General features: G+C 39.2%; 1 protein-coding gene across 1 annotated transcript; it reads right to left on the minus strand.

Annotated features, from left to right (window-relative positions):
* Nucleotides 1-8,102: 8,102 nt before the first annotated feature.
* LOC149262882 (uncharacterized) lies at nucleotides 8,103-35,093 on the minus strand. Its single transcript, XM_089382698.1, has 2 exons — nucleotides 34,533-35,093; nucleotides 8,103-8,352 (listed from the first exon to the last, which is right to left on the minus strand). Exons 1-2 carry the CDS (start codon nucleotides 35,087-35,089, stop codon nucleotides 8,103-8,105), a joined length of 807 nt encoding a protein of 268 aa, XP_089238824.1. The 5' UTR covers nucleotides 35,090-35,093.
* Nucleotides 35,094-72,089: the final 36,996 nt, after the last annotated feature.

Below are 72,089 nucleotides of genomic sequence, written 5' to 3' on the forward strand. Positions count from 1 at the left end.
TCTTCATAGGCTCCACAGTGCTTAGCCATGAGTCCAAAATTTGAGTAGGAATAAAGATAACCATGAAATAAATTTTGGTACCTGGGAAATGATGATTGCCTTGATGCAATTCTAAAAGCATTCTGCCTTGGAAGCCTTTAATCAAATTTATTTCCTCTTGTAGCCTTGACACCATATTCACAACTTCTTGGAGTAGGGTTTCTGCGAATGTCATCTTGAATCTTCTCTTTTCCTTTACTAGAATTGAGGACATCAATGTTTCTTCCATATTTCTCCACATCTATGAGGTTTGAAGCAATAAGAGTTGCTTCACTTGTGTTTGAGGATTCACCTGTATAACCGAGACCTATTTTATCAAATGGAGATCTCTGATGGCTGAGCAAGTAATTCAAGGCTTGAGAACTTTTCAAGCTTTTGTTTAACAATTCAACTTCTTTCCTTAGTGAAACAATCTCTTCTTCCAATTTTCCACAGTCATCATATTTCTTAGCTAGTTGTTTCTCAATTTCTTCCTTGACTCGTGTTGCTTCATTAACTTCTACTTTAAGGGAGATGATATCTGATTTCATTTTGAAGATCTCTTCATCCTTTTCTTCTAGTTGGCATATCATGGTTTTTCTTTCCTTTTCTACATCATCATCTTGTCCTTCTATGAGTGCCAAAGCTTCCATCACCTTCTCACCTCCTTGTGCTTGTTTCTTTGTTTCTTCTAGTTGAGATCTAAGGGAGAATACCTCTTCCTTGTATTGAGTAATTTCTACTTCAAGTTGGTTCAAGATATTCTGTCTTTTTTCAAGGTGGCTTGACAAATATTCTTCTGTTTTCTTTGACTTATTCAATTGATTTGTCATGGATATGACTTCTTCATGTGTTTTGATGAAATTCCTCCTTAATCTTGGTGAGCTCCTCATATCTTTCTTGAACTTGAAGCTTGAATAGGTTAACTTCCTTCCTTGTCTTGTCAAGGTCATGGTCACCATGTTGTGATTTCTTCTTGAGCTCCTCATTCTCCTTTTTGAAACTGCTTATCTCTTCTAGGGTAGCTACAAGCTTCACCATGATATCTTCTTCAAAGTCATCTTTACTCTCTTCATCTTCTAGGTCTTCCTTGGCCTTGATGTCTTCACTCATGTTTTCAACTTCCTTAATGTATTTTGTTTTCCTTCTTGCTTTCCATCATCTTCTTGACTAACAATCATGGTCAATTCTACTTTTGAGTTAAGATCATGAAGTTTTTCCCACATAACTTTTTCCGATGAACATTTCTCCACTTTGGCTTTTATAGCATCTGGTAGCCCATTAAAGATTGCCTCATTTATTTTGTATTATATCACTTGGATTCACCTTCCATCATGCTATCAGTAATCACTGATTCTGAAACTTGAACGCCTTGAGCCATTAAGAAATTTCTCATTTTTACCTTCCATACATCAAAATTTCCATTTAGCCATGGAACTTTGCCAACATTATTGTCTTCAGTATTCATAGTTGAGGAAGAGACATCTTTAGAAGGATTGGAGGATTTCTTCCTTGGATTTTCCATTTGTGTTCTAAGGATCAACCTTCAAGTTGTTAGGCTTTGAGAGAAGGTACTAAATTTGATACTAATTATTCAAAATATTGATAGGGGGTGAATCAATATTTCTTTTCAATTGTTATATGTTACCAGTTAGATTACTTATAATTAGAACACAAAATGAACAATGCTAGAATAATAATTTTATTAATAAATGAAAAGGACTCCAATCCTATTTACAATAAATACAATACGATAATATGTAGGTCTCCAACCCTAGATGAAGACACTAATCTTCAATATCCCATGCTCCAACCTCTATTTTTCCAAGCTCCAACTTGGACTTTCCGAGGCTCCAAAATTGTCAACTTTGAGGCACCAATCTCTAGGACTCCAACCCTATCAATGGTACAGGCTCCAACGTGGTATATGGAAGACTCCTATTCTCCAGGGCTCGAAACCTCTCTTGGTATAGGATCGAACTTGATATATTGAGGACTCGTATTGTCTAGGGCTCTATCCCTCTTCTGGTATAGGCTATAACCTGATATATTGAGGACTCCTATTGTCTAGGGCTCCAACCCTCTTTTGGTATAGGCTCCAACTTGATATATTGAGGACTCCTATCCTCTAGGGCTCCAACCCTCTCTTCTGCTAGAGGCTCCAACCTCGTTCTTCAATTTGTCAAGATACGTTTAGTAATTTTTCAAAGCTTCCAATGTCTTCTTCAACGAGCCCTGTCAATCTTTAGCAATGTTTCCTCCAAATTACTTCATCAATGATAAAATTGTATTTACATGAAGGAGTCTCCTCAACTCTTCATGTTACCCAAACAAGATCTGCAAAGTTACCTCATCATGATTTCAATAATGCATTATGGTCTCAAATGATGTCTTTAAGATTTGCTAAATATTTTCGACAAGATATCTTTAATAGGCTATGCTAAGCCTCAATGTATCTATTTCGAGCCTCTGTTCACAATGTCGAGGTGACTACTTCAAAGGTTTGCGATATTCTTACTTCACAAATACTTCAATGCTAATGTCTTCTTCAACTCCCTTCAAATAATGAAAAATGTAACCTTACTTTGTTGGTTTGAGGTCATATAGATCTGAGGCCATACAAATCTGAGGTCATACAGATATGAGAATTAATATTTTCACAAATCCGTGACATTGATATAACACTGAACCTAGCTACTAAATGAACCTCCACATGAATGTTCTTCAGGTCACGATTTGCACTTCTTCTACAAATTAATTCATTACTGGATCGATCCCTCCAAAGATTAATTCATCAAGTTTAACCCTATCAAAAATTTATTTTCCTTCTTGGCCTTAAAGTCTTCTGTCTTTTATTCTTTCAAGTTCACGATTTGTGAATTGTATCTTCCTCTCTTTGATAGATGACCAAGATCGATACTAGATAATGAATTATTTGACTTGTATTTATATCAGTTTCACCAATAAACGAAAATACATGTTTATTAGAGGAGAGTCTGACCTATGCATGAGGTGGAACTTTGACAATATATTTAATAGCTTTTGGAAGGGGTGTTTTCATAATAGTGGACCAAATATGACATAGTTTTGTCGAACAGAAACCATATTATAATAGATGTTGGGAGATCCCACATCCCACATCATCACTTTACTCCTGCACATCGAAACCACATGAATATCGAAGTTTTTTTTTAAGTTGGGCACAAGCTAAATTTCTGATGTCAACAACGCCGATATTCCTATAACACATATCGCCCCTACTTCCTCTCACCTCCAACATAGTGGATGTGATATTTCAATGAAATCATTTTGATAATCCAATCAGGTCCGCAACATACTCTGACCTATGATGTTTGCGATATTTCAATAAAATATTTTTGATAAACCAATAAAGTCCCCATCAATATCACAATTAGAGGGTTTAACATGACATGCCTATAAAACTTGTGATAGGAAATTTGCGATGCGACAGATGCGATATTACATTAAAATGTTATAATAAGGCCCACTAGTTCTGCAACCATACCACAATCATAGATTAGGCCTCATCGGAGGATGTTATTGGAGGTCCCATTCAAAAAGGTACGATAAAGGGAGGATGCGATTGAACAATTAAATCCATTATTATATCACATTAGGTCAGTTAGCCTCGACAATGTCCCAAGTTGAAGAGGAGATCTATAGAGGTAACCTCAAACCAAGCTCTCGATTTAGTAGCTAGCCCTACCAAACCAGAGAGGGATATATCTATGAAATCACAACCAAAGTTTGACTGGAATGTAAACGAATATTAGGCTAGGTATGCTAGGCTCAGGTAGGTTTTGAGTTTTTAGGGTTTTGATGCTAGATTAGGGATGAAGACCAGGTAGCTAGGTCAAAGTATCAAAGGGTTACAACAACAAATATATGGAGGAGAAAGGTAGCAATAATTTTGTGATGGATTTAGGGTTTTGTAGGTGAAGTGTAGGGTTTGAAAGAGTAACAAGGTATTAATGAGCATTTACACCATGAATTTATTAATTAATAAGGAAAATTACACAAAATGATATTCCCATAAAAACAAAGCTTTCATGAAAAGAATTATGCTTATAACCTTTAAGGAAAATTACTGAAGAAATAAGATATGGAAAGGAGAGATGTATATCATTCATATAAAACTGTAACAAAGAAAATACATCATCACAAACTCATTGCAAATGAATTCCTAGAGAATAGTTTTAATTTCTCCTTTGATTTCCTGAATAAAGAGTTGAAGTAAAAGATACAAGTGTTCCCACCTCTGATGTCCAACCTTGAGTCTGATTGAAAACTAGATATATATAGACCAAAAAAATTATCCACTCTTAGGGGTCGAATTTCTCAGTGTAGGAACAATTTAAAAGAATCTCTCAACCAAAACCTAATGACCAGGGAGGTTAACAAACTCTCCTCTTAATAGCAAAACTGATATATTTGACCATAAAAGACATTTACAAGCATGTATCTACTTAACATTCACTCTAACCAACCTATTTATACCTCATTACATCATGACAACATAAAACATGACAAATTATATCAGTGGAGGTCGAATCTAGACTAAGTCAACTAAGGAAAGTGGCTTTCAGGTGAAAATGCAGTGAATTCTTGCAAAAGCGTAGCGTGCTAGGAGAAAACACAATGAAATTGGTAGAAGTGACTTTTGGAGGTCTTCTCAAGGTCAAAATCCTAATTTGATAAATGATGAAGATAGATTTGGATGTGTGCTACATGATAGAATCCTCAAGCACTGAAAAAGGCTACTCCTAACCCTCCAAAACTTCATTCTCCTAGAGGTACTCCAAAAACGCAGCATTCTCATAGAAAAAGTGCAATTCCAACTTGGAGAAGAGGTTTGAATGCCTTCATGAGCTCAAAATAAATATATTAAAGTATCATTGGAAATATTAGGATGTCTATTTGTCAATAGAGTACTTAAGCCTGCAAACTGGCCTCTCCAAGGCTGAGAACAACCCATTCTTCCAATACTACTCCAGAAATGCAGAAATTCTCCTGTAGTAATAATATTTTGGGTATTTATCCCAAATAATAACAATTATGTATAAAATGGAGGAGGTTTTTGTTCCTTGGTTTATTATTGAGAAAAAACGCTTTCACATTTTCCAAATTCATCTTACTTACTTCAGAAACTAATTTTGAAGTAAGACTGTCCCAATGTGTGTCAAATGATTTGTCTCTTGGAATGATTTCTTGAGAAATGATGAAGACATGATGTGATGCGATGAAGTTGTCTCATACTGACTGATATGACCTCCCTTATGCCTCCTCTTCTCATTAGTCTTAGAATCCATAAAAAACACTAGCTCAATGGGAGGGGAAATTAGGGTTTGGTGTTGGGAAAACAGGGGATTTGGGTAGTTTTTGAAATTTAGGGAGATGAAGGGGTTAGGGGTTCTCTAAATTATTATGAAAATTTGGGGAGATATGGATGGATGTTATGGAGTGAGGGGAAGTGGAATTTTTTGATTTGAGTGATGGGACGGGATGAAAAACTAGGAAATACAGTCCTAGTTTAGAAATGAATAATAGGGACTAGGGTTTGTGAGGAAAAGTGATGAAATGGAATTTGATGAGGGAAAGTGTGGGATATGATTTATGAAGAGTGTAGGAGGGTAGATGAGTGCCAATAAATTTCTCCTTTGTATTTTTTCCTTTTATGAGTTGATTTGACCTCTTTTGAGTGGAGATGCGACCCACTTGTTCTTTTCCAAGAATGAATTTGCATGTTTGAACCTTGTTCTTTTGAGATTTTTATGAGAATTATTACTTTGATGCCATAAAAAATTGAAAACATCATTTAGAACCTTTTTACAAAATTTCCTCTTCCATTCATGATGACCTAAGTGTGACATGACCTTTATTTGATTTTTGATCGCTTGAATCCATCATGATACCTAATGGACCATGAAACCATGAATTTGACCATTAAACCTATTAAATGAAATTTAACCATGCCATGCTAAATAACCTGATGATTTTATCCATGACTCATGACTCATGACCATCCATGATGGTAGTACCAAAATAACTTTTTAAAACCCTAATCATGTCGGAAGAAGGAAAACGCATAACAAACTAAACCAGTGACCAAATTTTTATTTGAAAACCTATCGAGACATAAAATTTTGACCTTATAACTTCACCTAAGATGTGAAAGAGACCATTTGATCACTGGTGACTCCTAGACATTAATATTGGATCCATTGGGGATGGCAGGTCTGAAAGAGGTTTCAAGAACATCGTAGACCAGGTCACCTTATTTATGGGGCATACAGTCAGATTTACAAAGATTGTCTTCACAAAAGTAATATAAACAGAACTGACCTAACTGAGTTACAAACTGAAAACTTGAACTGTAGACTAATTGTAAACTTTACTGAAAGATACTACTGAAAAAGATGCTCAGAATTGAGCTTATTCATCACACCTACTCTAACTGATCCATACATCATCTGATCAAGTTAAATGGAACAACCACTGCAACCATGTAAGCATTTTGTCTGCTAGTTGATTTCTCCACAAGTGCTTGCTGATGAGCAAGAATGGAAAACTATTGAAAGGAAACTTCCATGAAAAATTGTAAACATATTGTATCTTAAAGAAATTGCAAAGCATGAGCCCACCAGCTGACCTCAAGAATGTTGCAAAATTATCTTCATAGGAATACATATTGATTTCCATCCCATCTAATATATTACTGATCTGCTCTAGGTAGTCTTTTTTGGGTTGTGTTATATTCCTTCCACGACTAGCCACCTCAGTCAATTGGGGGGTTAGAGGGGCGGGGTGGAGCCTCCCCTTCGTTGTGCTGATTGCATAGTGGGGGGTTCATAAGTGGGGCGGTAGCCCCCCTCTATGGGGTTTGGGGCAGCGCCTTGAGGAAATTTTTTTTGGACCCTATATTAGGTTGGGTGGACCTTCCTATGGTTTTGTGCATGGTTTTCACACATGGGTTTGGACGCAATGGTTTTTTGGTCCATGGTATTGGATGCTTCAGCATGTATAAATATGTATTGTAACATTGAAAGGAACATAATGAAAAATCAAGATGGGAGTCCCAATTTTGGGATCCAGGGGAAATCTTTGTGTATATTTGTTTTATGTGTTATGCTCTCCTTTTTTTATTTTCTGTTTTTTAGAATTCGCATGCAGGTAATTTCTGTACGGGGTTAAAACCTACAGTCTTCGTACCTTGATTTAAATTTTTTCCCAACATCCGTGCTTTCCTGAAATTCCAACTTAAAACAGTCATGATAAAGTTGCAATATTTCCTGTGACCTTTGTGATAAATGTGATGAGATTGCTTATGGAAAAGACATTAAAACTGTATTGCAAACTAAATCATTATCAACCCTATCTTCAAACTGACAGCCCACCAAAGGATGAGAAATTTGAACACAAATATCATCTATATAATTACCTACTTGATCATTGCAAATATGAGAATTTTTTTGTTAATCGTTGTGGATCATTTCTAATGAAACTACATGATCTTGTATAAACTCTTCATGTTCCACACTTTCAATTGCATTTTCGTCAAACTGAATGTTGCTTGGTAACTATAATTGTGGACTGAAAAAAGTTTTCATATTACAAACAACATTCTCAACAACTTTAGGAGAAGGCTTCCAATGTCTTTCAACTTGCTTATTTGTTTCCTTAGTAACCTTATAATTTTCTCTTATTATTTCAAATGAGGAGAAACAAAAAGGTAAGGAGCCCCCATCAAGAATTTCATGGTCTTCTCCGCGCTCCATATCAAAACTAAAATATTTATTAATTAAAAAATCCTCATCCTTGTTTTTAGTTTCACAAACAAATAAAGGAGGATCACGAGGAATGCAGAACCCATCCAAATAATCAGATATCAAATCGTTCAAAGTCAAAGAAGGTTGTTGCCATTTTAAAGTATCTTTAGATGACATCTCTGCTTTGGTGAGTTTATAATTTTCCTTTATTAATTCAAATGCAACATAACATAAGGGTAAAGATTTACCACCATCCATTTCATCACTCTCTTTATGTTCACTATCCAAGCTGTAAAACTACTTACCTAATTCAGGAATTTCATCAAACTCCTCCTCTCTGTCATAAACCACATGTGCAAGCTGACTGTCTTCCTTAAAGTGATGAAAACATGTTGTTGGTTTCTCATTAAAATCAACATCATATTCATCGTACGTAGGAAAATCAGGTTCAGGAGAAACATCATGAAACATGAACATTGATAAAGAAGAATGTTTTTCTTCATGCTGATCTATAAATCCAGTTTCAGGACTATCCTCAAGTGAATACCTAAAATCATCAACTTCTAGCTCACGAAAACATGAGTCAACAACGAAATAATTTGGGCCAACAACTTCTTCTTCTTCCACAATATTTTTTTTAGCATGAGATCTTATTTTCTATTTTGTAGCTATGAGTTTATTTTGTAGCATGAAATTTTCTATCAATATTCCCATGGTTTTTATTACTATGTATAACTGATGATCTGACAATGGAGGAATCTTCTATTTTATTCCTTCCTTCCTTTTTAACATCAAATTGGCTTCCACATCTACCACGACTTTCTACGTGTCCTCCAAAGTAGTAAGGTTCCTCTCTCTAAGCTGATAAGTAATCTCAGCTTCAAAACCATTTGGAAAATGCAACATAGCGAAACCCAGGGGAGATTTTATATCTACAGGTATGGAATTGTAAACTTTGTTGAAACACGTAGAAAATTCCTGGACTGATTTTTCAGCTTATCTCTTTAGGTTCTTGTATTCCTCCATGATCTAGAAAGGGTTCACCTTGACCTCCCATCTGCTAAGGAAAACATGTTCAAACTGCTGGAAAGAGGAAATACTTCCAGCTGCCAGAATTTTATACCATGTCCTGAATTCTCCCAAAAGGATTTGAGAAAAGAACCTTAATTTCACATCCTCATAATCAACCTCCTCCAAATCCATAAAATCAACAACTCTACTGACATGTTTCCTAGCTGTAATCTTACTTGTACTACCAAATTTAGGCAGTCTCCGAGCATAACTTTGTGATAACTCATGCAAAGGGGCTAACATTTTTAATGGAGAATACTGAGCAGCAAGCATGCCTATTGTTTGAGAGGAAACTATCTCAGGTGGACTATTATTGTCATCCAAATCTTGTTTAGGGGTACTATTACAACTACGAGACTTATGTAAGACTGTCCCAATGTTTGTCAAATGATTTGTCTCTTGGAATGATTTCTTGAGAAATGGTGAAGAAATGATGTCATGTGCTGAAGTTGGCTCATACCTACTGATATGACCTCCCTTATGCCTCATTTACTTAGTAGTCTCATAATCCATAGCAAACCCTAGCTCAATGGGAGGCGAAATTAGGGTTTGGTGTAGGGAAAAAAGGGGATTTGGGAAGTTTTTGAAATTGAGGGAGACGAAGGGGTTAGGGGGTCTCTAAATTCTTAGGAAAAATTGGGGAGATAGGGATGGATGTTATGGAATGAGGCGAATTGGAATTCTTGGATTTGAGTGATGGGAAGGGATGCAAAACTAGGAAATACAATCCTAGTCTAGAAATGCTTAGTAGGGAATAGGGTTTGTGAGGAAAAGGGATGAAATGAGGGAAAGTGTGGGAGATGGTGTATGAAGAGTGTAGAAGGGTACATGAGTGCCAATGAGTTTCACCTTTGTCTATTTTCCTTTTATGAGCTTAGTTGACATATTTTGAGTGGAGATGGGGCCAACTGGTTCTTTTCCAAGAATGAATTTACATGTTTGAACCTTGTTCTTTTGAGATTTTTATGAGAATTATTACTTTTTGATGCCACAAAACACTTGAAAACATAATTTAGAACCTTTTTACAAAATTTCCTCTTCCATTCATGATGACCTTAGTGTGACATGACCTTTATTTGATTTTTGATGGTTTGACTCCATCATGACACCTAATTGACCATGAAACCATGAATTTGACCATTAATCCTCTGAAAGGACCTTTGACCATGTGATGATAACTGATATTATGATTCAATCAACGACTCATGACTCATGACCATCCATGATGGCAGTACCAAAATGACTTTTTAAAACCATAATCATGATGGAAGAAGTAAAACACCTAAACAAGCTAAACCAGTGATCAATTTTTTATTTGAATACCTATTGAGACATAAAAAATTGATCTTATAACTTTACCTAAGACATGAAAGAGACCATATGATCACTGGTGACTCCTAGACACTAATAGGGTCCGCATATCAGAGGTTGGTGAAAATCGCATATTGAAAATCAACATTTTTGGGTGGATAACGTAACAAAACACTGATATGATTTTTGTCATTTTGTTATGGATATTTCGCTCATATCGTTTGTCTTTGCTCCTCTGATATCACTGTTTCTACCCTTTGGATCTTTCTCTTGGGCATATGTGGTCTTCTCTTTGGATCTGCTTCTCCTTGGCTTGTCTCTCTTGTTCTTGACTTTTGATGGCTTCTCTTTGAACTACTTCTCTTGGATATTATCCTCCTTGGCTTGTCACTCCCATTATTTAATTCCGATGGCTTCCGATGGATTTCTGATGGCTTCTAATGGATTTTTGACAGCTTCGATGGCTTTCCTCCTCTTTCTCCTTGGGAATGCTCCTTGGGTCCACTACTTCTATTCTTTCTGAATATATATTCAATGCTTATGCTATATTCAATCCATATGGTCCTCCATCTGATCTTATGATATCCAACTATGTCATCATATGTCATCAAGTCCTTCATCAAGGATATCATAATATACATGAGGTTATGGCATCTTCATTAGAACTTTCATCACTATGATCAATGGGAAACATCACAGATCACAAGAATTTTCCATCACAAACAATGCCATATTGACATCAATGACAACCTTGACTAACCATAAAGAATTCATTCCTTACCAAGTATATAAATACGATTTATAGAGGTCTTTAGAGCTTCCTTTGTGTTTGAGTATTTTATAATTTGGTGAATAACGGGTCTTTGAATTTGTAACTTTTAAAGTCAATTGAACACCTTTTTTTTCATATTATTATTTTATTAATTAAAATGATTGTTGGAAATGAAAAATCATGAAGAAAAATAAAAATAAAAATAAAAACAATAGTTGAAAAAAATTTGAACAAATGTTAAAGTAAGAAGTAATACTATTGTTGATATTTTTACCTGCTTTTTACCTATGTGTATCACATGAAATAATATACCATATTCTCTTCATTTCCTGATGGGGCAGTGAAAACAAAGACATTGCCTACAACCAAAATACAAAATATGTATTAGTTATACATTCAAGATTTCAATTTATAGATGGAATCGTTAATGATGGATGCCACATACCTTCCCTTACAACATCAAAAACATGATCATGATCAAGTGAAATGATGACCTCTTCAACATGCATATTTTTCCATGTAGGAATTTGAGTAGGTCCCTTTGGACTAAGAGGGACATATTTCCATCCTTTCACATACCCATGTTTTTCACATTGACAAACTCTACATCCATTTGGACCAATGCAAAACTCACAAAAACATGCAAGTTTTCATGTCTTGATGAAAAATATTCCCCCCATGTATTTACTTCGCATTGAGTGTAATTCCCTTATGACTTTTATAGTATTACAAGGCCAAGTAATGGATCTATTCACATCGCTAATTTCAACATTCTAGAATAACCTATGCATAGGCCTAATAGATCTGCGACCTTCATGTCCTTAATAGGATCTTCACTAGTTGACCACCTCTACTGATGATTTGAGTCGATTTTCATCATGAATCATTTGGTACCTCCTAAGTGCTCCTCTCACACAAGCACTTTCATCATCATGATCACCCTTTCCATGTTTTATTTAAAAAAAGCTCCAAGTATGTTGAATTTTTGTCTCCTTGTTTAGCCAACTCAAACAATAAAAAATGTGTGCTGACTTGAACTACACTGCACAACCATTTGACCATATCCAATGATGTCTAAATGATATTCCATTATTTTTGAATGATTCATAAATCAGGACAAATTAATTTTGCAAAAAAAATGTGTCATTCTAACGATCATCGTTGATGTAGAAGTTATAATCCTTAATCACATCACGTGACTTGTTAGTCCTATCCCTACCATCAACATTCATTTGTGCATGTTTTTACATAACATGTTGGAATACGGACACTTGGTCAGAGTGATAGAACTCACCCTATGTCTCTTTCTGAGGAGTTGTTGTTGCGGTTACAACCACCCTCCAAATTTTTTTCCTATGCTTTGATTTTGGAGCCTTCCTTCTTATACCAAGTAGCTCATCTTGCATTGATCCAGGTATTCATGCTTTGAATGAGACTTACCTTTCCATTTTTCTTGTGTTTTCTCACGTAGCCTATTTTTCTAAGTCACAAGATGATCCCCCAACTTTGTCAATAGTAGTTCTAGGCTTGCCTCTAGAAATTATACAATCCTTGAAGGAAATCAACCTTGATGATTGGAATTATGTAATTCAGACTTGTAGTCAACCTTAAGCTCAAAAACTGTGTAGTCATGGAAGCAAGTCAACCTTAAGGATTGGAATAGTGTAGATTACATTGAAAGTAAGCCTTGAGCTCAGAAACTACGCAGTCATGGAAGGGAGTCTAGCACTGAGCCTAGAAATTGTGCAACCCTCACTAAGCTCAGAAACTACATAGTGCGCACTGAGCCGGAAAGTTCCCCAGACCTGTGCAATAGTTCCCAGTAGTGTGCATGGAAAGTCACCCTCCGCTAGAAAAGAAAGAAAAATAAAGGCAAAATAACATCCCTAAGAAGTAGGGGATCCATTATTAGTAGCCTGAAGGTGGTACATTGCTATTTGTAGAAGCTTCCACCAAGTGTAGCATTTGTCCTTTATTTTAGGCATGCGCATCATAAAAGCTCATTGGATACAATATAGTTAGTCGATGCCTCTAGAGCTCATTTTGGAATTTGATCTTGAATCTATAAAATTCTCGAAGAGATCAAGGAACCTTCGGTGGGGTTGTCATCACTTTTCCGGGTAAGTTTTTCTTTTATCACTGTTTTCCACCTTTTGTATCGCTTTCTGTCATTTTGCTTGAGCGAGTGTTGTTTTTCTTATTTCTCTTCATGGTTACTGGTGTTTCAACTTGTTTTAGCTTGTAGAAGTGTGTTTCAAGTTATCACTTTCTTTTCACAAGTGTCAGATTGATTTTCCTATTTTTTGCTGATGGTCATCGTTGTCGCGACTCTCCTCACGCAATTTATTTTCCTTCTGTTTGTTAGAAAATTATATATTACAGAGAAATGGAACACATAAAATATATTGCAGAAATATAAACACAGAAAACACATAAAACAAGAGAGACACAGATATATGTGGTTCACCCAATTTGGGTTACGTCCACGGGAAACATCCAGTCCTTCCTTTTATATTATCCAGCAAACTGAAGAGATAAAACCTACAATAGATCCGCTATAATTCCCTCTTCACTCTCACACAATCTCCTCTCTCTTTCTCATTCAGAACACAAATCTACATAGACGCAATACAATTCCCTCATATATAGCGAGGGGTTGCCTTCTAGGGAAAAAAACCCTAAATAAAGAAGATAATTAGGCTCCACACCCAACACTGTTTGATCAATTTCTACACTTGACCTATCATGATTCATTCAAAATTAATTAGATCTGCACTCAAGCTCACACCATCACTTAGATCTTCTCATTTTTCACACTTCCACGAGGAAGATCTCTGCTTCCCTTGGATGGATTTTTCCTTGTCCAGCTGGGCACTGGGAAATGCTAAGGCTCAAGCCACAAAATTTACCTCTGGAACTCCATAGTGCATAGTACAGGCTGACCCCAACTGTGCACTCTACAGTTCTAGGGGTCAACCTATTACCTTGGCCATTGAGACTACGCAACGCAGAGTCTCTCCCAGTCTATACCTAGGTTGGGACTGCACATTCTTTCCCTGTCTTTGCCCTGGTTGGGACTGCACATTGCGTATTGCCAGGCCTCAAGCTTCATCCTTGGCATTCCCTCTTGCCAATGAAAATTTCACAATGCTTCTCTCCAGTTGCCTGACTTGCTTCTTGACCATGCTTTGAAGGTAGATTTGCTGAAGCTAATTTTTTTTGCCATGAGTGTCCTTTTTGTCCCGCAGGTACCATAATTGTGAAGCACTTCTCTCTAGCAGTCATTGTTACCATAGCACCAAAGAGAGATGCTTCAAGGAAGACCATTGAAAGCAATATTGGCGAAATAGTTGAGAAAATGCCAGTTAACTTGCCAATATGCGAACACTCAACTGTTTATAGAAAAGGAGTCAAAACTAACATTGAAAAAGTCAAGCAGTAGTAATAGAAGGCAACAATCTAGTACAAGATCAGGGAAAGAGAAAGGTTGCTAACAAAATAGAGGGAGAAAAAAGCTGCAGAGTGAAAGAAGATTCAATCCTTAAGCAAGCAGATTTTCCAAAGGAAGTAGAGGAGATAGAGAGCAAGGCAGAGGAAGAGAGAAAAGTTGAACTTACAGGAAGTAGAACTAAGGGCATCGAAATCATAACAAGAGGCGAGGGAAGAACAAGAAAAAGGAGGAAATAACAGGAGGAGAAGTAGAAGTAGTAAGAAGAAGAAAGGAAAGGCACAACATCAAGATAAATAATGTCGATTCGATTTGAAGAGTAAGGACATAATCAACCAACAACAGAGGGGGAGAGCGAACAGATGCAAGATCGGTAGCTTGCTCAAGATATTGAAGAATTGATTGAAGTTGCAGACATGGATTTGGAATTGGAACCACAGGATCATGATGTTGATATGATGCCCAGTGCACCACAGGTCATTTTTTAGTCTCCACCACCTCTAGCTGTAGAGTTATCCCCGAGCGAGGAAGGGGACATAGTTCATCTTGGTGATGATCCTGTAGTGGATGTGTACAATATATCATATAATTAACTTCAGAAGATGATTGTACAAGCACGGAAAGAGAATTTTCCGTCGGTCAGTGGTGGACACAAATAGGAGTTCAAATTCCATTGTAGAAGCCAAATTTTCCTTTACAGGTGCAACAAGATCAAACACTTAGTATTTGATGGCCGAGAGTAAGAAATTGGTACAAAATATATAGGTTTCCCGACCAGAGATAAAACAACTCCACGTAGCAGCACATAACGCAGTCTCTGTGTAGGTCTACTTGGGGGAAATGAGAGCAATGATACTTGGTGAGTTATCAACACTTGAAGAGATGATGCAATATCTCTATTAGGAGCTTATGGCCATACATAAGGCATTTGTTCACTTGCATAGCTTGTAGTGGTAGAGCAAGGAATTTTCCAAGACTCTTAGGAATGTACAGACTTCCATCACCACTTTGCAAGAATGGACAATGCGATACAAAGGGGCACCACTTACTTTGGTAAAGAAGATGAAGTTGGAGAATGTAAGAGTTCAAATGTTGATTCAAAACAAAAAGAAACTCATCTCATTAATTGGAAACATTCAGGCCTCATATGTATGGTTGTACAACAATTTCGATTTCATTGTGAGAACCCACAAGATCCCATCAATCAACTCATTCACCAAAGCTAAACACAAACTCCAATTCCAGAAGGAGATTGAAGAGTACTTGGAGCAGATGAGACAATTTTCCACTAAGGAGGATTTAGAGTTGAACAAACAAAACATTCAGAACTACGTTGGTGCTCTCGTCCAAATCAGAACCATGTTGCTCCTGATCGAGAAAGAAGTTAATAATGGTTCCAAATCATTGTACCTGGATAATATGGAGGCTAGAATATAGTTCTAGCCTGATACCACCATCCATTTTGGGGATGTCATCACACAATACCAAGCTTATAATTGATACATGACCAAGAAGCATCAAGTGGAAGTTGTCGAGCTAGAGTGTTCCCAAACTCAAGCGTCATAGTGTCTTGTCTTTTTAGGTTGTCAAGTTGTCTCTACCCTATTTTGTCCTATATGGGTATGAGTGTAAAATGTAATATTATTTGTAATTATGTTGTAAGTGAAATTCTAAGTGCCAATATTGGAATATGAATAGTCATCATGCAATGTAATGTGTCATTTTGTAAAGAAGTTGAAGAATCGTGAGGGTAGTCCAAAGGTCACAAAGGGTAGTTGAAGAGTCACCTCTTCTTGTTACAAATAGAACCTTATAACTCATGTAACAGGCTTTTTGGAGCAAACATTTTGGCTAGGATTAGGCTTAGGAAGAGCTTTGGAGTATTGTGAATAGCCTTGGTTTCTCCATAGCATAGAGCGAGTATACTTCTTTGGAGGTGTAGGTGTTCTTAACTGTGATGTTCCACTATTGGGGCTAGTGGTTATCAATGGTGTATTTATGGATGGAAATTTCACTTATAATAATAAAATAAGAGCCAACACGTTTTCATGCATATGTTGTTAATATAGTAGGACTATTCTTTTTGTATTGGCAATGTATGTTAGTTAACTTACACATATGCTTATGAAATATTTCGTTTGCATTTGTATGAATCTTGTTGAAAGTGTGTTGTTGTATTAACTCATCACTTTAACTTGTGGACTATTTTGCATCTTAGTTTGTGATGTCATTTCTCTCATGTTATCCTTTAAAGTTGTGTACTATTACAAGCTTCCAAGGGGCACACTTCCTTTTCCTTTCATGTGTTGGAACCTTCATGCATTACACTTGATTCTCCACATGGTCACACAATTTCTCTCATCCAAACTTATCATACTTCCCTCTACGTGTTTCTGCAGTGAAGGCATTACATTACCACCCACTATTGGGAATCCTAATCCAAACGGTGTGAGGTCTAGTTGGGACTTCATATTGGGGAGATCCCCTGAATGTTGAGGGGTCTGTCACCGTCAACATTTCTAGTGCTAGAAGGAGGGGAAGATGACAAGATGAGCCCTTTAAGTTTGTTTTGAATTTCTGTAGTCATTTAATGAATTATTCCACAATAATAATCCTGTCATGTGTTTCCAGAAACGTAAGGTTGCAAGTGTCGGTGAGCATTGTAGATGAATTTTCAACCCTTAAATTTGATGGTGAGGGTGAGAAAACCTTTCTTGAGCATACTATTCGCTTTCTTGAATTATGCATAGAACACAACATCCACTATAAGGATGTTGCATGTAGGTTTTTCATCCTCACATTCAAAGGGTATATAAGGAAGTGGTGTCATACATTGACCGATGCTTCCATACACCATTTCAAGCATCTTGTCCCACAAATGTCTCACACTTTCGACATGTTCGATCGTAAATGTCTGGGCAAGAAAATTTTAGAATTGCAAAAATCACTTGATGAATCATTGAATCATTTTCACATTCATTTTATGCATTTATGTTTTGAATATTCAGAAGATGAAGTTGATTGGAATTTCTTAATAGGAATATTTTAGTATCTTGTTCACATTTTAGAAAATATGCACGAGTTAGAATCTTTTGAGCCACTCCCAACATACCTCGGTATTAGAGCTTCTAAATCTATGATAGACAAGGTTGTTGTTCTAAGTGACCCTCTATCCTTCTCTCATCAAACAACTCTAGTTCTGAAGGCTCAGGTAGGGGAAGTTGAAAATTCATCTATTGATTTACCACCATCTTTTCCCACCTCACATAATTAGAATTTCAGTGTAGGTTTGGACTAGCAATCTGATGATGGTGATGGATTGTTATCTCCTTGTCCTCAACCCTTTGGTTCTTCTAATCCTCTATATTGTGATGTGTTGTGTTCATCTATTTCAAATCTCGCTTGTGATGTTCACTATTATGAAACCAACTCACAAAAGATAGAAAATATAGGTCAGCGACTTAGAAATTAGCCTCTTCGAGGGGGCAACCTCCTTTACATTACATAAATAAACAATTATTGGATGATACAAATGATAAAACCTCCTTTCTATATATAGGAGTGTAAGGGGTCACAATATAATGAAATCTGACATAACAATAATAATATAAGGGCACAAAAATAACAATCGTGGGCTTCTATGGGGCATAATAATAACAATATGGGGACAATAGGGTCATAGTAATAACAATAAGGGCTACAATGACAATAGTAATGGGGGAATCACTAGTATTATAGCGACCTAACATGCCCCTCTCCTTCAAAAAAGTGTTGTCCTCAATGCTTGAATAGTTCTGGATGCTTCTGTATAAAATTCTCATCCTCCCATGTGGAATCTTCAGCAGGTAAGTTCTTCCACTTGATGAGATACTCTGAAATTGATCGATTTCGTAATTGTCAAGTTCTTGTTTCTATGAATGCTTCAGGTTCCAATATGATTTTTACTTCCTCATAAAGTTTTGGAAATATTGTTTGAAATGGGAGCTTGTCACCTATAACCTTCTTTAAGCATGAAACATGGAAAACTGGGTGCACTCGAGAAGCTGCTGGAAGCTCCAATTTGTATGCCATAGTACCTATTATTTGCAACACCTTGTACGGACCATAATACTTTGGTGATAATTTATTATCCTTCTTAGCTTGCTTGAGGGACATTTGTTTATATGATTGTACCTATAGGAATACCCAATCACCTACATCAAAACTTCTTTTGCTACGAAGTTGATCTGCCTGTTGTTTCATTCTATTCTGTGACAAAGTGAGGTTATCCTTTAAGAGTTGGAGAACTTGTTGTTGATGCTCGATGTGATCTTCCACTGCTTGAACCTTAGAATTTTCTCTTAAATATGATGAGATGGACGATGGATGATATCCATAAAGTGCCATAAATGGGGTCATTTTTTCTGCAGTATGGAAGGAAGTGTTATACCAACATTTAGCCAGAGGCAACTGATGAGCCCCAAAAATGTACAATTATTTGGGCTCATTCAACCTCCTAATTTGACTTAATCCACCATTCTCATTGGTTTATTGCATGTTTTTGATTATTTTTATGTTAATAGAGTGAATTTGGTTAGTCATTATGCCAACAAGTGTAATGGGTGCTTTGTGTAGCCTTTTTGGTCCACTTGGAGACAAAATTGAAGGTCTTAATGAGCACTTGGCAGCCAAATTCGTGGGAGAACAAGCTAGAGGATTTGTAGGAAGGGGATTTCATTTATGGGCCATTACCTCGAATTCTCCACCCTCAGCTCGGAGTTCAAAGGCCACCAAATTAATGAGCACAAGGGCAGCCAAGCAAGTCAAGTAGGACTGTTGTTAACTACAAGTCTTGGGTAGCCAAGTCCCTAAATTTTAGGAGGACTGTTGGGTCCTCAAATTGTATAAATAATAAGGCTTAGGGCCTCATTTTGGTTAGCTAGTTGGTAGTCATTTTTGTAGCTAGTAGTTAGTCAATTTGGTTAGCTAGTTAGTCAATTGGGGTTAGCCAGTGTAAGCCAGTTTTGGCATGATGTTAGACTCATGATTATGATCTTCTAATAAAGGCAGGCAGCTTTGGATTCAATTCTGAGTTCTTAAGGGAGCTATAGCTCTCAGGTTAGGGCCCAACCTGAGAGAAATAGACCTCCTCTTCCTTGTATTGTTATTTAACTTTCCTTTTCAGCACTTTATTCCTCTGTTTTGACATGCATTTAGAATTTACAGTCTGCTGATTTGATTTCTTTTCTGTGATTGAGTAGGATTAGTTTACAGTTCAAGTGCTTCCAGTTGCTTAGATTAGAGTAGGAGGATTGTAATTCATTAGAGCTCCAAAAAAGGTTGATAGTGCACTCGCTGCCATCTCTGTTTAGAGATTGGGGGTGTGGGCTGTACCAACCACCAAAAACACAGTCTTATGCTTTCATGCAAGTTGCCACACAGTCATTGCAATTGTAGATCCATCCATGCATTTTTCTCTTGAGCACTACTGCTTCGTTCCAACACCATGCACGATTTTTCTCCACACTTTACATTGCTGTTCATTGGTTTAATAACACAGTTAGAATAGGTTGATGGAATTCTCGGTTTTGTGCAAGATATAGAGGATTTGTTTCTTTTACACTGCATAGCATCATGTTATCATGTTCTTCTTCTTCTCAACCACACCTAAAGCCACCTGCTCGACCTCTGTTCAACTCGTTAGCCTTCCAACCCTTCTACTTCTCACGTAGCTCCACCTTTTTAACTTTTCCTTGCTTCCACCCTTCTATTCACCAACCAACTGTACTCACTCTTTCCTCACCTCAGATCTCTGTCCCTGAGCCACCACAAACTCCTCCTTCACCTTACCCATCCACTCATACCACTCCTCCACTCCTCCATCACCCAAAACTCCAACTACAGCACATCCTGTAGAAGTTAGTAGACTTCCTGTAGAATTCTTGAGTTTCCTGTAGGATCCCCTGCAGACATCCTGTAGAAACCTGCAAACTCGGTTGCCAAGCACCTGAACGTTGTGGACTTCTGTGGACTGATGCTAGGGATCCCCTGGGACCTCTCCTAGCCCTCCTGACCTTTCCCAAGCTTTATCTCCCTTCGCACCACCTCTGCACAACCAAACCCTAATAAGAAACAAAATCATAATCACTCCAACCACTTAAGCAAAAATACAAAAACAATGTTCTTTTCAATGGAAGTAGTTTAAGTTCATGCATTTCATATCACTAGAGGTAATGGCATCATTCTTAGACATTTGCACTCCCACCATTGCATCATAGAGATTAAGCTAGTCAGATTAGGGTTTACTAGGGTTTCCATGTTTTGGTTGGCTTTCAGTTCATTTTTGCAAAGTAGATTAATTTCCTTTAAGATAGCCTTCGTCCATCATTTAGAAAGCTTCTTCTGAGAGCATATAGAAGTTGGCTTGAGCCCTAGCGGACTTGTGCCAGCTGACCAAGTGACAGCTGTGGCAAGAGCTAGTACTTGTGCATACAGCACCGTCACTTCCAAGTTTGTACGAACTACCGGGTTGATAAAATTAGAGATAGGAATCTACATGAGTTGTAGAATTATTGCTACAATACTGGAGCCCACCATCTTTTTGGCGCCGTTGCCGGGGAAGCGTCAGAGTATTAGTAATTGTTGCTTTTCATTTTCTTACTCTTGCCTTCTGCTAAGTAGTTTATTTCATTTCCATTCTGCAAAAGTAGCATAGGCATTTCCTGCTTTCATAGATTAGCATTTCAATTCCACAATTTCATTTTTGCAAGCGTAGATTCGCATTTCAATTCCGCAAGCGTAGACTAGCATTTCATTCCTGCAATTTCATTTGAGCAAAATAGATTAGTCCTTTCCTGCTTTCATTTCAATTCTGCATTTTCATTTTAGCAAGATAGTTAGTTGCAGTTCAACCTATTTCAGTTTTTCAAGTAGAAGTAGAAAAAAGCAAAAATCAACCAAAAAGATTTCATTTCATGCCTTGTAGGAGTAGAGATAAGTTAGAAAAATGATTGCACAACACCCCCACTGCTTCACACAACCAACGTTCTCTCTTCTTCGATGGTTGTGATTAAAGAACCCCTGGGTGGACATCAAGGCATATTTAAAGAACCTCTAGGGGAGAAGAAGAAGAAAAATATTCCTCTAAGCGAATGGCTACAAGCAGAAATGTTGGGAGCAACATCTTGTCCAAAGATGAATTTGAAAATCAGATCAAAGATTTCAAGAGTGATATGAGGCAGTTTCTTGCCATGCAACTGGATACCTTGCGGATCCAAAAGAAGCAAGAAGAAGCCAAGAGGGCTTTGGCCATTTTTTGTCCTAGGTGCACTAGAAAGCATCCTAGGAACGAATGTCCAATGCACTCTCTAGAAGTGTGTTTCATCTGTGAAGAATACCATCCTACAGATCAGTGCCCTTCCTTACCCAGAATCAAAGCTGCATATCAAAGAGCCAAAGGAGCCACTGAATCACTCTATTACATGAACCAAAGTTGGCCGCATGGACCTAGATCTTACCAGCAGGAACTGCAAGGGACACCCGAGACCTATTATGACCCCTATCAAGCCACTTTCATGCCTTCTTGGGGTCCCCCTGCTCATCCTTCCTGGTCTACACCTCCTCCTTGGTCATATCCTCCTTGTTCCTTCACAGATCCATATTATGCCCAACCCGTTGCTCATTCATTTCACTCTTATGCTTAGCCACAACCTCAGTGGAATGCACCTTATCAGGAGTGGAGGCCCCAGTACAACTCTCATCCCGCTCATTGTCCTCCACCACCTGCTCATCCACATCCATCGCCTCCTCCTCCACCAAGGCAACCCCAAATGCCTACCCAACCACAATGCCATCCATCTCCATCTCAATTTCACACCTCCACTCAACTACCCGTACCATTTCCAAAGCCATACAATGGAGTAGCTCAACCCAATTGCAAAGCTGAGGCACAACATGTGCAAATGATTCCTTTTGAGCTCAATGATGTTCACCAAAGTTCAGGAAGAGTGTTGCAAAACAGAGATTATACTGACAACATTGAAGGACCAAAGGAAAAAAGAGATTCCAAAGAGGAGATCAAAGAACCATGGGCTGCACTTGATGAAGAGGATAGATCAGAATCAAAGATCGAGAGAGTCTCCTCATGGTTACCATCAAATCTTCCATGTATTCAAGAGAAAGATCAGCAAAAGGAGGAAGATGAGAAAGTCATGATAGAAAGTGACATGAAGAATGATCCAGATCAGCAAAAGGACCAAGGATATCAAAGCTATATTGAGACATGGTTCCAGACAGTCACTAAGTTGCAGCAGTACTCTCTTCCTCAGCTATGTTTGACCCCTTCAAAGTCAGACGATTTGGTCTCTGAGATCTAGATAGTTGTCCAAGCATGCATTTCGAGCCTTCGCATCATTTTTTCTCTAATCTCGATGTGTACATGGCTCCATTGGAAGTATTCTTATACTTGAAAATGATTTTGTTTTTCAAGTAGGGTAGGGTAGAGAAAAAAAAAAGAAAAAAAAATGAAAAAAGAAAAAGAAAAAAATGAAAAAAAAAGAGGAAAATAGAAATCTAAGGTGAAAACCTCCTCCGAGGCGCCTTAGATTGGCTCATTGATTGAAAACCTCCATGAGGTGGTCAATGGGTTGGAAAAAAGAGAAAAGAGAATAAGATCTTTGGGTGAAAACCTCCCTTGGAGGCGCCTAAGGCAGGCAATTAGGGTGAAAACCTCTATGAGGCGCCCTAGTTGTTTTTCAAAAAAAAAAAGAGAAAAAGAAAAAGAAAAATAAAGCTAATCTCCATTGAATAATTTCACGTTGCAGCAATGACATTGCAGGTCAGGAGGATCACTCAGAAAAAGACAAAGGAGTTCTTGTGCCTTCTACAGGAAGCTCTGTATTTCTACAGGAAACATCCTGTAGAACCTTTGGACGAACCAAATCCAATTTCAAAAGTGAATCTAATGGTGGGAATCTGTTGATTAGGCCTACAAGCACTTGTGTGCCCATCCCTTGCCTTTCTCCATCATTTTTTCCACCTCATTGTGCTTCTCATTGTGCTTCTACAGGAACTTCCTGTAGAAATTGTGGGAAACTAGACATGGATTTCAAAAAGTGGTTTGGCAAACATTGTAGCTTCCTCAAGGGATCAGAAGCCCTCATTCAATCTTCCAACTCCTCCTCCATCATCTCCATACCTGCATCACAGCCCAAGCTCAGTTTTCCCTTCCATGCAAACACATGCAAAGTGCCTTGAAGCAAAAACACATAGGACAAAATTTGTTTTTGCCATAACTTGAAAACCATGCATCCATTTGACAAACCGTTTTATGGGGAATTGTACAAGGGTGATGGCAACATGCTTGAGCAGTTTCAGCCAATTCTGATGCACGATTTCCAAGGAATCAGCCTCCATCACCATCAGCCATTTTTGCCTTTTCTCCATATCCGTGCATCTGTTTCAAAACCTGTTTCATGGGGATATGCACATGGGTGATAGTAACCTACCCAAGCAGTTTCAGCCGATTCTGATGCACGGTTTACGAGAAATTGAGCTCTAAAATCTTCAGCCAGTTTCCATTTTTCTCGAAATCCGTGCATCCATTGATCACGATTTTGCTATGGGAGATGCATAATGATGATAGAAACATGCTCAGCAAGTTTCAGATCGATCCGCTTTGCCGTTTGGGAGAAATGGTTAAAACAAGTTCTCGTTTTGTGACCATGCAGCAGCAGCAGCTTGAAGGTGCAGATCTGAACGTGGAAACAATGGCATGCAGCTCAGATCCAGCCAGAGGACACCTGCACAAGGAAAAGCAATCAAATATTAGCAGCCAAGCCACATGCAATCAGAAAAACCAATGCATGCAGCAATGACAGGCCACAGCAGCTCACGGCAGCCATTCAACTTCGAGGTATGTGACAAACTCATTCTTCTATTGCATAAATTTAATTTGAAAACTGCATGAATTGATGGAATGGTGGGATTAAGCCACGAATTATCAAGGTTAAGCTGATTGTCTTCTTTAGAACTCAGCCGGCAGTCACGCAGTGCACGTGGACAGTGGACTCACGTAAAAATTAAAAAAAAATTAAAAGCAAAAAAACAGTGATAGAGAGTTTAACTCCAGTGCAGTTGATTAACGGGAAGAGGACATGCAGCTTCACAGCACTGCCGTCTGCATGTGGCCACGTACGCTTGGCCACTGCACTCCTTCACCACAAATCATGAAACAATTAATCAATGCTCAGCTGAAACTCACAGATGGTTGCTAACTTGCACTTGCAACATTTTCAACTGAAGTATGCATCCTCTGCTTCCACAATCGGTTAACCTATCGTCCTCCACTAAGTTTTTCTACCTGTTTTCAAAATTATCCCACATATCATATTGTTTAGAGGCGCAGAGACATCCTACAGGCGTTTCTACAGGAAGTCTTCTACTGGAAACGCAAAAAACAACCATGCAGAAAGAAAATGTGGGATTTTCGGCGAATTTCAAGTTCCAAATGAGGTAGGATCAGGGAAACTTCATTGTGCATGATTTGTTGGTACAAAATGGTGAATGGAACATGGCATCAAATTGAAAAAATGATAGTAACATTCTACCTGTGTATTCAACTAAACATGAAAGATTGCTTGCATGTTTCACTGTATTTTACCAAGTTCTTTCTCTGCACTCTGAAATCTCCTCGTCATCTTTAAAAGAAAAGAAGATATATGCTGTAGTAGAGGCCGCCCTCTATGCACGAAAACTTGAATTCACATATGTATCGATGTGTTGAGAAGAGAATTTGTGCTCTTATGTTCAGTTATGCAAAAACAATATTGTACTCTCAATAAACCGACAGTTGAATTTTGGGTGACAGAAACAAGAGACTTATTGCTATCTGGTATTCTGAGGAACACAAGAGAAACTCCTCCCTGGGTTCAGAAAATGCCAAATTCAGTTGTCTTCTATTTTAGTGATTGATTATTGTTTTCCTGAGCATTTTCTTTTCTAATTAAAACGTAAAAAAACACCCCCACCATTCCACGAGGATTCATAATGGGAGAACACATTGAAGACGGTGAAAAAAAAAGCCAATGATGAGGGAGCACAAATCATTCAAGCAGAGGGCAAAACAAAGGCAGAATAGAGAAAAAAACGCTACAGTAGAGAAGGCAGAAGCAAAACAAGATGAGAAGAAAGCCAAAAAAGAGCATGAGGAAGCAAGCTAACAGAGGCAGAAAAGACAAAAGAAGAGGAAAAAAGGAGGAAGAGACACACCATGAGAGATCAATGACAGTAGACCAAAATAGTTTCTACAGGAAGCCAGAAAACGACCACTACAGGACTTTCTACAGGAAGTCTGGAAACGGAACAGTAAAGGGAGAAATCGCCTGAGATTTTGGCCAGGAAGGCGGTAACAGTGCTAGATGCCCTAAGCACATCTCCAAAGCAAAAAGGGAAGCAAAAAAGGGAGCCTTCCATTTACTTTAAGGCAAGAAGGAGCATGTGGATAAAAGTTGGCAGACCCTAGCCACAGTCAGAGGAGCCAATTACAATTGAGGACACCACAGCTAAACAAAAGGAAGAGTCTCCTTCACAGAGATCCATCATCTGTGAATGAGGAAGCTAAAAACCTTCACCTAGAGAGAGCGAATCAAGATGATGTACTCAAAGACAGTTCTACAGGAAGCTGAGACAGTTCTACAGGAAGCTACAGGACTTTCTACAGGAAGTTCTGTATTTTTAACAAAAACATCCTGTAGAAGCCTTTGGGCAGGCCAGAATCAATTATGGAGAGGGATTGGAAGCTTGAAGTCTGTTGAGGAGGCATGCAACCACTCTTTCTTCCATCCTCTACTGGTTTCATATCCTTTCACCACCATTGCCGCCATCAGATTGAATATCCTTGCACAATCATACCAAGGCTGAGAATTCACTAGGAAAAGGAACATGCAGTGGGAAGAAGCAAAGAAGCATGGTTTCATGACAGAAAAGAGAACATCACTTCAGAAGCTTGGTTAGCCAAAGAAGCCACTAGGGCCATCAAAGAGGAGGAGAGAGATTGGTTGCTCAGAGGATGAGCAACACTTTCAGTAGGGGGGTGATGATGAGCCCCAAAAATGTACAATTATTTGGGCTCATTCAACCTCCTAATTTGACTTAATCCACCATTCTCATTGGTTTATTGCATGTTTTTGATTGTTTTTATGTTAATAGAGTGAATTTGGTTAGTCATTATGCCAACAAGTCTAATGGGTGCTTTGTGTAGCCTTTTTGGTCCGCTTGGAGACAAAATTGAAGGTCTTAATGAGCACTTGGCAGCCAAATTCGTGGGAGAACAAGCTAGAGGATTTGTAGGAAGGTGTCCCCCTCATTTATGGGCCCTTACCTCGAATTCTCCACCCTCAGCTCGGAGTTCGAAGGCCACCAAATCAATGAGCACAAGGGCAGCCAAGCAAGTCAAGTAGGACTGCTGTTAACTACAAGTCTTGGGCAGCCAAGTCCCTAAATTTTAGGAGGATTATTGGGTCCTCAAATTGTATAAATAAGAAGGCTTAGGGCCTCATTTTGGTTAGCTAGTTGGTAGTTATTTTTGTAGCTAGTAGTTAGTCAATTTGGTTAGCTAGTTAGTCAATTGGGGTTAGCCAGTGTAAGCCAGTTTTGGCATGATGTTAGACTCATGATTATGATATTTTAATAAAGGCAGGCAGCTTTGGATTCAATTCTGAGTTCTTAAGGGAGCTATAGCTCTCAGGTTAGGGCCCAACCTGAGAGAAATAGATCTCCTCTTCCTTGTATTGTTATTTAACTTTCCTTTCAGCACTTTATTCCTCTGTTTTGACATGAATTTAGAATTTACAGTCTGCTGATTTGATTTCTTTTCTGTGATTGAGTAGGATTAGTTTACAGTTCAAGTGCTTTCAGTTGCTTAGATTAGAGTAGGAGGATTGTAATTGATTAGAGCTCCAAAAAAGGTTGATAGTGCACTCGCTGCCATCTCTGTTTAGAGGTTGGGGGTGTGGGTTGTACCAACCACCAAAAACGTAGTCTTATGCTTTCATGCAAGCTGCCAAACAGTCATTGCAATTGTAGATCCATCCATGCATTTTTCTCTTGAGCACTACTTCTTCGTTCCAACACCATGCACGATTTTTCTCCACACTTTACATTGCTGTTCATTGGTTTAATAACACAGTTAGAATAGGTTGTTGGAATTCTCGGTTTTGTGCAAGATATAGAGGATTTGTTTCTTTTACACTGCATAGCATCACGTTATCATGTTCTTCTTCTTCTCAACCACGCCTAAAGCCACCTGCTCGACCTCTGTTCAGCTCGTTAGCCTTCCAACCCTTCTACTTCTCACGTAGATCCACCTTTTTAACTTTTCCTTGCTTCTACCCTTCTATTCACCAACCAGCTGTACTCACTCTTTCCTCACCTCAGATCTCTGTCCCTGAGCCACCACAAACTCCTCCTTCACCTTACCCATCCAATCATACCACTCCTCCACTCCTCCATCACCCAAAACTCCAACTACAACACATCATGTAGAAGTTAGCAGACTTCCTGTAGAATTCCTGAGTTTCCTGTAGGATCCCCTGCAGACATCCTGTGGAAACCTGCAAACTTGGTTGCCGAGCACCTGAACGTTGTGGAATTCTGTGGATTGATGCTAGGGATCCCCTGGGACCTCTCCTAGCCCTCCTGACCTTTCCCAAGCTTTCTCTCCCTTCGCACCACCTCTGCACAGCCAAACCCTAATAAGAAACAAAATCATAATCACTCCAACCACTTAAGCAAAAATACAAAAACAATGTTCTTTTCAATGGAAGTAGTTTAAGTTCATGCATTTCATATCACTAGAGGTAATGGAATCATTCTTAGACATTTTCACTCCCACCATTGCATCATAGAGATTAAGCTAGTCAGATTAGGGTTTACTAGGGTTTCCATGTTTTGGTTGGCTTTCAGTTCATTTTTGCAAAGTAGATTAATTTCCTTTGAGATAGCCTTCGTCCATCATTTAGAAAGCTTCTTCTGAGAGCATATAGAAGTTGGCTTGAGCCCTAGCAGACTTGTGCCAGCTGACCAAGTGACAGATGCGGAAAGAGCTAGTACTTGTGCATACAGCACCGTCGCTTCCAAGTTTGTACGAACTACCCGGTTGATAAAATTAGAGATAGGAAGCTCCAGGAGTTGTAGCATTATTGCTACAATACTGGAGCCCACCAGCAACCATTTGACCCATTGTGTTTGTTTATCAGATACAAAGCAATGAAGATATCCTTCCAAAAATTTGTCTACTATCTCATTTTCCCCATCAGATTAAGGATGATAAGATGATCTATGAGCTAACTGAGTACCAAGACAAGAAAATAATTTTGTCTAAAAATTTCCAGTGAAAATGGGATCTCTGTCGCTTACAATAATCTTTGGGTTTCCATGTAACTTTTGAATTGTTTCCATAAATGTAGAAGAAACTGTGCTTGCTTTAAATGGATGAGATAATGTACAAAAGTGTGCATACTTGGTAAGTCTGTCAACTGCCACCATGATAACACTCTTTCCTTCAGACTTGGGTAAAACTATGATAAAATCCATTGAAACCTCCTCCCAACGTTGGATTGGAATGGATAAAGAATGTAATAGACCCAGGGTCTTAATTGTTCCAAATTTATTTTCTTGGAAAACCAAACGTTCCGCCACGAACTTTTGAATACCCGATTTAAGGCCATCCAAAAAAATTCCTTCTTAACCCTGTGGTAAGTTGTTAGAAATCTCGAGTTCCCTCCTAAGGGAGAGGTGTGCAATTCCATAAGAATTTTTTGTTTGAGTTGGGAATTCTTACATAGGTATAAGCGATCTTTGTAGCATAACGAATCATTTTTCCAGTTGAATGTATCAAACGTACTGGGATATTTTTGTAACTTTTGAATGAGTGCCCACACTTATTTTTCATTCTTCCATTCATCCCTTGGTTCATTTATCCAATCTAGTTGGATAATAGAAATGGTGCAAAGAAATGCTTCCACATCCTAATCCTTTAATGAGAGTGAATCTACCACAACATTTTTCTTCCATTTTTTGTAGATGATTTCAAAGTCATAACCCAACATCTTTGTGACCCATTTTTTCTTTTCTTCTGAAGATAATATTTTTTCTGAAAATTACATAAGACTATCATGATTCGTTTTTACCTTGAAGTGTCTTGCCATTAGGTAGGGTTGCTATTTATTAAGTGCATGTAGTATTTCAAACATTTTCTTCTCCTTAATAGCTTTGTGTAAATACTTTCCTTTGATTGGATGAATTTTGAAAGAAATGTGTCTTTCTTCTTGCATTAAAACAACACCAATTCCATTTCCTGAGGCATCACATTCCACAATAAAGGTTTTTGTGAAGTCTAGCGTGGATAACACTAGTACTTGGCACATTGCCTCTTTAATACGTTCAAAGGTATTCGTTGTTTCTAGAGTCCATGAAAATGCATCTTTCTTCAATAATGTTGTTAGTGGTGTTGATATTATCCCATAATCCTTAACAAACTTACGATAATACCCTATCAACCAAAGAAATTCTCGCAGATGCTTTATGGATGTGGGGATTTTCCATTCCTTATTGGTTTTATTTTTTCTAGGGTCTACCTTAATAGGTGGGAGGCCTTTGGGAGTCTCAAATACCTTGGAATAATTGTCCAAGACTTTTTGGAGATCTGGAGAAATAGATGATTTTGTTGTGGGAACCTCTAGCGAACATAATTGCGCAATTACGCCTTGTTGTTCTTTCTTTAAAAGATTTGTCATTCCGTTAGAGCTGATTTTCTTTCTCGGTTTCCCTGGGATACCCCTTAATTCAACTTTCTTTCCTTCTGAAGAAAATTTCATGAAAATTAAAAGCTATTGTACCTAAGGATTGTAGCGATTGAAATCCTAGAACAACATCAACACCACCCATTGGAATGGAAAACATTGGGATATTCAATACATATTCTTCCATGGATAGCTTGATATTATGGTACTTTCTAGAGCAATTTATGTTTCCTTCACTTGTAACCATGACTTGACACTCTGGTGCTGGATATAGGAAGAAATTCAATTCCTTGGCTATATTACAATGAACAAAATTATGGGTACTGCCCGAATCAATCAACATGATTACCTTTTTCTTCTTGATATGTCCTTATATCTTGATAGTTTGAGGAGTGGTAATTCCAACCAATGCATTACAAGATATGGTCAAATTAATTTCTTCTTTCTCTAGGGTTTTTTCCTGGTGTATATCCTCTTCTTTTGACGTTTCTTGTTCCTTTTCTTCCTCCTCTTCACAATCTCTGTAAAATAATTTCTTCCAAACACACTTATGACCTTTAGAGTATTTTCTATCACAACTATAACAAAGCCATTTTTATCTTTTTTCTTCCAATTGTTGTCGTGTCAACCTTGTAGATTGTGGAAGGCTAGGGTAACCAACACTTCCATCTTTATAATTGTGAGTGGTAGGCTTCCTTGTTGCCATGATTTTTCTTTCCAACCTGAATGCCTTCTCCAATGAATCAAGTTCCCAAAGGCGAACCTCATGTTGGATGTTATCCTTTAAAGTCCCTATGAACACATAAATCTTATGCTCCTCTAGAATATATTTTACCCTTATATTCAATTTTTGGAAGTCATCAATGTGTTCCATCATTGAACCCTTTTGTTTGAGATTGATCAATTGGATAAAAAACGTATTGCTTTTTGTACTCTCATAATGTGCTATCATTTCATTTGTAAAAATTTCCCAAGTGACAATTTGTTTATGAGAGCAAAGCCATCGGGACCACACAAATTGATTTGGTTCCAAATATAAAATTTCAATGTGTACCTTTTGTGTGATTTGCACATTATGGAGATTGAAATATTGCACCATCTGTAGTATCCATGTTACGGGATCCTTGCCATCAAACTTACTCATATCGATCTTTGGAACATGGTGGGTCTTCGATCCAAAAATAGAGTCTATGAAATCATGATTAACATTTATTTTTTTCTCATCATGAGTTTCCTTTACTACCCTTTTTCCATTAGTAAGCATTTCTTGTAGAAACTTTGTCAAATCTCTCTTCAAATATTCCATGTTGCCTTTAAGTTTTTCTTCTAAACCATCCATCTTAGCTTCCATGCCTTTCTTTAAACCATCCATCTTAGCTTCCATGTCATTCATACTATAGTCCATCCTCCTTCTGTAACTTCTTAAGAAATTTCAATCTGATACTAAGAGAGAAAGTTATGACAATTTTCCCAAAGTCACCTATTTGGGATGTAATTTGGGAGCCTGAAAAAAATCTAACTTCCTTGAATCATATCTTCAAAAATATAGCGAGAATGATCTGAAATTTGGACCCCAGGATCATCGAGATTTTAGCACAAATGGTTTTTTTTTTTTAGCTTCTCAAACATCGCAGAAAACAGGTTATAGCGAAAATGCCACGATGACCTATTTTGGAGCAGCGGAACCTTAGAATCCAAAGCTCTGATACCAAATGTTATGAAACCAGTTCACAAAATATTGAAAAGTTAGATAAACGACTGAGAAATCAGTCTCTTCAAGGGGGAAACCTCCTTTACATTACATAAATGAACAATTCTTGGATGATACAAATGAAAAAACCTCCTTTCTATATATAGGAGTCTAAGGGGTCAAAATATAATCAAAGACGACATAAAAATAATAATATAATGGCACAAAAGTAACAATAGTGGGCTTCTATGGGGCACAATAATAACATTATGGGGACAAAGGGGCACAACAATAACAATAAGGGCTACAATGACAATAGTAATGGGGGAAGCACTAGTATTATAAGGACCTAACATTCATGAGGATCAAGTGTTGGATGGAGTTGATGTTGGGCAGCCAACTTGTGATATCATTCATGATGATTAGGTGGGGGAGCCCATAGCTGAACAAGAATCTACAACGAAGGATGATTCTCTTCCTTCCACACCTCTCCTTCATCATCCTGAAATTTCCCATGATTATGTTATTTCTATTCAATCTTGTGAAAATTTAGTTTCTGATGATGTTACTACTTCCTATCATTCATAGAACACATGGGATATTAGTTTTTCATCGAGATGTGGAGAGGATGAATCTTCTACTCTTGATATCCCTAATCTCTCATATCACCTTTATGAAAACTTAGTGGGTGAAATTTACCTTTTTCATATTCCCCTCTATGCAATTCATCAAGTCATGAGGATGCCTCTATTTTTTATCAAGAATTTTTTGATCAAGGCTGTCATGACCTCTTCATTGATTCATTCAGTCATGATTCTAATTTTTCCACTCATGATCTTTCCCAGCCACTGATTTGTGACGATCTACCTTTTGATGAGTTGGAATTTCCTCAAGCTATTGAGGCACTTCAACCCTGTCGATGGTTATGTAAGGTTCTCATAGTCTTGAGGTTAGTTCTGCTTCTGATCAAAATAGTGTTGAATATTCTAAGGCTCCTCATCACTCTATTGCACATATTGAAAATCAACCTTTCATGCAATTTTTGGATCTGTTAGCGCTTGAATTTGGCCTCAGGTTGAAAAAGACAAAATCCAAGGCAACATCAAACCACTTAGCCTCGTAGCTAGCCCTACGGGGATAGGAGAGGGCTCTCTCCGGGTCTATCTCGACAAAAGGTCTTCAAAGGGCTGAGATGACCAATAAAGAACACTGATTTTAGGCTAGTAAACTGATAGGGAAAGTTTGATTTTAGATTTTTAGGGTTTTGTTGGAAAACTGAGCACGACAATTTTGGGTGCGGGGATGAGACACAGTTTTTGCAGAGGTCTTTTTGGGGCAAGGTAGGAGATTGTCTTGATGCCTTTGAAATAAGTGAATGGATAGATATGACCGGTGAGGATTCAAGGAGAGCAAAAAACCATCGAGAGTTCTCCTTAAACAGATGAAAACATAGATATTAAGAAAACTTAAAGGCAGAGCATAGAAACCATGAATTCTACCTTAACACTTCATTTACTTAATTTGCAGAAGAGAAGAGTAGGAAAATTTTACACATAAAAAACTTACAAGTACATGAGAGAAACACACCATCAACACAAATCACCACAGGAATCCCAAATAGTGCTGCAAAACCCTGGTCTTTCCTTTGCCAAAATTGCAGAGATACAAAGAGTAATACAGTCTAAGCTTATCCCTCAAGAGTCCAACTTCTCCAACCATGAAAATGATTTATAAAATACATAATATAGACCATGCCAACCCATTCCCTAGCCTCTAGGGGTCGATCTCATCATCCTAGGAGCTGTTTCAACCAATTCTAAAATGAGCACTACAATCTAGGCAATCAAAACAACTTGCCTCTATAAGCTAGGAAACCAATTCATTCATTAATTTTTTGCCATTTTATGAATGAATCTTCTAGAATAGGTAAAAAAGTGTCATGTCAACATGAAATTACATAAATTACATCAAATAGGATGAATAATCCCACCAAAAAGTCAAAACTAGTCAATGCTGCGTTTTCCTGAGCTGAAGGTCAAAACTGGCAAATTTTCCCAACGTGTAGCGCGCCATTTCTCAACGCGTAGCGCGCCTGTCAGGCCACTTTTGAGGCACTTATGAGCATCAAAATGAGGCTCAGGTGGGCTTGTGGGAAAGATCTAGATGTCTACTTTCCAACCCAAGTGGAATTTCTCAATTTGGTGCCCATTTGCCTCTCCAAAAATCAAATCTCCCAAGACTGCTTCATGTGTGTCCAAAAAGGGCCAGTGAGGTCATTTTTTGCATATTTTTTGACCTTTTGGGGGCCCAAAACTTGATGAAATGTCTTGGGAGTGGCCGAGCAAGTGTAATTTGTCATGGAAAATCCAAAAAATCTGAGTTTTCATGAAATGGACCTCCCCAACTTAAGGGTAGCGCGCGGCGCGCTACGCATTGAGGGCAAAAACCTGTTTTTAGCAAAAAAAATTCAAAATTGACCAAAATTGCTCCAAATTTTCTGAATTTTGAGCTGGGGGTGTATCATTGAGCACCATGCTCCTTCAAGGTGGCTTCAGCCAAAATTTGAAGTGGATCGGGCCTTTTCCTCCGTTTTAGTTCCTTGGCCAATCGTCCTTTGAGTACCTTCATTTTCACTTTGCACACATGCATGCGCGACCAATAATGATTCTTCATGTGGCGGAGCATATCTTTGTCCCTGTTTGCCTTCAGCTCCGAATTTTGAAATGGACTGCTATTTGGGTCATAGTAAAAACCATTTACTGAACTATCACTACGAGAAAAACACACATAGTAAAATCCTGCAATGGTCAAACCACAATCTGTCCCAACATTGACAAAGAACTTCTCTTTCCATCTCATGAAAATATAGGGATAATTACTCAGGTCCACTGACCTGCCTCGATCTAGTTCCACTTGATTAAGAAGTGGAGAAAAGCATTGAAACTTTGACCAATGTCTCACGTCTATCTCTTTCGTTGCCTCCCACTTTCCAGTTAAAAATGTATAGTTCCTGTTATCAACAATTTCACCCTCTAAAAATGTCACAACAAGTGTCTCTGCCGAAGGCACATTAAGAGCTTCCATGCTGCCACATAGATACCCATGTTCCAGATCACAACCTTGAAGACGTACATTCACCTTCCAAGCTTCATCCTTTTTTGAATTCGATACATTCTGTGTACCAGCAAACGCTTGACCCACACTCAACAACATACAAGGAGGAAGTGCATGTCCAGGAATTGTACTTGTATTTTTCTTGAGTTAAGAGAGAATTGGAGAGCTTGCTGGAAAGTCACTGGGTGAAAAACCAACGTGTAGCGCACCTTGCCCAATGCGTAGCGCATGTGCAATTTTGTTCTGAGAAAGGCAGCCTGATGCGTAGCGCGCCCCTGACGCGTAGCTCGCCCACCCTGATGCGTAGCGCGCACTCAGCTAAATAATGAATTTTTCAGTAGGCGTTTGGAGGCCTTCCCGGTGTCCAAAGTAGGTGAAAGATAACTCGTTGGAAAGGTATGTAAGTATACTTTCCAACCCAAGTAGAATTTTTCAATTTGGAGTTCATTTGACTTGCCAAAAATTAAATCTCCCAAGACTGGTCAAAATGTGCCAAATGAGGCTTCCTCAAGGCAGAGTTCTGTTGCAGTCAACTTTTGAATGCCTTTCGCAACTCCAAATTGAGCTCATGATAGCTCATTGGAAAGCTCTTTTTGTCTAGTTATCATTTGACTCATCAAAAAATTCATTTGGCCAACCAATCTAGGAGAAAACTTGATTTTCCGAAGGTCACTTCAGAGGTGCATTCGATTCTCCTGAGGCAACGATATTTTTGACATTTATCTAAAACCATGACACCTGTGTAAAAAGTGAAGGAGATTTTTCTTCTTTGGCACGTTGTGGACAAAAACCTCTCTCAGTTTTCCAAAATTCATCTTTGATTGCTCTGAAACATCTTTTGAGTCAAACTTATCCTGACGTGTGAAACAAGGAACTTTGTGGAAATGAAGCGCAATGAAGGGGATGAGGGGCTTGTAAATTCTTAAGGAAATTTTTGGGAGTGGGGAGGGATGTTAGGAAGCAGGGGAAAGTGGAATCTCAGAAATCCAGTGAGGGGAAGGGGTCCAAAAGGGATAAACACAGGTCCAACCTAGAAAATTGCCAGGTTGTAGCAAGAAACTAGGGTTTGTGCGAAAATGAGGAATTTGGGGGATCTCAGTGATGGGAAGCATTTGATAAGGTACATGAAGGATAGGGGAAGGTGTATGAACATCTGGATACAAGTTTTGCTAATGATTTGACCATCCAAGAGAGATTGCCTTCAAAACCCTAGGAGAGGGAAATGACCTTACCTAGGCTCAACTGAAGCATGAACAAGGTGTAAAATGACCCAACGGAACATGACATGATGAGGAAAACCCTATGAATGATGATAGACTCAGCTGAATGATGACATGGACCGACATTTGGACAACTTTAGAAAGAGTGAAAGCAAACCCTAGATCTAATGCCTAGTGACCAAATTTTGTTTGAAGACTCTTTGAAATGACAAAATTTGACCTTGACACTCTGAGACCACTTTGTAAGAGAATATCTGATCATTGGAGGAAGGCTGGAAAGACTGACACTAACATGATCCTCCAACTGTATTACAAAATCCTACTGCTCAGTCATTAGAGGAGTCGTATATGGTGAGAAATGTTGGAAAATGAAATTTTTCTTCTTTCTTCATGTTCACTCTCCTTCATAGTTAGAAAGTTTGTGCTTGTATGTCTGTAACTCGCAGTGTGTCAATACAACATGATATAATAGCAGAATGTCTTTCATGCATTTTTCAATGTTACTTTTTTGATTGTATATTCAAACTTCGAACGTTTTGGTTTGCATTGTCCTATATTTTTTGCTTACTAATTTTCTTGTATATCTTTCTTGATATACATTCCCTCACCCAAATAGGCCAACCAATGCGTTGGTGGATGCATTGGAAGTATCATTTCACATAAGTTTGGCCTTTGCTCTGTTTAAGTTAGGAGTAGGAGTCATTTTTCTTTTCTTTGTTTTTTCCTTTGATTTGCTTTACTTTGTTTTTATTTCACTCCACTTCTTTCCTTTTGTTTGTTTTCTTTTGATTCATAGGTTAGCTTTCACATGAGATCGTGTTTGGATTCTCAGTTAAACTCGGTGAAATCCAAGAGGATATTTTACTATTATCAATGCTTTGTTATCTATATATCCCCTCTATTTATGTGAATCTTTCATTTCTTCTAGTCAATGGTACTTTTATTGAGAAATGGCAACAAGAGTCCAGTTTATTTTGTCCTTGAATTAAACTGGAAATTAAATTTGAATTCAATTCTCATAGCAACTTAAAATAGTTAAATTAAGTTTATTAAACTTACTTAACGTAGGAAATTCGAGTTGGAAGTCTTTTGGAAGTCATGTGTATGTCCTCCCTACTTTGCAGGAGTCCAATATGAGTTAATTGTGAGTTGTAAAATAGAAGACTTAGTTTCATGACTCAGTTCAGTTAAATTAGTTCTCAAATTGATTGAGAGAACTAATAGTGATTTAACATTCAGTGGTGACACTAATGAACTCCACTAGTGCTAATCTAGTTAACTCAATATTTACTAATTAGAAACTCATGCATGTCGATTATGAGAAGACCTAGTTTAGACTAGAGTGTAGGGACAATGTGCTATTTGTTTTAGATTTTTCTGAGTTGCACTGATAGACTTGCATGTAATCAGGAACTGATCCTTAAGGGATTGCACAATTTTTAGAGGCTTTATTTCCCTTTAAATACAAGCTATCCTCCATAGGAATTACACATTAGAATAGAGACTCAGAGAGCTTGTGAAGAGGCTAAGCTTTGGTCTTGAGCTTGCTTATGAGTTGGAGATTGAATTTGCTGAGCGTTGGGATTGTTCTAGAGAGAACAAGCATTATAATTTCATCTTGATTTTCTAGATTAATACAAAACAAATAGTGGGATTTTGAGCTGTGTCTTTCCTAGATATTTATTGTGTTATGTTCCTTTGATTCTCTTCCTTTATTGATTATTGTTTTCTTGATGTTTATGGGCTTCCATTGTAAAGAATAGAAGTAGATTCTTGTCTCTTGCATTAGAAAATTGCATTAGCTTGTGAATCTACAGGATTTTCTACAACTTTGATGGAAAATACGTTCCTTTCAGAGGGAGTCATAGTGAAATCACAATGCTTCCACTTCTAACTAGTACCGCCTACTCTAATAAGTCTTCTATTTTTGGTTAACCCTTGTCAACTAAGTCGAGTAGAGTAAGGATAGGGGGGAAACCTTAACAATTATGTCTAAGGTATATATAATAATATCCTTCAATGAAGGGACAATCTCTTCTGCTCTTAATAAGTCGAGATCCCTCTTTCGCCTCATGAATAAATAAGTGCCTATGCATAGTTCTTTGAGCAAATAAAAAATGGAAAAAATGAAAAATAAAATAGAGGGAAAAAGAAGAGAAAGTATTCCTATGCAGAGAGGTGAAGCAAGAAACTATGCTAGGGTACTTTCTAGGCTCACTAGCAGCGGAGGAATGCTTGTGTTCCTGATGTGACTCTACCAAGGTACTGTCCAGGCCTATTGGCAGCAGAGCAACACCAGAGATGAAAACTAAGACTCTTACAATATCTTTTACTTGTGCATTTATATAATCCTTATCCCCAATTGAAACAACTCAACTTTAAATAGCTGTGTATGTGTGCTGCCAATGAAGAGATTGGTAGCGACTATATATTTAACTCAAGCTAAGTGAAGAAGCTATGATAATCAAAGAATTGAATAATACTTCTTGAAGAGTGTTGATGAGGAAAAATGTAACGCCAACGACTAAGGGGTCTCCCCGGTGTGAAGTGCCAATTAGACCTCACACCATTTGGGATAGGAGCCCCATCGGGTATGTAGGCCCGACTACCACCATGAATGTTTTCTTCTCTTGGTTATAAAATGAGAAGGTTCCAGAGTGGGGCAAGAATGCAATGCTCGGGCGATGAAACAAAAGAAGCCGAATATTGATAAATTGTAGAAAGAGGTGAAAACGAGCCTCAACAACAATAAGAAGAGACAAAAGATGTGAGGGATTAGTGAGATAAAATACCATTAGATATTATAATAGGAACATGCCAGAAGTCAATTGCAAAGTAGCTCACAATAAGTCACCGACATGGCAAGGAACAATTAAACAGAGATTCAAAGGTGAAACATACATGCAACCACTATGTATCAGTACATAACATCTTCCATATATGAAAACACACATAAAAATATGGTGAGGTACCAAACAACTAATACAAACACCATGAAGAGCCTTATGTATCAGATACCCAACTTGATCAAACTGGTGATTTCAACAATTCTCATTTTACCAAAAATATATTCACTCACGCCTCTGGCAATTATCCTACTTATCCATATGTTGATCCTATGAAGCCCCCATAATTTGATGACCCACCTTTCGAACGTTTAGGGAATCATTGAGAAGTTGAGGCGCTCCTCACAACATCATCTCTTCAGATGCGAGCTCATATTGGAAATCCTTTAATTTGAGCAATGTCTTTCTCAGAAAATATTTCCATCTCCTTTTTACCGATGTGCATCGACCTCTATACCCTAACTTGTTTGCTGAAGGGTGTGCTCTGGCCATTACTCGAACCTTTTTTATTGTTTCCCAGCCAATATAGTCTGTTAGTTTACACAATCAAATGATAACTTACAATCTCCTATATGGGAAAGTGAAAATATCTCAACCTCCCCTCTACCTGAGACTCCTTCATTTGATTCAGTTCATTTTTTAGAATCTAAAGAATCTTATCTGTCGAGCTAGAGATCTATCAATGTTTGGACATCAGATCCAATCCACAATATCTTCATTGATAATTGTCCAGTCACAACCAACGATAAGCATATGCACTCACCTACAAACCTTACGAAGCTACCAACATTTGATAGCGTGTCATTTGAAGGTTCAGATATTGGCTAGGACGATGAGGCACATCAATTTCCGCTGATGGTTATGTCAAGTCCTCATGTCCTTGACGAAGTCTATGAACAATTTCAAACTAGGGTTTATGAAATCAGGGTTTCTATGTTTGAATCCTCAGGGATCTACGTGACACCCAATAGATGCCCCTCTTTTCAGGGTTATCAAGTTGATCATCCTCTACATCATGATAGGGTTGTTGATCGAATTAATCTAGCAGATTCCTTTTCTAGCCAACAACATCTTGCCTTACATGCATGGATTTAGGGTTAAGCATAAACAAATTTATGTTATGGCTGGATGACGATAAATTTGACGCTTGTGGTTTGGTTTACAAGGATTGAATTGCAGTTTTACTTGAAATGTCTTCTCTAACACGTTTCCCTGTAAGTGGACAAGATTTTTTTTCTATTGTGCATGATTTATAGGTAAGCATGTTATTGTTTGCACAACTCTTTCCACAAATTCTAATTGTTGTCATCTTTGTTTTTGCAGGTTGGGAAATGCTGCGGTGGCTGCATTGGATGTTTGATTTCACATAACCTGACATATGATTTGGTTAATTTAGGATTTAGGATTTTTCCTAGTTTGGTTTTAGTTTTTCTTATTAGTTCGCTGATTAGAATTTGCAAGATGATTTAAATTTGTGATGCTTCATTTTCTTTACTGTAGGTACTTAGTTCTTTGCTTGTTATTTTTGCACTCATGTCCTTGCATTTGTTTATTGTTAAATGGAATTCATGAAATCTCTGCATATGCATTGCATTGGTCCTTTAATTTCAATTAGTTGATCACTTTTGCACATAACATTGCATTGCATCATTAACCCTGTCTGTTGCATTGCATCATACACTTTCCTTCTCGCTTGGAACACACTCACCTTTGACCTAGCCTGGAAATTTCCTCTATGTTGCATGCCGCTGCATGAGCCTTCATGAACCTGAAATTTCCAAGCCTGTGGTTCCATGAATAGCTTTCTCACACCTTTTTCTCTCGCTCAAAAGTTCATTGTGTCGTCCTCTTCACACATGTTTGAAGCCCTGAGAGAGTTTCCTGGTCACCTAACCCTTGAAATAAAGCCCTAGCCCTAATGATGGTGTGAAGTTGTGATGGTTACACCAATGGGTAGCTTCTTGGAACTAGTCATCAAAGTTTCATCCTGGATATCTACCTACGAGTCTAATTTATTAAAAAGGGAAATAAGAACAGATTGCTCATAGGGAACTGTAATAAGTTTTAATGACATATACCCATAACCTGAAACTCATGCTCAACTTGATCTTGATTATTTCAATAACTTGTGTTCATTTTTCACTTGCTAACTGGAAATGAGATGCATAAGCTTGGCACAAGGGCAAACCTAGATCGTGATATCTCTTAGTTTTTGTCAAACAAGAAACAACCTCTTTTGCTCGTAAAATAAGTTGGGATCCCTCATCCACCTTGGCATAATGAATTCCAAGAAATAAGTGCAAATGCACACGTAAAATAAAATGAAACCAAATAAAGGGTAAAGGATCGAGAAAGGCTTCCTGTGCTGAGAGGTAATGCAACGAATTTGTTGGGGTACTGATCAGGCTCGTTAGCAGTGGAGTAATGTCTATGATTTCTTGGAGTGACTCCACCAGGGTTTTGTCCAGGCCTGCTGGTAATGGAGCAAGACCATAAAATTACTTTTAAAATTATGAATAAAATAATCCCTCTGACACGTTCTTCGCATCATCACCAACTATCCACACGTGCGAACTTTAATTGGGTGTTTACTAACTGGCAAGACCTAGCTGAGACATGAAGGGAAGGGATATGTGAAAAGTTCTAGGCAACACAAGAGGTTCCCGTAGCATATGTTCAATATTCCCTTGCATTATTATTCAGACTTGGACTACTATAGGGATGTTAACAGAGATACTGAATCCTACCAGTGGTTCGTCAATTGTTGTAGCCACTACAACACCACCCAAATTTTTGGGCATATTCAAAATTTTAGGTACCCCATCACTCACCCCAAGCTACTAGGGTTTCAATAAGGCCCCGACCAGTTGCTCTCCTTGTGACCTTGCTTATACACCCCTTTGGTGCGGCCACTCAGGTTTCATGCGTTGCATTCACGCATCATGTTTTATCTCAAATGTAGGCTTTAGGATTGCATCAGGGTTTCAAAGGCTAATGGCTCCATTGATGCGTTAAGAGTCTCGCATGATTTTAAAACTCATCTTCACATGATATGCATCGTGACCAATAGATGCCCCATATTTAATCAAGAAAACATTCAAATTGGTTTCCCTTTCGATTGACGATATTAGGGTTTGAGAGAAACCCTAGATTGTTAAAGGAGTGATCCCCTCCTTGTTGTTACCAATTTGCATGCTGCTAGGGGTACATTCTCATTGACACCATGGTGAGATTCATTTCAGAATATTATTCTTAGGATCTCGGTGGGTCCTTCACCTTAGCATGTGAATTTGGATTTGTGAGGGTCATGATTTTCCCTTAGCATCTTTGTAACCCTAGAGGCTTGTGATTGAAGGTCCAACAGTGATTTGAAATAATCCCCACCCTCTAGGGTTTATGAAGCTTCTTCCCCCTCTCATGCACCTTTAGAACCCTATTTCATCACGACCATGAACCCAATCTCAACGTGGAATGACCCTCACCTTACAAATGCAGACACACAATTGCTTCTAAAATTTTACGTCCATGTTTAGGTTGATCTCCCAGTTGAATCTTGACTCGCTAAACCCACGCAACTCATAACACCCTAAATTGGATCATTTATGGTTCATGCTCCTAGACTAACTTATTTTTAGTATTGTTTGTTCGCTTTCATTTACTCATACTGAAATAGCTACTTTTCATGCTCTTATATTAAGTGTCAATATTGTAAGCTAACATATTTTCATTATATCCTATTTTTAGGGAATATATATCTTAGCGCGGCACCACTGAAATTATGTAAAGAGGATGGATTTAATATACCACATGAACTAAGCAATTGCTTAATGAGAAATGCAATATTGGATATTATGGCATTGAATACTCTCTCATGGAACAAAAGTAAACTAGTGACATTCCAAACTAAAGAAAGCATTAACGAAGTGCTTTCTCAAAACATGTGATCTGATTCAGACATGATCCATTAGCCATATTATCAAAACTATATGTGTGGTTAATATGTTATCAGGGTTTGCTCATGACCACTTTTGTAAACCCGGATCTCACACCATCGTAGGTCACAATATTTTCATGTTTCCACTCTTTGAGATATCATTCATGAGTTAAAGACTTACGATATGATGGCCTACCAAAGAAAAAGGAGATAGGAAAAGGTAGCATAACTAACACTAAAGAGACTGCATTATTCCATGAACATCCAACTCACTTTGAAAGTAACTGCAATTCATTTCAAACATGATCGTTGACACACTCCCATCAATTTTCCTTCGAAGATTTGAGAAGGGACCACCAAAACTTAAAGAAATAAATATTTGGTTGGTCAATATACTCGACATATCAACGTGGGAAGGCAACACAATCTCACCATCACCGGGTACGAGAAGGGTCGATAGGACGCATGCCATGCCGCTATACACAAAATGACAGTGAATTAAATGATTCTCACGACTCCTGAGCATTATAGAGATGCCCACGCAGAGGACGAGGTCACATTCTCGTCAAAAAATAATAAGTCATGGAGGGGATGATATGAATTGACCATTAATAATGCTTCTAGAGCTAGATGAAACACATACAAGGTTTGGGAAGGGTTCTTGGAACTATGACAGAATCGCTCGCATGAGTAGTTTCCCATGCCCATACAACACAGGCCTCTAGTAAAGCCACAACATGACAAGACCAAGGGATGTCAAGGCTACAACCATGCTAGATAACTTCGCAAAAGGAGATCACTGTGTGTGAGATCCATGAGTGAGCAAGAAGGAAACGTTTAACACTCTTTCGGTGTTCCTGAAGTTTCTGGCAGGATCCTGGCTGCACAAGGGTAGAATCACACACTCCTTCTCACACTGTCTATTAGGATCAGGATTGTTAAACCAAACTCAGAAGTGAAGTTTTTTTCTCTCACTAGTCACTAAGTCAGACTTCGCACCCTGAGGGAAGCAACTAGAAGTACGACCTCACTCCAGATGCGATTGTGCGACTAATGGTCACTGAGTCACACACAATGAGCTCAAATGGGCATCCAAGAGGTGCGACCTAGACTACAATGTGACTTGGTGACCTCCAGGAGGTCGAACTTTCTACCAAGTAGCTGAGTTACATTAAAACTCCTCAGGAAAGCCTCCAAGGTGTGTGACCTACCCAAAAATGTGACTATGCAACTACCAATGAGTCACATTCCAACTCAGAGTCGTTGGATCCCTTTAGTTCAAGGGTTAGGTGACCAAGAAACTCTCCCAGGGCTTCAAACATGTGTGAAGTGGATGCCACAATGCAATTTGGAGCAAGAGAAAAAGGTGTGATAAATCTATTCATGGCACCAAAGATTTGGAGATTTCAGGTTCATGAAAGCTCATGCAATGTCATGCAACATAGAGGAAATTTCCAGGCTAGGTCAAAGGTGAGTGTGTGCCAAGCGAGAAGGAGAGTGTATGTTGCAATGCAACAGACAGGGTTAATGACTCAATGTAATGCTATGTGAAAAGAGATCAACTAATTGAAATTAAAGGACCAATGCAATGCATATGTAGAGATTTCATTAATGCCATGCAACAATAAACAAATGCAAGGACATGAGTGAAAAAATAACAAGTGGGGAACTAATTGCCTACAGTAAAGAAAATGAAGCATCACAAATTTAAATCATCTTGCAAATTCTAATCAGCGAACTAATAAGAACAACTAAAACCTAACTTGTCTAAATCCTAAATCCTAAATTAACCAAAGCATAGGTCAGGTTATGTGAAATTAAACTTCCAATGCAGTCATCGCAGCGGTTCCCAACCTCCAAAAACAAAGTTGACAACAATTATAATTTATGGAAAGAGTTGTGTGAAAAATAACATGCTTTCCTGTAAGGCATGCACAATAGAAAAACATATCATCCACTTACAAGGAAATGTGTCAGAGAAGATATTTCAAGGCAAACTGCAATTCAATCCTCATAAACCGAACCAAAAGCGTGAAATTTATAGTCATCCAGCCATAACATACATCCGTTTATGCTTAACCGTAAATCCAATGCAAGTAAGGCAAGATGTTGTTGGCTATTAAAGGAATCTGCCAGATTGATTAAATCAACAACCCTATCATGATGTAAAGGATGATCAACTTGATAACCCTAAAAAGAGGGACCTCGCTCGGGTGTCACTGAGATCCCTGAGGATTCAAACAAAGAAACACTAATTTCAAAAAACCTAGTTTGAAATTGTTCATATACTTCATCAAGGACGTGAGGACTTGACATAACCATCAATAGAGGTTGAAGTGTCTCATTGTCCTAGCCAATCACTAAACCTTGAAACAACAGGCCATCAAACGTCGGTAGCTTCGTAAGGTTTGGTGAGTTCATACGGTTATCGTTCGTTGTGACTAGGCAATTATCAGTGAAGATATTGTGGATTGGATTCGATGTTCGAACATTAATAGATCTGCAACTTGACAGATCAGATTCTTTAGATTCCCAAAAATGAACTGAATAAAACGAAGGAGTCTCAGGTAGAGGGGAGGTTGAGAGATTTTCACTTTCCCATATAGGATATTATAAGGTATCATTTGATTGTGTATGATTACAAGTTGTATTGGGTGGGAAACAATAAAAAAGATTCGAGATAATGGCCAGAGCACTCCCTTCAACAAACAAATTAGGGTATAGAGGTCAATGCACATCAGTGAAAAGGTGATGGAAATATTTTCTGAGAGAGACATTGATCGAATTAGAGTATTTCCAAGATGAGCTCACATCCGACGAGATGATGTTGTGAGGAGCGTGATATGAAGAAACCCTAATTTCAAAAACCCTAATTTGACTTGTTTCAGGGGTCTCATCAGGAACGTGAGAACCTAACAACCATTAGCGTAAGCTGAAGTGACTCAACTTCCTAATGAGTCCCCAAACATTCAAAAGGTGGGTCATCAAATTATGGGGGCTTTGTAGGATCAACATACATATAAGTAGGATAATCACCAGAGGCGTGAGTGAATATATTCCTGGTAAAAGGGGAATTGCTGAAATCACCAGTTTGATCAAGTTGGGTATTTGATACATAAGGCCCTTCTTGGATTGGTTCTATCATAGTTCTGAGAACCGTTGCCAAACCTTGTCCATGTTTCATCCAACTATAGAAGCATTATTAATGGTCAGTTCAACTCATCCCCTACACAACTTAGTATCCTTCGACGAGAATGTGACTTCGGCCTCTGCATGGGCATCTCTATAATGCTCAGGTCCTTGAGAATCGTTTAATTCACTGTCGTTTTGTGTATAGTGGCATGGCATATGTCCTATCGACCCTTCTCATGCCCGGTGATGGTGCCATCTTGTTGCCTTCCCACATTGATATGTCGAGTATATTGACCAATCCAATATTTATTTCTTTAAGTTCTGGCGGTCCCTTCTTAGATCATCAAAGGAAAACTGGTGGGAGCGTGTCAACGATCGTGTTTGAAAAAAAATGTAGTTACTTTCAAACTAAGCTGGATGTTCATGGAATAATGAGTCTCTTTGGTGTTAGTTATGCTACCTTTTCCTGTCTCCTTTTGCTTTAACAGGCCATCATATCGTAAGCGTTTAACTCATGAATCATATCACAAAGAGTGGCAGCATGACAATATTGTGACCTATGATGGTGTGAGATCTAGGCTTACAAAGGTTTCGTGAGGGAACCATGATACCATATTCACCACACGTATAGTTTTGATAATATGGCCAATGGATCACGGCTGAAGGAGATCACATGTTTTGAGCAAGAACTTCATTAATGATTTCTTTAGTTTGGAATGACACTCCTTTTCTTTTGTTCCATGAGAGAGTATTCAATGCCATAATCTCCAATATTGTATTTCTCATTAAGCCATTGCTTGGTTCATGTGGTATATTAAATCCGTCCTCTTTACATAATTTTAGTGGTGTCGCGCTAAGAGGTGTATTCCTTGAAAAGAGGATGTAATGAAAATATGTTAGCATACACTATTGACACTTGATATATGAGAATGAAAAGCAACTATTTCAGTATGAGGAAATGAAAGCGAACAAACAATACTAAAAATATTTAGTCTAGGAGCATGAACCATAAATGGTCCAATTTAGGGTATTATGGGTTGCATGGGCTGAGTGAGTCAAGATTCAATTGGGGGATCAACCTAAACATGGACACAAAATTTTAGAAGCATTTGTGTGTTTGCATTTGTAAGGTGAGGGTCGATGCACGTTGAGATTGGGTCCTTGGTCTTGATAACATAGGGTTCTAAAGAGCCATGAGAGGGGGAAGAAGCTTCATAAACCCTAGAGGGTGGGGATTATTTCAAAGCATGGTTGGACCTTCAATCACATGCCTCTAGGGTTACAAATATGTTAAGGGAAAGTCATGACCCTCACAAACCAAAATTCACATGTTGAGGCAAAGGATCCGCCGAGATCCTAGGGAGAATATTATGAAATGAATCTCACCATGGTGCCAATGAGAATGTACCCTTAGTGACATGTGAATTGGTAACAATAGGGAGGGGATCACTCTTTTGACAATCTAAGGTTTCTATCAAACCCTAATATTGTTAATCAAAAGGGAAACCAATTTGAATGTTTGCTTGATTAAATATGGGACATATCCTAGTCGCGATGCATATCATGCGAAGATGAGTTTTAAAATCACGAGATACTCTTAACGCATCAATGAAGCCATTAACCTTTGAAACCCTGACACGATCCTAAGGCCTACATCTGAGATAAAACATGATGCGTGAATGCAACACATGAAATGTGAGTGGGTGCACCAATGGGGGTGGATAGGCAAGGTCGCAGGGAGAGTAACCGGTTGGGGCCTTATCGAAACCCTAGTCGATTGGGTTGAATGGTGGGGTACCCAAAATTTTGAATATGCCCAAAAATTTGGGTGGTGTTGTAGCGGCTACAACAATTGGTGAACTACTGGTAGAATTTAGTATCTTTGTCAACACCCTTGTAGTAGTTCGAGTGAGAATAATAATGCAAGGGAATATTGAACATATGCTATGGGCATCTCTTGTTACACAAAATTTTGGCACTATCCCTATACTCCCCATTCCTTGATCTTGGAGGACCTCTATAGTGAACCCCACATGCTTCTCCCTCATGAAGAAACTCCCATTGTGTCCCTCTTCATGAGCAGACAAATTCCATTTTGCACCATTTCCCCTGAAACTTCTGTTTTGACTAGTTTACAAGACCGACTTTAATGGCCTTTGTCTCCCCCATGATGATGTGTAGAGATTAGCACTACTCCTCGCACTGACCGGATCGACTGAGCTATGGTCCAGTCACGCTGGTCCTATTATGCAAAGTTTTTTAAATTAGAGCTGAAGCTTCCAGCTCTAGAAGCTTCGTAACGGAAGTCTGGTAAATGGTTTTGCTGGATGGGGTCGAGGATGATAGTTTCGGCTCCTTTCCCCTATAATGATGAAACTACCTCAAGGGATAAGTCCTTCTCCCATAAGAAGAGGATCCATCTCCCATCCATATTTCCTATATAAACCTCCATTCTTCCCAAGCACAAGCTAGTGTGAGTGTTATAGTTGTAGAGTTAATGCTATTTTGGTTTGAGTAGGCAAGAAAGCTATTGTAGCTATCTAGTTGTGTGAGGGAGAAGTGTGTTTTGGGTTGGAGTGAAGCCTAAAAGGAAGAGATTTAAAACTATTGTTGTTTGAAGCCATCTTGGAATGCTAGCAGAAGTGTGTGGGAACCCGATCTTGTCATAGGAAAACTGCAACGTCAAGACGAATGGTTGTAATCTCTCTTTGATATTAATATATGCAACTATCGATTGATTTCATACATGTTTTGTAATATTACATATTCATCGCTTAATGTTTCTTGACTCATTAAGTAGGTTGAATTGAAATTTGTCTATTATTATGTTTGTGTGCTGTTGTTGTTTTCTTGTTTCAGGAACTTGAAGAAGGAAGCGAGAGATTGCTGGAGTGAGCAAGCGAAGACTTCACCAAACAGGATAAGCAACCAAGAGGTAGGCCCTCTTGATTGATTCCAACCTAAGGAAATATTCCATAGAATGTATCTATTGTGGTGAGACCCATTATTGTGCTAGAGGAATTTGTTCGTGTCCACACTTATAATTTTACTTCGCCACAAATTGGTGACTCCGATGGGGATCCCAATCCTTTTGTTTGTCTTTGATTTCATGATTTCGTGAGAAATTTTCTAGTTTCACATTTTCCTTTTGGTTCTATTTCTTTTCTCCTGATTACTGATTTAAGTCTAAAATTCATAGTAGCAGATCTAGTCCCTGTTTCATTTTTTTTTATTTTTTCCTTAGCTCCCTCGATCAGCACGGTTAATCCGCTGACAATCGCGCCAACTAGCGCGAGTTTCTAAGAAATAGTTGCGCTGACCAGCCTCTAGCGCTTGTTGTTAGTTAGGTAGTCGCGCCGATGCCTGTAAGTGAAGAATAAAGCCTGACCCCAATCTTGGCCAGTGTGTTCTGCTCTTGTGGTTTTGACCCCGTAAGCCTTTTAGACCGTTTTCTCCCTGACTAGAAAGCTTCATTTAGCTTGCTTTGTGTGCTTTCTTGGTTTAGACCACCCTCTGATGTGTTAAGTCTGGCCCTGTGTGAATTTATTTTTTATTTTTCTTTGAATCCCTCAATCGACGCTATTTTTTGCCAAAAAGTCACGCCAATTAGCCATCCTCGCTAGTTGTAGTACTAGTCAGTTGTGTCGATCGGTGCTACTTTTGGCCCAAAATTTGCTCCGGTCTCAAGGGTAAGAAAAAAATCATAATTTATCCCATTCCAGTGCCAGTGTTTCTTGACCCTCAGACTCTCTTCTTCGTCCCAGAAGTGACTAGGATGCTTTGTTTTCGATTGAATGAGTGAAAGAGTCTCGTTAGTTCTCTTATTTTGAGTGTCTCTTCTCTCTTTCCAAGCATAGATTACATTTCTTGGTTTCTCGATCGAAGCATTATGTGTTTGGTTTTCGATTTAGGGAAAAAAGTTGCTTTTAGTTTCATTTATCATGCTTTCAATTTGATCAATGCTTGTTTGTTCGGAATTGTGAAAGTTTTCATTAAAGTGCTTTATTTGAAAGTTTCATTTTGCATTTTATGAAAATAAGAACATCATTCTAGTTACTTAAGTGAAATTATTGCATTAGTAGCATTATTGAGAAGCTAGAATTGCATCATCATAAGCATTGGAAATGAAATGAAACTTCTTTTGTTGTTAAGGGAAGATTAAGTGCATTTAGGAAATTTATAAGTGAAAGTTTTCATTCTTTGATATTGCATTGATTGTGTGCTCTCTATCCCTCAATTAGTGTTAACTTTCATCGACGAAAGATTTATTTTCTCATATAGATGCATATAGGAGTTTTCAGATGATAGCAGTAGGGCCTTGTAATTGAAACCTAATTCAAGATCAACCATTAAAATTATTGAATTAACCTAAGGAAGCATTGAAACTTAATGTCCACATTTAGTGGTCTAGGCTAGAGACATGTTTTGATGTCTTTAAACCTAGCAGCTGTCGTTCACTTCGGCCATAGACAATGCTAGTACAGACTTGTGCTCCCCGTACCATCGTGTATATAAAGGGAGACCCCACTAGGTCTGCAATCCTTTATTTGTAGGAAGACAAGTTTGCCGCCTTGTAAACGTGATACACTGAACACATCATTCGGGGAGATTGCCTACCCATACTTCTTGGTTTGCTGGGAGGTATTCGGCAGTTCATGGTTACCTGGTAATCCTTTTGCCTAGAATACCCTGAGTAGTAATTTTTTTTCTTTCCTGACTCTTTAAATTTGAAAAGGTCATCGAGCACTTGTCCTTTCGATCTCGTTAATTCCGAAAGCGACTAGAATCAAATTTCGTCCTTTTCTTGACTCTTAAAATATTAAAAGGCAAAGTTTTGTTTCAGTGTCTTAAAATTAACTGCCCATGAAATATTCCTAGTTAAATTTATCTTCTTTAGTGTTTCTTTAGGGTCGTTTCCAATGGAAACATTTCCAGAGTCTATCAGTGCAGGGTTCCCCTCGGATGGGAATCCTAGTTCTTTTCCTTCTTTTGGAAATGCTGGTGCTCCTTATATGGCAATGTTGTCCCTCCCTGGGTTAACCATTGGTTTACCTATCTAGTTATTTTCAGCCTCGGTGGTCCCAAGTATCCCAACTCCTACCCCATTGTCTCCTTCATTCGAATCACGTCACGATGATTCTAAGGTTGACCCCTCGCCTTCTTCCCACATTTCTTCACCCTCTTCTTCTACTTCGCTTGGTGAAAGTTTGAAATCTAGTAACTAGGAGGCTAAGAAGAAGAATAAGAAGACGAAGAAGAAGATGTCAAATAAGCGAGAGGCCAACCATGCAACTATTACTCCAAATGCACCCCCCATCGACAATCCTTTTGATCCTTCGGGGAAGGTAAAATTCCCTTGCAAGATGTGTAAGGGTGACCATCTCCTTTGAGACTGTCTTGGCATTCCCAGAGTGTTAGAGGTATGGTCTCAAAACCTGAACCGACCATCCCTATCGACCTTTAGAGATCATGTCGATGTTACTAGTGATGGTAAGAAGAAGGGAAAGATTACATTTCGTTGTAGGTTATGTGAAGGAGAACATCTTCTTCACCTTTGTCCTCTTATGGATAAAGCTTCCAAAGTTTTGGACAACCTTGCAGCTCCTCAACCCCAACTTCCTGTTGGTTATCATAGGCTTTCTTTTGAACCTCTCCTAGTTGGTAAAGAGATTGAATTGGATTCATCTCTTACCCATCATGCTCTTCCTGAGCATGACCCTCTTGTGTCTATTCCTGACCAACCATTGGTCAGAAAGAGTGTCAACTTGGATCTGCCTTTAGTTGTTCACTCTATTCCCAAAGAGAGTGGTGATCATACTGCTCATCTTCTTCTCATCTCCTCAGATTCTCATGAATCGAAGCATGACCCTCCTATCTTGGTTGTTCAGGAGATTCCTTCTCCTATTCCTGTATAGCATGGGGGCCATCATATGATGCCCCCACCATGTAGTTCTGTCGTCTCTTTCGATTGGGGTCCATTTCCTTCTTTCCGCCTCCCATCTTATTTTCCTTTCCAGATCAAGTACAAGCCTATAATATGGTAGTACCTGGCACTATATTAGATGAAGGCATGTCTATTAGCATCATTTCTTATACTACTTGGAAAGATTTGGGTAAACTTGTTCTTGTCACCCAGAATTTGTTGGCTTTCAACGGAGGAACCAGTCAACCTTTAGGGATCCTTCCGAAGTTCCATATTACTTTGGGAGGAAACACCATCTATATTGACGTGATGGTAGTCCAAGGTCTTTTAGATTTCAATATTTGCCTTGGATGCGACTATGTTTATGTTATGCGACTATGTTTATGTCACGGGAGCTCTTGTTTCTTCACTTTTCTGTGTGGTTTGTTTTCCACATGAAGGGAGAATAGCGACCATTTATCAACTGTCATTCGTTGGTCATGAGGCACCTCCTTTGCAACCATCATCCCCTATCGGCTCTTGTTTGCAAGCAGTTCCTTCCTCGCCACAGGTCAATTATGTGGCTACCCGTTCCATCTCCACATCTGTTGATGATCACATAGGTGGTATAGTATGTCATGTACTGGGGGCATTGGAACCCGATCTGTCTATGGTACCAATTGACATGTATTTCTCCCAGAGCATGGTTCTTTTGTCTAGTGAAGACCTCTTGGGAGCCATGTTCTCGTATGGTTCATGAACAGATGTGATGAGGATAGTTCCTAGTATTGTGTCAACCTTGTTACAAAATGAAACAAAGGGTATGAGCATAATTCCTTGTCTTGTGTCAAGCTCGTTAAAAAATTAAACAAGGAATGTGAGCATAATTCTTTGTCTTGTGTAAATCTCGTTAAAAAATGAAACAAGGGTCTCAAGGATAGTTCTTTTATTGTGTCAACCTCATTAAAAAATGAAGCAACTCCCTTTTCCAAATCAATTCTTTGATTAAGATCTCGTAAAATCCCAGTTGAGTCTTTCTAGGATCTCGAAAGTGAAATTTCATTTCATCCACCTAGTTGATTGAAATGAAGCTTGGAGAGCATGTACCTCGATTGAGTCATTATGCTGGGGGCATGCAAACTTATAGCAATCATAGTTTTTCGTTTCAAGCTTGTGTAAACATGAAACCGAATCCAAGTAGAGTTCTCCATGGTTCAAGCTTCTGTAAAAAAGAGTCCATGCCCAATATAAATCTCATGATTACCATTTTTATCATCTAAATTCTGCTAGATGAGCCTTGGTTGTTCTCCATCACCACCATCTCTTTGGCTGATCATATGCTTTCACTTGGTTGTTTTTTCTTTCTTGAGGAACCACATCAATGAGTGGTTTTATTAGCCAACCTCTTGACCATTACATGTTTTGAGTAGTTCCTCCATTGCCAGAACCATTTGCTACATTTTATATCACTCATTCCTCTAGGACGAGTCACCTTTAAAGTTCTTTTTTGACTCGAAAAACATGAAAAGATTGCCCAGTCTTTTTCCCTTTTGACTCGTAAAAGAAAATAAAATGGGGGGTTCGCTTTCAGCTCTTTTTCGACCCTTTAGAAATGAAAAGATGGCAGAGCCCTTGTTGTTTCAAACTCGTTAATGGATGCGAAACATCATACACCCAATATAAGTTGACCCCTTTTTTGGGTTGGGAGGCACTATTTACAAAAAAGGTACCCCTTGAATTAAATGATCAAGTGGTTCTCTCAAGTATTGTTTTCTACATTTTCGGGTTCGAGAGACACAAATGTACGAAAAGGGACCATGTGGAGCTTTCTTTTACGTGTCTTTTTCAAACTCTCTAAACATGAAAAATATACCAGGTTACACCTTTGTTGGACTCGTTAAACTATTAAACAACATCGGATTCGTCATCATGATGAACATGAGATTCTCCTTCCTAGGGCTCGTTAAACTTAATAGGTCAGATTCATCCGAAGGATGAACTTATAGTGAAAGCATATACTATCCCCTTCAAGCTTGTGATTAAAAAATAATTGGGGTACTCGCCAGACTTGGTGGGGGAAAATTTGGAAATCTATCAGTTGTGTCGGCAGCTCACTCTTGACATGACACTCGTTGCTTCGTGTCGGGTTGGGACATCCTCCTTTGTATCGTTGACGTTCATGGGTTTGGGCCATTCACCTTTTCATTCCATCTGATCTCTACCATGTTGTCATGACCATCAATCCTATTAGAGCCTAGATTTGCCTCAGGCTGAAAAGACAAGGTTCTAGGTCCACATCAAACCACGCTCAGCCTCGTAGTTAGCCCTACGAGGACAGGAGAGGGCTCTCTCCTGGTTAATCTCGGCAAAAGTTAATTGATGGGGCTCGAGATGACTGTAATAAAAGCTAATCTTAGGCTAGGTATTAAGTACAAGGATTTGTTTTGAGTTTTTGGGGTTTTTGTGCTAGAAACAGGGAAAGGCAAATTGGGCTCGGGGATGAGGCACAATTTCTGCAGAGTTCTGATTGGGGAAAGGAAGGCAATCATTTTGATGATTTAAATTAAGTGAATGGATAGATCGGACTAGTGAGGAACTAAGGAGAGCAAGAGAGTCTCAAGAATTCTCCTTAAACAGATGAAAACAAGGAAATTTAAACAAATTCAAAGGCAGAGCATAGCAGTTAATGGATTCTACCTTAATCACTCATTTGTTCAAATTCAGAAGAAGAGACAGGAAAATGATACACATAACACTAATGAAATTACAATTACTTAGATAAAAACACCATCAAAACATAAAGCCACATTGATCCCAAACAGTGCTGCAAGACCCTGATCTTTCCTTAGCCAAAATTGCAGAGATAGAATGTACAATAAAGTGCCAAGCAATCCAAGTTTCCAACCCTGAAAATGACTTAGGAATTACATAATATAGACTAGCCCAACCCATTCCCTTGCCTCTAGGGGTCGAGATCATCATTCTAGGAGTTGTTTGAACCAATTCTAAACAAGTAACTGAAAAATAGGTAGTCAAACAACTTACCCCTATATGCTAGGAAACTGATTCATTCACTGACATTTCACCTTTTGGTGAATGAATCTTCTAGAAAAAGTAAAAATGTGCCAATATTACATCATTTTTTTCAAATTACATCATGAAAAGTAAAGAATAACTTCAAGAAGCAAAACTGGTCAAAACTGGGCGAATTGCTGAGCTGAACAATGAAAAAAAGCCAAAATTCTCTATATGCCGCACCAAAATCTGTATGAATTGCACCAATTTGGGGCTGATTTTGAGGCACTTCCTGAAGTCCAAATTGCTCCTACGTGTGCTTGTTCGAAAGCCCTACCTGTCTAATTTCCAACCCAAGTGGAATTTATGAATTTGGATGTCATTTTCCCCTCCAAAAATTCAATCTCCCAAGACTGGTTCCTGTGTGTCAAAATAGGGGCAGTGAGGTCATTTTTTGAGTGTTTTTGACCTCCTGGGGACTCAAAACTTGCCCAAACTTCTTGGCCATGCACCAGTAGTCGTGATTTTTCATGCCAAATCCAAAAATGTAAACTTTTTGCAATTCGGAGCTCCCTAGCAAAAGCGCGCGTCAGGTGGCGCGGCGCATAGGGAGAAAAACCCTGTTTTTTAGTGCAAAAAATTTCAAAATGTCAAAAATGCTCCAAATTTCTTGAAATTTGGGTTGTAGGTCCCCCATCAAGTGCCATGCTCAGCCAAAGAAGCTTCAGTCAAGACTTGGAGCCGATCATGTGTTTTGCGGCTCCTCAGTACCCTCCTTGTGTATGCAGTTTCAGTTGTAGAGTTGTTGTCTTGGTCATATGATGTGTCAGTGTCCATCTCCATGGTGCTGCAAGGTGTATGTCAAGTGTATGTTTGATTTGTTGAAAATGAGAAATGAAGGCTTGATGTCTTTGTCTCCAAGTGCCAAATATGCCAAAGGGAAATGAGGGGCTGTGAGGAATATGGAACAGTAGGTATAATGGAGTGAGGGTAAGGATATGGTTCAATCAAGTGAAGTCTGCAATGTGAGGACAATCACTTGATTGTGTTTTAGGAGTGTGAGGTTTGGGTATTTAGGAATTTTGTAAATGGTATGGGAAAGAGAGATTAATAGGGTATGGTAGGGTTTTAGGGATAGGAAAATAGGACTTTAGAAATAAGTGATTTGGGATGTAGAGGAACAGGGGATTTAATAAGGATGATGGGTTTAAGGTGAGGGAAAGATAGTGGAGAATTAAAGGATTGTTTGGGATAGAATTAGTTAGGGAAGTATGGGATGTAATGGGAATTTTGTATAGGGTTAGGAGTTTTGTATAGGATTTGGGTTTTGAGTTTTACATTTAGAAATTTGGGATAGAGGTTTAGTAATTTTAGGGGATAGGGAACAATGACATCAAGGGAAAAAATGGAATCAAGGAGAAAAGAAAGCGATGGAAAAGAGTAAGCTTGGTGGCGAACAATTTTTGAAACCCTAAACAACACTTTTCACATGAATATTTTAACATGGTAGGGTTTGAGATTTTGTTTTGGCATTCACCATCCATCAACCACCATACCCTAGCACAAACTTGGATGAAACACAAAAATGGAGGCTGTACCTACTTTTGGAATGAAGAATTTGTAATTTGGAGGAATATTTCAATGAATTTCAGTCTTTTTAGCCCAATGCGTCGCGGCTTCCTAGTGCGCCGCGCCCGTTCAAAATTACACTAGACAATTTCTCCTAGTGCGCCGCGCCTCCCTTGTGCATCGTGATTTTTCCAGAAGACTTTTGGAGGCATTTGCGGTGTCCAAATTGGGTGCAGGATAGTTATAGGAAAATTTCTCTGAGTCTACTTTCCAACCCAACTATAATATTTCAATTTGGAGTTCATTTTCTCTATCAAAAATCAAATCTCCCAAGACTGGTCAAAATGTACCAAATGAGGCTGCCTCAAGGCAGGGTGCTGTTGTAGTCAACCTTTGAATGCCTTACTAAACTCCAAATTGAGCTCATGATAGCTCATTGGAAATATCTTTGTGTCGAGTTATCATTTTAATCATGAAGTAAGTAATTTGGCCAAACAAGCGAGGCGAAAACTGGATTTTCCCAAGGTCACTTCAGAGGTGCATCAATTGTCCCGAGGCAATAGTATTTTTGAAATTTCTATAAAACCATGACACCTGTGTAAAAAGTGAAGGAGGTTTTTCTTCCTTTGCCTGTTGTGGAAAAAAACCTCTCTCATGTTTTCCAAATTCGTATTTCCTTGCTTAGAAACATCATTTGAGTAAAACCTACCCCGATGTGTGGAACAAGAGATTTATAGAAATGAAGCGGAATGAAGGGGATAGGGAGCTTCTAAATTCTTGAGGAAATTTTGAGAAGTAGGGAGGGATGTTAGGAAGTAGGGAAAAGTGTAATCTCTGAAATTGATGTTGGAAATAATACTGAGAGGGGGGGGGTGAATCAGTATTATCATATTAATAAAACTTTTTCATTTCCATAATCAGATTCATATATGCTACTTCCACAACTTCTTATGATTAGTTTAATCGATCTTCAATGAGTGCATTAGAACATTATCAACCATATTATCAGTTAACAGATGCAGTAACATAAAGTAGATCATCACACATAAGGCACACACATGAACACAATGATGTAAGGTGGAAACCCAATGCGGGAGAAAAACCACCTGCTGCAAGTCATCTCAATCTTCTTCTTAATAAGAAAATTCTTTTACAATATTTGTACTGGTGCAGCCTTATACCAGTACGGGAGCTACAACCCCCTTTGCTCTTGTACTAGCCGATCCATTTACTAGTACGCAGGCTACTACCTGCTACAATGCTCCAAAGATTTCCTTTAGCTCTTGTACTAGCTTAGATACTAGTACGTAGGTGCCAGCCTACAATCTTCTCTCCTTCAAGTACCACGTTTCATTAATTTTCATACTGGATACACTGAAGCACAACCCATAAACTGAAAGGCCACATTTCATCCAATTTTCATACTGGACCCAACAACAACATTGAAGCTCAAACAACCTTCTGAAACACCCAATCAACTGTAGTAACTAGATCAACAATAATAGGACCAAACCCAGGATGCAACAAAGATAAACAAAGATTTTAAGAGAAGGAAGCACCCTGCTCAACTGCCAGCCTGAGTCCGGACTCACCCTGTTCAACTGCTAGCCTGAGTCCCTGGACTCACCCTGCTCAACTGCTGACCTGAGTCCCTGGACGCACCCTGCTCAACTGCTAGCCTGCGTCCCGGACGCACTCTACTCAACTGCTGGCCTGCGTCCCTCGCACTGAGTCTACTGAACTGCCTGCGTCCCGGCGCACCTGAACCCTTCTGCGCCTGCGTCCGGCGCACCTGAACCGGTTCGCTCCTGCGTCCCGGACGCACCTGAACCCTTACTGCACCTGCGTCTCTTTAGATATGAAAGATATAAAGACTTCAAGACTAACCCAAACAGTCAGATCTACAGATCTGATCGTGCGCCATAGCGATCATAGTCCATTAGAAGATTCACCTTCATAGATCTGGACTAGATCTCACCAAAAGATATTCAACAAAGATGGTACATAATCCAAATGAACTCCTTTGCTTTATATAGGCAAGCTTCTCCCCAAAACATGGAACAATACCACGAGCCGACACCATAGAAACGCAAAAACCGTCGGCTAGATACCACACAAGAAACCCCCACGTGCTTTCCTCTGCCTTGATATGTGTGCACTGGGTGGACGCACCCCCTAAACGGCTGGCCTGCGTCTCTGGACGTGGGTTCTGCATGGATTACCTACGGGGATGCACTTTCTGTAAGGTGTACCTGCGTCCTTCATAATTTCAACAATATTTGAACCTCTGCTTACAAAGAGCTTGCCATTTGATTCCTTTGAGCTATCCTGTAATATGTCACATCTGATATCTCTTCTGTAGATTCATCTGAATGTATATAAGTGAGATGATCTTCTATGAGAGTGTTGCCATCAAGTACAACATATGCATCATAATGCCAACAATCTCCCCCTTTGGACTTGATGGCAACAACACCGAATCACTCTCCCCCTTTGACATCAAGTGCAAAGGGGTATGCTCCCCCTAAGAACGCTCCCTTTGACTATGAGCCAGATCTGCTGAAGTCTCTGAATGAGCTCCCCCTTTGTATATGTCATGGTGCTCCAATCTGATAATGGTCTTTCTGAGAACAAGCTGAGATGTCTGCTCTGCTGTATAGTGCTTGTTCATGCTCGAACTCCCCCTGACTATAAGCAAGGTCTGCAAAAAGATGTTCTACAAGAAGAACATGACTCTATATATCATAAATGACCTTCCTATCACCAAAAGACTCAATACATACATCCATCACAATAAGGATCATCCATCCAACCAAGTGGGAATACATCAGAAATATGAAAACCAAATACATTACATCTTCATCCCATGCATAGTGGGGGGACAAAGGCCGTTACATGACCTGAAAAGATGACTACAATAGACCATTACAACATGAGTTTTGCTATGACCTTTCAAATGACAAACATCATCAACAACACTGTATAATCTGCTCCATAGTATCTGTCTACATGAATCAAGAGTCATCAATTGAGAGTATCAACATCAATCAACATATGTATGAATAATCATCCCTGTATCTAGCCAACAATCCTCATCCATTTGTGCCAAGAAAGAAAACATGCATCATGCACATGTCAACAGCTGCATATGAGTGACTCATCATCGTCATGTCTTCAACAATGCGACTTTGAATAATCATCCATGAAATCAGCCAACCTTATCTATGTATGTGCCAAGGATAAAGACTTCATGCAAGCATCATTAGAGAATCAACCATACATCTGATCATGTGACCAACTCATAATAGCAAGATGAATCATAAGCATTGTCACCAAGGACCATAATGCCAACAATGCATTTAGGACATATGCTCCCCCTGAACCAGTGCCATCTGTTAAATCTGATCATGCATATCAAGAAGAATCAGTCAATAAATGCTTTGAGACAGGTACGCACTTCATCTTCTGCTGTGCTGCGTCCTGTTGCTGCAGGGACGCACCCAAAAACACTATCGCGCCGCGTACTTTTACTCAGGGACGCACCCAAAATAACTATTTCGTCGCGTCCTTTTGCTTCAGGGACGCACCTGATCCTCAGTCGCTCTGCGTCCCCACGCAGATTTTCAGTTACTGAACTGCGTCCTGGACGCACCTGGACTTGGTCTGGCCTGCGTCCGCACGCAGGTCTCCTGTTACTGCACTGCGTCCTGTACTTTCAGCTTCCTCTGATTCTGGTATGTCTGTACATTGTACTCTGTGCCATCCTTTTCTGGCTGTACTTCCTTTTTCCTCCATATCTTCAAGCGTGATGATGACATTTTCTCCTTTTGATATGGTGCCCAAACTTTGTTCCTGCATTCCTTGGCTATATGTCCAAGCTTGTTACATGCATAACATCTTACATGTTTCATATTCCTCCTGTAACAATCAGTAGCTTTGTGACCAAATATATTGCAAGCAAAGCAATATCCATAAAAGTACCTTGATTGAGATGACCTTTCTGCATAATGGTCTTGAACTCTTCTTCTTCTACATCTTGCTGCAACATGTCCAAGATTATGACATACATAACATTCAACATTATTCATAGGAGGAGTAAAGGATTTTCTTTGAGGAATCTCTTTCCTTGGTTGATGATGAGATTGATCTTTCACTTCTTCGTTGATCACTTTAGATTTCCTTTTAGAGTTTCTTGCCTCACCTTGTGAACTAGATTCACCTTCAACAGATTCATGGAAACCAAGACCAGTCTTTATAGCAGGGGACCTTTGACTACTAAGAATATCATCCAGTACTTTAGAGCTATCTTGAAATCGTAAAAGCTTATCCTTTTCCTCTAGTTTACCTTTCAAGATATCTACCTCAACCTGAAGCTGTTCTTCCTTTTCAAGAGATTTCTTTTTCAAAACTTCTTCAGCTTTCATTTGTTCCCTTAGTTTGAGAATCTCTTTTTCTTGTTCTTCATACAGATCCTGCTGCATTTGACGAACTCGGAAGGCACATTCTAGTTGAGATTTTAAGCTGGTGACTTCGTTTTCTTGTTTTGCAATAGCTTGGAGTAGATCTGTATTCTGCTTCTTTGATTCTTCAAGATCTCCTTTTAGTGAGAGGATTGTAGCTTCAAGATTTTCATAGTAGCTGGATCTATCTTTGAGTTTCTTGATGGTTGTGCTTCTTTCGTTGACTTCTTTTCTTAATGATGTCACTTCATGCTGCAATTTTTGACATTGGTCTTCCTTGTCCTTGAGTAGCTTTCTTACCTTGTTTCCTTCTTCTAGTTGGGCCCTTAGTTTGGTAGCTTCTTCTTTGAAATCACATTCCCTTTTGTTCAATAGATCTTGTTGATCTCTAATTTTGTCTGTCAGCTTTTAAATTCTGCCTCTATTTGATATCTTTCTTGTTCACCCATAAGAGCAAATTCAATAGTTTCGCTATCACTTTCATCTCTTTCACAAGGAAATATAGCTGGAACATCAGAGGATAACACATTCATACCTGATACTGATTCTGAATCTGATTCTGAATCTGAAGAGCTTCTTATGCCTAATCCCCAATCGATTCTTCCACTATCATAGTTCTTCTGAGATGACTTCTTTTTCTTATGAGCTTTCTTCTTAAGCTTCTTTCCCATTGTTCCACGGATCTCCTTCAAGCGATCAAGCTTTTCTGAAGGACCTGCTCTGATACCAATTGTTGGAAATAATACTGAGAGGGGGGGGGTGAATCAGTATTATCATATTAATAAAACTTTTTCATTTCCATAATCAGATTCATATATGCTACTTCCACAACTTCTTATGATTAGTTTAATCGATCTTCAATGAGTGCATTAGAACATTATCAACCATATTATCAGTTAACAGATGCAGTAACATAAAGTAGATCATCACACATAAGGCACACACATGAACACAATGATGTAAGGTGGAAACCCAATGCGGGAGAAAAACCACCTGCTGCAAGTCATCTCAATCTTCTTCTTAATAAGAAAATTCTTTTACAATATTTGTACTGGTGCAGCCTTATACCAGTACGGGAGCTACAACCCCCTTTGCTCTTGTACTAGCCGATCCATTTACTAGTACGCAGGCTACTACCTGCTACAATGCTCCAAAGATTTCCTTTAGCTCTTGTACTAGCTTAGATACTAGTACGTAGGTGCCGGCCTACAATCTTCTCTCCTTCAAGTACCACGTTTCATCAATTTTCATACTGGATACACTGAAGCACAACCCATAAACTGAAAGGCCACATTTCATCCAATTTTCATACTGGACCCAACAACAACATTGAAGCTCAAACAACCTTCTGAAACACCCAATCAACTGTAGTAACTAGATCAACAATAATAGGACCAAACCCAGGATGCAACAATGATAAACAAAGATTTTAAGAGAAGGAAGCACCCTGCTCAACTGCTAGCCTGAGTCCGGACTCACCCTGCTCAACTGCTAGCCTGAGTCCCTGGACTCACCCTGCTCAACTGCTGACCTGAGTCCCTGGACGCACCCTGCTCAACTGCTAGCCTGCGTCCCGGACGCACCCTACTCAACTGCTAGCCTGCGTCCCTCGCACTGAGTCTTTTGAACTGCCTGCGTCTCGGCGCACCTGAACCCTTCTGCGCCTGCGTCCGGCGCACCTGAACCGGTTCGCTCCTGCGTCCCGGACGCACCTGAACCCTTACTGCACCTGCGTCTCTTTAGATATGAAAGATATAAAGACTTCAAGACTAACCCAAACAGTCAGATCTACAGATCTGATCGTGCGCCATAGCGATCATAGTCCATTAGAAGATTCGCCTTCATAGATCTGGACTAGATCTCACCAAAAGATATTCAACAAAGATGGTACATAATCCAAATGAACTCCTTTGCTTTATATAGGCAAGCTTCTCCCCAAAACATGGAACAATACCACGAGCCGACACCATAGAAACGCAAAAACCGTCGGCTAGATACCACACAAGAAACCCCCACGTGCTTTCCTCTGCCTTGATATGTGTGCACTGGGTGGACGCACCCCCTAAACGGCTGGCCTGCGTCTCTGGACGCGGGTTCTGCATGGATTACCTGCGGGGACGCACTTTCTGTAAGGTGTACCTGCGTCCTTCATAATTTCAACAATATTTGAACCTCTGCTTACAAAGAGCTTGCCATTTGATTCCTTTGAGCTATCCTGTAATATGTCACATCTGATATCTCTTCTGTAGATTCATCTGAATGTATATAAGTGAGATGATCTTCTATGAGAGTGTTGCCATCAAGTACAACATATGCATCATAATGCCAACAATCTCCCCCTTTGGACTTGATGGCAACAACACCGAATCACTCTCCCCCTTTGACATCAAGGGCAAAGGGGTATGCTCCCCCTAAGAACATGCTCCCTTTGACTATGAGCCAGATCTGCTGAAGTCTCTGAATGAGCTCCCCCTTTGTATATGTCATGGTGCTCCAATCTGATAATGGTCTTTCTGAGAACAAGCTGAGATGTCTGCTCTGCTGTATAGTGCTTGTTCATGCTCAAACTCCCCCTGACTATAAGCAAGGTCTGCAAAAAGATGTTCTACAAGAAGAACATGACTCTATATATCATAAATGACCTTCCTATCACCAAAAGACTCAATACATACATCCATCACCCATCACAATAAGGATCATCCATCCAACCAAGTGGGAATACATCAGAAATATGAAAACCAAATACATTACATCTTCATCCCATGCATAGTGGGGGGGACAAAGGCCGTTACATGACCTGAAGAGATGACTACAATAGACCATTACAACATGAGTTTTGCTATGACCTTTCAAATGACAAACATCATCAACAACACTGTATAATCTGCTCCATAGTATCTGTCTACATGAATCAAGAGTCATCAAATGAGAGTATCAACATCAATCAACATATGTATGAATAATCATCCCTGTATCTAGCCAACAATCCTCATCCATTTGTGCCAAGAAAGAAATCATGCATCATGCACATGTCAACAGCTGCATATGAGTGACTCATCATCGTCATGTCTTCAACAATGCGACTTTGAATAATCATCCATGAAATCAGCCAACCTCATCTATGTATGTGCCAAGGAAAAAGACTTCATGCAAGCATCATTAGAGAATCAACCATAAATCTGATCATGTGACCAACTCATAATAGCAAGATGAATCATAAGCATTGTCACCAAGGACCATAATGCCAACAATGCATTCAGGACATATGCTCCCCCTGAACCAGTGCCATCTGTTAAATCTGATCATGCATATCAAGAAGAATCAGCCAAAAAATGCTTTGAGACAGGTACGCACTTCATCTTCTGCTGCGCTGCGTCCTGTTGCTGCAGGGACGCACCCAAAAACACTATCGCGCCGCGTACTTTTACTCAGGGACGCACCCAAAATTACTATTGCGCCGCGTCCTTTTGCTTCAGGGACGCACCTGATCCTCAGTCGCTCTGCGTCCCCACGCAGATCTTCAGTTACTGAACTGCGTCCTGGACGCACCTGGACTTGGTCTGGCCTGCGTCCGCACGCAGGTCTCCTGTTACTGCACTGCGTCCTGTACTTTCAGCTTCCTCTGATTCTGGTATGTCTGTACATTGTACTGTGCCATCCTTTTCTGACTGTACTTCCTTTTTCCTCCATATCTTCAAGCGTGATGATGACATTTTCTCCTTTTGATATGGTGCCCAAACTTTGTTCCTGCATTCCTTGGCTATATGTCCAAGCTTGTTACATGCATAACATCTTACATGTTTCATATTCCTCCTGTAACAATCAGTAGCTTTGTGACCAAACATATTGCAAGCAAAGCAATATCCATAAAAGTACCTTGATTGAGATGACCTTTCTGCATAATGGTCTTGAACTCTTCTTCTTCTACATCTAGCTGCAACATGTCCAAGATTATGACATACATAACATTCAACATTATTCATAGGAGGAGTAAAGGATTTTCTTTGAGGAATCTCTTTCCTTGGTTGATGATGAGATTGATCTTTCACTTCTTCGTTGATCACTTTAGATTTCCTTTTAGAGTTTCTTGCCTCACCTTGTGAACTAGATTCACCTTCAACAGATTCATGGAAACCAAGACCAGTCTTTATAGCAGGGGACCTTTGACTACTAAGAATATCATCCAATACTTTAGAGCTATCTTGAAATCGTAAAAGCTTATCCTTTTCCTCTAGTTTACCTTTCAAGATATCTACCTCAACCTGAAGCTGTTCTTCCTTTTCAAGAGATTTCTTTTTCAAAACTTCTTCAGCTTTCATTTGTTCCCTTAGTTTGAGAATCTCTTTTTCTTGTTCTTCATACAGATCCTGCTGCATTTGACGAACTCGGAAGGCACATTCCAGTTGAGATTTTAAGCTGGTGACTTCGTTTTCTTGTTTTGCAATAGCTTGGAGTAGATCTGTATTCTGCTTCTTTGATTCTTCAAGATCTCCTTTTAGTGAGAGGATTGTAGCTTCAAGATTTTCATAGTAGCTGGATCTATCTTTGAGTTTCTTGATGGTTGTGCTTCTTTCGTTGACTTCTTTTCTTAATGATGTCACTTCATGCTGCAATTTTTGACATTGGTCTTCCTTGTCCTTGAGTAGCTTTCTTACCTTGTTTCCTTCTTCTAGTTGTGCCCTTAGTTTGGTAGCTTCTTCTTTGAAATCACATTCCCTTTTGTTCAATAGATCTTGTTGATCTCTAATTTTGTCTGTCAGCTTTTTAAATTCTGCCTCTATTTGATATCTTTCTTGTTCACCCATAAGAGCAAATTCAATAGTTTCGCTATCACTTTCATCTCTTTCACAAGGAAATATAGCTGGAACATCAGAGGATAACACATTCATACCTGATAATGATTCTGAATCTGATTCTGAATCTGAAGAGCTTCTTATGCCTAATCCCCAATCGATTCTTCCACTGTCATAGTTCTTCTGAGATGACTTCTTTTTCTTAGCTTTCTTCTTAAGCTTCTTTCCCATTGTTCCACGGATCTCCTTCAAGCGATCAAGCTTTTCTGAAGGACCTGCTCTGATACCAATTGTTGGAAATAATACTGAGAGGGGGGGGTGAATCAGTATTATCATATTAATAAAACTTTTTCATTTCCATAATCAGATTCATATATGCTACTTCCACAACTTCTTATGATTAAGTTAATCGATCTTCAATGAGTGCATTAGAACATTATCAACCATATTATCAGTTAACAGATGCAGTAACATAAAGTAGATCATCACACATAAGGCACACACATGAACACAATGATGTAAGGTGGAAACCCAATGCGGGAGAAAAACCACCTGCTGCAAGTCATCTCAATCTTCTTCTTAATAAGAAAATTCTTTTACAATATTTGTACTGGTGCAGCCTTATACCAGTACGGGAGCTACAACCCCCTTTGCTCTTGTACTAGCCGATCCATTTACTAGTACGCAGGCTACTACCTGCTACAATGCTCCAAAGATTTCCTTTAGCTCTTGTACTAGCTTAGATACCAGTACGTAGGTGCCTGCCTACAATCTTCTCTCCTTCAAGTACCACGTTTCATCAATTTTCATACTGGATACACTGAAGCACAACCCATAAACTGAAAGGCCACATTTCATCCAATTTTCATACTGGACCCAACAACAACATTGAAGCTCAAACAACCTTCTGAAACACCCAATCAACTGAAGTAACCAGATCAACAATAATAGGACCAAACCCAGGATGCAACAATGATAAACAAAGATTTTAAGAGAAGGAAGCACCCTGCTCAACTGCTAGCCTGAGTCCGGACTCACCCTGCTCAACTGCTAGCCTGAGTCCCGGACTCACCCTGCTCAACTGCTGGCCTGAGTCCCTGGACGCACCCTGTTCAACTGCTAGCCCGCGTCCCGGACGCACTCTGCTCAACTGCTAGCCTGCGTCCCTCGCTCTGAGTCTTTTGAACTGCCTGCGTCTCGGCGCACCTGAACCCTTCTGCGCCTGCGTCCGGCGCACCTGAACCGGTCGCTCCTGCGTCCCGGACGCACCTGAACCCTTACTGCACCTGCGTCTCTTTAGATATGAAAGATATAAAGACTTCAAGACTAACCCAAACAGTCAGATCTACAGATCTGATCGTGCGCCATAGCGATCATAGTCCATTAGAAGATTCGCCTTCATAGATCTGGACTAGATCTCACCAAAAGATATTCAACAAAGATGGTACATAATCCAAATGAACTCCTTTGCTTTATATAGGCAAGCTTCTCCCCAAAACATGGAACAATACCACGAGCCGACACCATAGAAACGCAAAACCGTCGGCTAGATACCACACAAGAAACCCCCACGTGCTTTCCTCTGCCTTGATATGTGTGCACTGGGTGGACGCACCCCCTAAACGGCTGGCCTGCGTCTCTGGACGCGGGTTCTGCATGGATTACCTGCGGGGACGCACTTTCTGTAAGGTGTACCTGCGTCCTTCATAATTTCAACAATATTTGAACCTCTGCTTACAAAGAGCTTGCCATTTGATTCCTTTGAGCTATCCTGTAATATGTCACATCTGATATCTCTTCTGTAGATTCATCTGAATGTATATAAGTGAGATGATCTTCTATGAGAGTGTTGCCATCAAGTACAACATATGCATCATAATGCCAACAATCTCCCCCTTTGGACTTGATGGCAACAACACCGAATCACTCTCCCCCTTTGACATCAAGGGCAAAGGGGTATGCTCCCCCTAAGAACATGCTCCCTTTGACTATGAGCCAGATCTGCTGAAGTCTCTGAATGAGCTCCCCCTTTGTATATGTCATGGTGCTCCAATCTGATAATGGTCTTTCTGAGAACAAGCTGAGATGTCTGCTCTGCTGTATAGTGCTTGTTCATGCTCAAACTCCCCCTGACTATAAGCAAGGTCTGCAAAAAGATGTTCTACAAGAAGAACATGACTCTATATATCATAAATGACCTTCCTATCACCAAAAGACTCAATACATACATCCATCACCCATCACAATAAGGATCATCCATCCAACCAAGTGGGAATACATCAGAAATATGAAAACCAAATACATTACATCTTCATCCCATGCATAGTGGGGGGGACAAAGGCCGTTACATGACCTGAAGAGATGACTACAATAGACCATTACAACATGAGTTTTGCTATGACCTTTCAAATGACAAACATCATCAACAACACTGTATAATCTGCTCCATAGTATCTGTCTACATGAATCAAGAGTCATCAAATGAGAGTATCAACATCAATCAACATATGTATGAATAATCATCCCTGTATCTAGCCAACAATCCTCATCCATTTGTGCCAAGAAAGAAATCATGCATCATGCACATGTCAACAGCTGCATATGAGTGACTCATCATCGTCATGTCTTCAACAATGCGACTTTGAATAATCATCCATGAAATCAGCCAACCTCATCTATGTATGTGCCAAGGATAAAGACTTCATGCAAGCATCATTAGAGAATCAACCATACATCTGATCATGTGACCAACTCATAATAGCAAGATGAATCATAAGCATTGTCACCAAGGACCATAATGCCAACAATGCATTTAGGACATATGCTCCCCCTGAACCAGTGCCATCTGTTAAATCTGATCATGCATATCAAGAAGAATCAGCCAATAAATGCTTTGAGACAGGTACGCACTTCATCTTCTGCTGCGCTGCGTCCTGTTGCTGCAGGGACGCACCCAAAAACACTATCGCGCCGCGTACTTTTACTCAGGGACGCACCCAAAATTACTATTGCGCGCGTCCTTTTGCTTCAGGGACGCACCTGATCCTCAGTCGCTCTGCGTCCCCACGCAGATCTTCAGTTACTGAACTGCGTCCTGGACGCACCTGGACTTGGTCTGGCCTGCGTCCGCACGCAGGTCTCCTGTTACTGCACTGCGTCCTGTACTTTCAGCTTCCTCTGATTCTGGTATGTCTGTACATTGTACTGTGCCATCCTTTTCTGACTGTACTTCCTTTTTCCTCCATATCTTCAAGCGTGATGATGACATTTTCTCCTTTTGATATGGTGCCCAAACTTTGTTCCTGCATTCCTTGGCTATATGTCCAAGCTTGTTACATGCATAACATCTTACATGTTTCATATTCCTCCTGTAACAATCAGTAGCTTTGTGACCAAACATATTGCAAGCAAAGCAATATCCATAAAAGTACCTTGATTGAGATGACCTTTCTGCATAATGGTCTTGAACTCTTCTTCTTCTACATCTAGCTGCAACATGTCCAAGATTATGACATACATAACATTCAACATTATTCATAGGAGGAGTAAAGGATTTTCTTTGAGGAATCTCTTTCCTTGGTTGATGATGAGATTGATCTTTCACTTCTTCGTTGATCACTTTAGATTTCCTTTTAGAGTTTCTTGCCTCACCTTGTGAACTAGATTCACCTTCAACAGATTCATGGAAACCAAGACCAGTCTTTATAGCAGGGGACCTTTGACTACTAAGAATATCATCCAATACTTTAGAGCTATCTTGAAATCGTAAAAGCTTATCCTTTTCCTCTAGTTTACCTTTCAAGATATTTACCTCAACCTGAAGCTGTTCTTCCTTTTCAAGAGATTTCTTTTTCAAAACTTCTTCAGCTTTCATTTGTTCCCTTAGTTTGAGAATTTCTTTTTCTTGTTCTTCATACAGATCCTGCTGCATTTGACGAACTCGGAAGGCACATTCCAGTTGAGATTTTAAGCTGGTGACTTCGTTTTCTTGTTTTGCAATAGCTTGGAGTAGATCTGTATTCTGCTTCTTTGATTCTTCAAGATCTCCTTTTAGTGAGAGGATTGTAGCTTCAAGATTTTCATAGTAGCTGGATCTATCTTTGAGTTTCTTGATGGTTGTGCTTCTTTCGTTGACTTCTTTTCTTAATGATGTCACTTCATGCTGCAATTTTTGACATTGGTCTTCCTTGTCCTTGAGTAGCTTTCTTACCTTGTTTCCTTCTTCTAGTTGGCCCTTAGTTTGGTAGCTTCTTCTTTGAAATCACATTCCTTTTTGTTCAATAGATCTTGTTGATCTCTAATTTTGTCTGTCAGCTTTTTAAATTCTGCCTCTATTTGATATCTTTCTTGTTCACCCATAAGAGCAAATTCAGTAGTTTCGCTATCACTTTCATCTCTTTCACAAGGAAATATAGCTGTGAACATCAGAGGATAACACATTCATACCTGATATGATTCTGAATCTGATTCTGAATCTGAAGAGCTTCTTATGCCTAATCCCCAATCGATTCTTCCACTATCATAGTTCTTCTGAGATGACTTCTTTTTCTTATTAGCTTTCTTCTTAAGCTTCTTTCCCATTGTTCCACGGATCTCCTTCAAGCGATCAAGCTTTTCTCAAGGACCTGCTCTGATACCAATTGTTGGAAATAATACTGAGAGGGGGGGGGTGAATCAGTATTATCATATTAATAAAACTTTTTCATTTCCATAATCAGATTCATATATGCTACTTCCACAACTTCTTATGATTAAGTTAATCGATCTTCAATGAGTGCATTAGAACATTATCAACCATATTATCAGTTAACAGATGCAGTAACATAAAGTAGATCATCACACATAAGGCACACACATGAACACAATGATGTAAGGTGGAAACCCAATGCGGGAGAAAAACCACCTGCTGCAAGTCATCTCAATCTTCTTCTTAATAAGAAAATTCTTTTACAATATTTGTACTGGTGCAGCCTTATACCAGTACGGGAGCTACAACCCCCTTTGCTCTTGTACTAGCCGATCCATTTACTAGTACGCAGGCTACTACCTGCTACAATGCTCCAAAGATTTCCTTTAGCTCTTGTACTAGCTTAGATACTAGTACGTAGGTGCCGGCCTACAATCTTCTCTCCTTCAAGTACCACGTTTCATCAATTTTCATACTGGATACACTGAAGCACAACCCATAAACTGAAAGGCCACATTTCATCCAATTTTCATACTGGACCCAACAACAACATTGAAGCTCAAACAACCTTCTGAAACACCCAATCAACTGAAGTAACTAGATCAACAATAATAGGACCAAACCCAGATGCAACAATGATAAACAAAGATTTTAAGAGAAGGAAGCACCCTGCTCAACTGCTAGCCTGAGTCCGGACTCACCCTGCTCAACTGCTAGCCTGAGTCCCGGACTCACCCTGCTCAACTGCTGGCCTGAGTCCCTGGACGCACCCTGCTCAACTGCTAGCCTGCGTCCCGGACGCACTCTGCTCAACTGCTAGCCTGCGTCCCTCGCTCTGAGTCTTTTGAACTGCCTGCGTCTCGGCGCACCTGAACCCTTCTGCGCCTGCGTCCGGCGCACCTGAACCGGTTCGCTCCTCCTGCGTCCCGGACGCACCTGAACCCTTACTGCACCTGCGTCTCTTTAGATATGAAAGATATAAAGACTTCAAGACTAACCCAAACAGTCAGATCTACAGATCTGATCGTGCGCCATAGCGATCATAGTCCATTAGAAGATTCGCCTTCATAGATCTGGACTAGATCTCACCAAAAGATATTCAACAAAGATGGTACATAATCCAAATGAACTCCTTTGCTTTATATAGGCAAGCTTCTCCCCAAAACATGGAACAATACCACGAGCCGACACCATAGAAACGCAAAACCGTCGGCTAGATACCACACAAGAAACCCCCACGTGCTTTCCTCTGCCTTGATATGTGTGCACTGGGTGGACGCACCCCCTAAACGGCTGGCCTGCGTCTCTGGACGCGGGTTCTGCATGGATTACCTGCGGGGACGCACTTTCTGTAAGGTGTACCTGCGTCCTTCATAATTTCAACAATATTTGAACCTCTGCTTACAAAGAGCTTGCCATTTGATTCCTTTGAGCTATCCTGTAATATGTCACATCTGATATCTCTTCTGTAGATTCATCTGAATGTATATAAGTGAGATGATCTTCTATGAGAGTGTTGCCATCAAGTACAACATATGCAT

Source organism: Pinus tabuliformis, chromosome 6, assembly GCF_031772625.1.
Source record: "Pinus tabuliformis cultivar Carrire ecotype Pingquan chromosome 6, CPIR1, whole genome shotgun sequence".
Classification (NCBI taxonomy): Eukaryota; Viridiplantae; Streptophyta; class Pinopsida; order Pinales; family Pinaceae; genus Pinus; species Pinus tabuliformis.

Excerpts from the sequence above, each read along its gene's own strand:
- LOC149262882 (XM_089382698.1), bottom strand. The coding sequence starts at position 35,089 with ATGTTGTTGAGTGTGGGTCAAGCGTTTGCTGGTACACAGAATGTATCG. Across the intron at positions 8,353-34,532 it reads CACATGAAGAATCATTATTG|GTATTCACTTGAGGATAGTC; the intron begins GTCGCGCATGCA and ends TGATGATTTTAG.